At 38.5% G+C, this 72,089-nt stretch overlaps 2 protein-coding genes across 2 annotated transcripts; both read left to right on the top strand.

The window, feature by feature from the left end:
* The first annotated feature begins 29,315 nt into the window (after positions 1-29,315).
* On the top strand, positions 29,316-31,180 carry LOC131060024 (uncharacterized). Its single transcript, XM_057993120.1, has 3 exons — positions 29,316-30,176; positions 30,399-30,407; positions 30,533-31,180. Exons 1-3 carry the CDS (start codon positions 29,316-29,318, stop codon positions 31,178-31,180), a joined length of 1,518 nt encoding a protein of 505 aa, XP_057849103.1.
* A 30,005-nt stretch (positions 31,181-61,185) lies between these two features.
* LOC131060006 (eukaryotic translation initiation factor 4B1) lies at positions 61,186-65,118 on the top strand. The gene is made up of 3 exons (XM_057993085.2): positions 61,186-62,664; positions 63,857-64,285; positions 64,411-65,118. Exons 1-3 carry the CDS (start codon positions 61,508-61,510, stop codon positions 64,430-64,432), a joined length of 1,608 nt encoding a protein of 535 aa, XP_057849068.1. The 5' UTR covers positions 61,186-61,507; the 3' UTR covers positions 64,433-65,118.
* Positions 65,119-72,089: the final 6,971 nt, after the last annotated feature.

Genomic DNA, 72,089 nt, shown 5'->3' with positions numbered 1-72,089 from the left:
CTCCCAGTTCTAAGATTTCAAATGTAAGTTTCATACACGATGGCTTGGGCCTTACGAAGTCGCGCATGTCTATGATAATGGTGCAGTTCAGCTCTGCACTGTAGATGAGGAACGCTGCAAGCTCCTCGTCAATGGTCACCGATTGAAATTATACAAAAAGCCTCTCTCCAAAGAAGCTTTCTTCTTGGATGTCAGCAAGGAACTCACCATGGTTCCCTTTGGCTTTCTTCCGCATTGATGGAATATTATTTAAAATAAATAAATAAATAAAACACATATAAAAAAAATTAAAAAAGAAGAAGAAAAAAAAGAAAAAAAATTCACAAACTCCAACAATGAAAACCAGTTTCTAGCATTGTTGGCCGATTGTCCCCCATGGTTGTCTAGTGCTCCGCCGGCGGCCCTTGGTTGCACACCGAAGTCTTATGGATCCACCACTTTGCTTATGCGACAGGGAGTCTGTTTTCCCCTTGTCGCCTTCTTTTTTTGGGTGATGCTCCTGTCGCTTCGGGTTTTGTTCCACTTACCTGGCACACTCTTCCCTAGTGCCTTCACCTTTTTACCGCTCTCCTATCGCCGTTTCTCTATACTTTTTAGGTACCGCCAGCGTTCTTTTCTGATTGGTCACTGGGTGCCTTCATTTATTGCTCTCTCTGCCTCGATATCGGCTTCGTCCTTGCCTTTCCTTCACACCAGTTTCCTTGCTGGCTCTTGACGTGGCAATCTCCACCGAATCTCTTCCATTACTTCTTATGATGTCACTCAGTGCGCCAATGATCTTCCAGGAAGTAATTCTTTCCATTTTTAGTTATGCTCTTTATTTCTTGTTTTTTGTCACTTAATTTGGCAAAACGAGACGTTTTCACCGCTAAGTTGGGGGGGAGTGTCACGGTCATTTCATTCCATAATTTGTTCGACTGACATTTTTTATTTTGTCATCAATATCCGGTCATTTCCTTTGTCAGTCCATCATTTCCATTTCCGTTATTTGCCAAACATAACAGTCTGTCTTTATTCAATCCTGCTTCGACTTTGTGATCCGTGAAAACCCTTTATTACCATTAACACTGCTACTACAAATGGGAGGTGATCATACACGGTCTGAACCCTTGTCCATGACCACACTAGTTGTTGCCAGTGAAGCCTACAAGATTTTCTGACATGCAGGATGGCATAGGTATTTTAAGCAACTGTGTGGATATGATGCGACAGTGGCTATGGAATTTGCACAGGGGTTTTAGAAGGATATGGTGACTATCTGTGGTTTGACATTTCTAGTAACAATACAAACGGCTGCTATGGTGACAGACTTGCCCCAGATAGGGGAATTGTTCTTTCCAACTGCTAGTTCAAAGGTTACTGACCTCAAGACCATCGTGTGTGATTTCTCCAGTGCAATGAATCAATGCAAATGGTCCAGGCACAGGGTACTCGGTGCAAATCTCTTCCATCACCATGGTCTGAGGTAGCTAATTTTTTGATTCAGTATGTCACTTGTGAGGGGAGGTTTAATTATATACATGCTCATCATTTTTGGCTTATGTCGCATTTAAGATTTTCTCAGCCTATAAATCTTCCATATTATCTGCATTGTTCTTTAAAAAGAGCATGTAGTCAGTTCCGTGAAGTTCATGTTAAATCCCTTTCTCATCATGGTTTAATTAAGCTCCTTGTTATGCATGGCCTCGACTCGGCAAAACCCCAACTGGATTGGCATACTTTTGTGAAACCTCCATTGGCCACTGAGGAACCCTAATTCGACAAAATGGACTCTCTGGAGGAAGAATCCTCTAAAATGTAAAAGATGAAAATAAGCCCTGCTAGTAAAATCCCTAGGCGGTTGCAAACGAGCCCTGCTGAATCTCCTAATCTGCGACAAAAACCCAAAACACCTCCTATTAGAAGAAACCCTAAGAGGTCCTCTAGACGACTAGATAATCTTGCTCATGCTGCCCATGCTATTATGGAGGATGAAGTACAAGTGATATCCAGTAACACCAACAAAAAATGAAAAGAAACAATGGGTAAGGAAATTCGAAGGCAAAATAGAAACAAGAAAAAGCAACAAAAATTGCAGCAGGAGATAGAGGACATTTCTCACAAAGAATCTGAAAACCTTGAAGAGTGTCAAACAGAATTTCCCGATAATGAGGATCTTAGCCAACAGACACCTAATCCAGAGAGGGAGGTTGACACTGAAAATATATGGCACGATGAAACCTTGCAAGGTAACATCGACAAGATCTATAAAAAGGAAGAAGACCATACTCCTAGTAAAGAAGAAGAAGCAGGTACTAAGGAGCCTCCCTGTGGTGAAGTTACCTCTTCCACTCTTCTTACACATCTTCCAAAAGGAGTCAAGCCTAGTGAAACAACGGAAAGCTCCTGTCGCCAAAACCCAATGCAGAATCTTCATACTCTGGTAGAGGAGGTATTACCACAAAGTAATATCTTTCATGGATTGATCCCTGAAGAACTTGTTAATCCTTCCAGTTCTAGTGCTCTTGTAGCTATTCCAATGTCAATGGCAGCTCTAGACAAATCTCTTGTTGTTTCCTTTAATGGTTTACTTCAGGCTATTGTTGGATTACAATAGGAGAATCAACAGCTTAAAGCACAACTACAAGGCCGGTTGTAGGAGAGTGATGGAAACAAGGAAAGAACCGGTATTTCAAAAGTAGAGGCACAACTATTCTGATCCTCTTCCTGGTTTGTATCTTTTTGACTGCATGAGGACATGCAAAATCCTTAAGTTGGGGGGAAATGATAGGTGTCAAATATGCTCTATTTTCTGTCATTTTCTCCCTTGGTCTCCTTAAATTTTCCTGGTCATAAGTCCCTTGTTGCCAGTTAAGTAATAGTGAAGTAAGATATATCTAGCATAACTTTAAAGATGGTAGAATATTTCCCAATTTCATCAATCGCTTGAGAAAATGATACATCTAGCTCTATTTTGCTATAGGAACTACAGGTGAACAAGTGGAGATGCAGTCGGCCACATAGCTGGACAAAGTAGTTTAGATGTTTAGAGGTCGTTCTTTTGTTACTTCATTTTGGGCAAGCTGTTTTGAGCCAAGCGGCCAAAATTATATGCTATTATTACCATATTTTGTGGTTAAACACTTGTGGCCTGCGGCCCAAACCGAAAGATATACTTATCCAAGTTTAGTGTGTAAAAGTTATTGGTCATAATAACTCAGTTAGATGTTTTGAAGCTATATAAGCAGATATGCAATCATAAGATGGTGTAATATATTATTAAAAATCTCTCCTAAAACTTATTTTTCTGTCATATGAATTTATCAAATTGGTGAAGTGGACTTCCTGTAGCAGTTTGTGTTGATTAGTCTCTTGCCATGTGAACCAAAGGAAGGGCCCCCTCTCGGGAAACTTGGTGAGATCGTGTTGTCAATTTCCTTTAAATCTGTTGTGTGACCTTTTTATGAATGCATGGATATAGATTGGTGTGAATATAATTATCTTTGAAGGATTGAATAGTTTCTTTTGTTCTCAGGATAAAAGTACTACTTCGAAAGACAGTTTCAATTGTTGCATTGGACTTCAGATATCATCTTTCTTCACTCCCCCTCGACATACCATTCACAATTCATTGTCACTCCTTGCTCCCTACTGCAGTTTTACACTCTGTCACAAGTCCATCAGTTCTGTTGCAAACCAATAAACTTCCTGTCACAACTCCTCACAATACCATTAACTTCCTGTCGCAAACCACTTCCTATCACCATTCACTCTGCAACTTCCATAACTAAAGTCCTGATTCCTGTCATGTTATTCAGCAGTATCTTTCAAGGAATCTAAGTGAGAATAAGTGAAATTACTTTATAAATGGTTTAAGTGTGAGTAAGAGTAATGATGTTTTCTAATTGTATACTAGGTTAAGAATGTGCTTTCAATTTCAAGTTTTAGTATGATTTATGGTTTCATTAAATAAAATTTCATAGTTACTGGTATAAGTATTTGATTTATAAGACTGTATTGAAGTTCTTGATTTAGATTCCCTTTTCTTTTCCTGTAATTTGCATTTCACCCCACTTAACTTGTTATCTTCATCCCTTCGGTAAATTGCCCCAATATCTTTCATCAATCTACGACCCCGGATTGACATTCGATAGGTGTAAACTGAACCTCCAGAATATGATCAAATCTTAAGTTACATTGAAACGCAGTTTTACCCAACAATGTTTGCCTTTGTTTTGCCTTCATACCTTTCTCATGTGTGTGTGCATTGGTTTGCACACCCTTTGTATTTGCTTGTACTTTCATGTCTGCATGGTCATATATTCATGGTTCTTCTTCATGCACTACATTATGGCTTTCAGATTCTGTGTACCTATCATACCTCTCCCTTGTCAACATAATGGGGGGGTTTCTACTATTAGTGCTAATGCTTCCTTGGTTTCATGTTCCAGTGAGCTATGTATTAAATATCTGTTCCTATGTACTAGGCGGATGCAGCGGTTGGTTACCCATGCATTTCGGTGAGATGGAACACTTACCATATGGACACTCTTGCATTCCTATTTTTGGAGGCGACCTTCCATTTTTTTTTTCATTTGATCATTTCTTTGGACTATTGGTACTCGTGCCATTTGTATCTTTAGATTCCAGATGTTTTGCTTGTGTTTGCCATCTGATTCGAATTTGAGTAGTGTCATTGAGGGCACTCATGCAGATTCATGTCTTCTTGATCCTGATCATCTTTTATTTCAGAGGAGGTTCTTATTTCAGCATCTTAGCAGTCATTCTATGACAGATTTTACAACTTCTTCATGCTTCAGTGATTCTTCATGCTCGACTTTTGTTCCTATCTTTTGGAACATTCTTGTTTGGAGGCTTCCTAGTCCTTCACTTGAGCTTTCATCTCTTCTTGGAGAGGAGTTTTGTTCCCATGGGGTTTTCTCCTTTTTTCTCCACTTTACAAAGATTTCATTGTACTTGGGTACTGTTGAAATCTTAAATTCTGGCAAACTTAGGGTCCCATGAGTAGAATGATTCTGTGAACACTTCTAAAATACATCCACAAATCCTGATTGAATAAATTTGCACTCCATCAAGAACCTCAAATATTATGGTCTATATGCCTTTTGCACCTTTGATTCAATTCCTATGAAATCCGCTGAGTAGCTCATAAACTTATGTATTCAAGAAAAAAATCACATCTTGCAAAGAAAATGAAAGTTGACTTATCGACATAAGTTACCCCGATAAGGTCGCCTGAAGAGAAAAGGGGTGCATGTTGATCGGTACAACTTATACCGATGAATCTGATGGTGGTTTCCCATGGTGCAAACGACAGGAAAGGGCTTGACGAGTTGCACCGATGAGGATGGTCCAACTGGGCTCTAGGAAGGAAATTCGAGTGGATCATGTTACCTCGAGGAACGCAAAACAGTGAGCAAGAGAAAAGGGAAGCCTACGGGATTCAAGCATAAGGTGTTATCCCACATTGGTTGTGGGGAGAGAATATTTTGCATTTAAGTGCAAAGCCACACACAACGATAGTGTCGAAAGATAAATAGCTTTTGGCATGAAGGAAGCTTGGCAATCCAATGGACCCCAGGTGTGTGTGCACACATCCCGAGGAAACCAAATTTTTACAGATTGGCAAGGATGAGAGCTAAAGGTCGAGCAAGCTGGGCAGATTGGACGGTGATTATGGATAATCCAACGGCAGTCGCTATGGCGCAAGGAGAAACAACTCGCCAGATACCGTCCCAACTTGGCGACAAGGGGGGGCCCAGGTCCAGTGGCAGGTCCAGGTGGCAAACAGGTGGATCTGTGAGTCAAGCATAAGGTGACACGTAGCGGGGCATCGAAGAAACATGAGAGATTTCCATCGATAACTTGTTATCAATTAAACATAAGAGATCGAAGGAAGGTTTTCTTCTTTCACTGAAAGGGGGAATTTCATCGATACTGGTACAAGGGCTGGATAGTGAAACTGTTTCGATGGAATTCTAACATCGATAAAACAATGGAGAGACTTGGCGAGGAAAGGATTTCATTGAAAGAAAGATTTTGATGAAATATTACATCAATGCGGACACCTGAAGTAAAGCTTTGGCAAATATGAAGATGTCGATGAGACCGAGAGATGCACTGGCGATGATGTCAGTTTCACCGAAGTAAAGAATGACTATCGATGGAATATGATGTTTTGGAGAAATGTAAATTTATCGGCAGAACTTGTGCCGATGTCAAATGGAGCAGAACGCATGTTGAAAAGTCATCGGGTCATCGGAGATCACCGTTTTGCACTATCCTGATACCCAATGAGTCAGGCGATATGGGCAATGTTATCAGAAAAACCTATTCCAATCGGGGTGACAGAGAAGATAAATGATGATCCATCAGGAAAGGTTACATTGATAGCATACCAAGAAGGCATAATCATCAACATAGGGATCACTATCGGAAGCACTGGAAAGTTGTTATGCCGATAGTTGATAAAGTTGTCAGTATAACCTTCACCGATAGAAAGGAATACATAGTCAAAACAGTAAAGTCATCAGATCATTGACAGGCGCGAAAAGGAGTCATCCCGATGCCCGATGGGATTGACATTCAAGAAGGCGATGTCATTGGTGTAATGCACATTATCGGGAAGAGGTAAAAACAATCATTCCGATACTCGATGGACATAAGAGGAAGACATATGCCAATAAATGGGAAAAGCAAAAAGGAACCTATGTTGTCGAGCCATCAGGGAAACATAAATTGAGTCATTTTGATGCCTGAAGAGATGACCAGACAAGGGAAGCAAGGTTCAGACCACGAAGAAAGACTTATCAGGGTAACGTGCATCATCGGAGAAACATTTTCGGAGTTGTGTCGATGCTCGATGGCCAGAATGCCACAGAGGGATAAAAGGTGGTTGTATCAAAATAACTTGTTCTGATGGACATAAAGGCAAAAGTAAAACCCAACCGAGGGAGGATTTATCGGGATAACTTGGTCCATCGGAAGAGAGATGAATATGTTGTGCCGATACCTGATGGAATGAATGGGGAGACCTACGCCGATGAAGTAAAAAAGACTTCGAATTGAAATATTCAAAGGGACAAAACCTGAAGGCGCTGCACTAATGATAAACATGTTGGGATTAATTAAATGCTTCCAGTGGTTAATAAAATATAATTGAACCTCCCAAAGGATGTACCTCTTCGGGAAGGCATCTTTTGGTCTCATATATATATAAGAACTTTTGTAAGAAGAGGGGATTAGAAGAAGATTTTCAGAATAATAACTTTTGAGACATTTTGAACTTACAGAAACTCGCATCAATATAATCAGTTGCATTTCTTTCTATAGTGTTACATATTAATGCTTTCCTGTAGGTAGTTCTTTTGTGGTATTATCTCTGAGAGATAAGGTTACTTTAAAATATTCATAGTGAAGTTTATTTCCTTATTGCTATTAGTTTGAATAAAGAAGTGTTTGTGAAATATAATTGTTCCTTGCATTTCTTCCCTGAATGGTCTCCTAGGATAGGGGTTAAACTCATTTAGGAAAACTACTGCAAAAGTTGATTAAAACAGATCTATTGGAGGAAGGGTAACTGACAGATTCATCTGGAGGGTGGATTTAAACATTGTCCCATAAGAGTTACACATTAAGTCCTGGTGGAAATTCAGACTCTGTAGCCCAACAAGAGGTAAGGCATTGATCATTTAAGAGCGACAACCTTTTCAAATCAATTATAGTTTTACTTTCAAGCATAGAATAGTTTCCATTAGGATATCAGGTAGGAATAGGAGTAACATAGACATTTAGATTTATAGAATAGATAACAAAGACCAAATAGCTTCCATTAAATGACAATCTTGAACTCGTCTGTTATATCTCTATCGTAGAACCCAATGCCATTTTGAGGTAGGAGTCAAGCTTGAGTAAAATCACACAATCTGCTATAAACAACACGAAGTGAACAACTAGTGAATAGGTACACTCGCCTAGGTCTTGTAGAGCCTAAAATGAGAGAGTTAATAACTCTATAGTTGACCAAGTCAGTTGGGGAATTTAATGATAGAATTTGGCATATTCTTAGAATCCTCTAATGTGCTGATTTGAGATCCAATAGATTGGCGACTCTGCGAAAGAACTCATATACAAAATACAATTTCCTTTCAAAAGGAAAGGTGGCGACTCTAAAATAAGAAATTTTATGTACAGGAGGAGGTAAATAACACAAGGCCATCCAATAGTAAAATTAAACTTTTATCAGAAAATAAATAAGAAGAATCCAAAGAAAAAATTAATAGATAATCCAATGGAACACAGGAATTACTTCATGAATGAAAAGTATAATCAGTATTACTCTGAAAATCATTCACATTCAGCTCTAAATAAATAGAACCACACAGTTCCTACTGTAGACACTCAAAATTGTCATGTCTAATTAAATAAATATTTTATTTATTTAATTATCTAAGCCTAATTCTTCTATTAATTAAATAAATATTTATTTATTTAATTAATTCATTTATCCTCTTCTATCCTTATTTCTCATTTAAATAAATACATTTATTTATTTAAATTATCCCTTTCCTAAATTAAATAAATATTTTATTTATTTAATTGATCCCACTTCTTCTATTAATTAAATAAATCTTTATTTATTTAATTAATTCATTATCTTTTTCTACACATGACACATGTCATTCATCTCTTAATTCCTACACTACCTACCTCTTTCATTATTTTGGTATTTCTTTTACCTACCCTCTAATCCTAGCCGACCTCTCTTTTTACACCTCTCAATCTTAACCCTCCATTTCTTATTGTGTCTTCTATTTAAGGAGATGCTTCCTTCATTGTCAAACCCTAATGACTAATGACTGATTTTGGAGTACTTGGCTACACTACGATCCTACTTGCAACCACATTCCGTTCTTTGTTGAGCTCTTGTGCATATAAAAATATGAGAGCAAATATATCAAGCAAGATCAATGGAGATAGGAAGAATGGAGATCAAAACCCTATTGGACATGTGATGGTATAATCTTTGTGATTTTGAGTTATTTGCATTGTCTTAGGTAATCTTCATATGTTATGGTGGATCTTTGTTCATTGTTAGGCTAGGGTTTAGTGGTTGGATTCATTTAGCCTTTCAATATTGTTATTATTGTTATCCATTTTCACCATAAACATTTTGGCACGCAACTCTGTATCAGTTCATCTTATCTTCTTTGAAACAACGCGACAAGCCGCATTGTCTCAAAGAGGGGCAAAATGTAGACACTCAAAATTGTCATGTCTAATTAAATAAATATTTTATTTATTTAATTATCTAAGCCTAATTCTTCTATTAATTAAATAAATATTTATTTATTTAATTAATTCATTTATCCTCTTCTATCCTCATTTCTCATTTAAATAAATACATTTATTTATTTAAATTATCCCTTTCCTAAATTAAATAAATATTTTATTTATTTAATTGATCCCACTTCTTCTATTAATTAAATAAATCTTTATTTATTTAATTAATTCATTATCTTTTTCTACACATGACACATGTCATTCATCTCTTAATTCCTACACTACCTACCTCTTTCATTATTTTGGTATTTCTTTTACCTACCCTCTAATCCTAGCCGACCTCTCTTTTTACACCTCTCAATCTTAACCCTCCATTTCTTATTGTGTCTTCTATTTAAGAAGATGCTTCCTTCATTGTCAAACCCTAATGACTAATGACTGATTTTGGAGTACTTGGCTACACTACGATCCTACTTGCAACCACATTCCGTTCTTTGTTGAGCTCTTATGCATATAAAAATCTGAGAGCAAATATATCAAGCAAGATCAATGGAGATAGGAAGAATAGAGATCAAAACCCTATTGGACATGTGATGGTATAATCTTTGTGATTTTGAGTTATTTGCATTGTCTTAGGTAATCTTCATATGTTATGGTGGATCTTTGTTCATTGTTAGGCTAGGGTTTAGTGGTTGGATTCATTTAGCCTTTCAATATTGTTATTATTGTTATCCATTTTCACCATAAACATTTTGGCACGCCCGGTGGGACTCTTGTCCCTTTGCATTTAACAATTTTGTTGCAGATTTCGCATTTTTGAAGTTGCAGATCGGACAATTTTCGACGACATTTTAGGTTTTTCCGCGTCTGCGAGCGTTCGGATCGTGTTTTTGTGTTTCAGAAGCGTCTGCAATATCGTGAATCGCGTTTGTGTTTTTGTCAGATTTTATTTTTGCAAGTTTCTAGAACCGCGTCTGTGAATTAAAACCGCGTCTGTGATTGATCTTATCGTGTCTGTGTTCGGGAAAGGCGTCTGCGTTACCTGAGCGCGTCTGTGTTTGGTATAGAAGCGTTTGTGCTTTCTATTTTGCAAATTTGTCAATTTTCTTTGATTCGGGTTTTCGGATTTTGTACTTAGGGTTTCAGATCTGGATTATTTTTGGCTAACCCTTGCAGATCTAGCTAACCAAGTTTGTGCAGCTTGCTTTGGAGGCAAAAACGTTTTTGTTGAAGGCCCCTTTTCACAAAGTCTTTTGGGTTTTCTAAAAATTTACCTAACTTGTGTGCTTGCAGGAAGGGGTTATCATTTGAAACAACCCAAACTACTAACAATTTTGTTGCAGGGCCTTAGCTAGGGTTTTGTAGTTTTGTTGTGTGCCTTGGTTTCATAGATTAGCAAACACTTCAATTGGTGCACTAAAATTGAATCATTGTCTTTTGTGTCTTGAGCAATAGGCTCTTTTTGTTTAATCTTTAGAGGGCCTGTCTTCCCGTGTGGTCATTAGGACTACTAGTGAAAAGAGAACGACCCAAGTGGTAGCGAGGAAAACCCACCTCTTCCGAACCACTATAATCAAATGTATTCATGGTGAAAACTATGAATAACGTGTGCTGATTAGTTCATACCGACACTATGTCTCCCCATAAACCCGTTTGATCAAATTTATTTGATCATTTGTAGGGCGTAACCCCTACCAGCTGGGAGCCTTCTGTATTTACAGAGCTGAAAGTGCTGCATGTATGGCCACACGAGCGGATGTCCTTACTAGCACCTTTTTGTTTTAGAAGCCCAAATCCTTCTAGTTGTTGAGGCAGGAGGTCGGACCTCTGATAGCGGCCCACACACATATGGTTCTTAGTAGAGATACAAAGTTTGCCATGGGGATTTTTCATGGGGACTGATACTTGGCTGACCCAAGAAGTGAGTGCCGAGGGTGGAGCCAGTGAGGTCAAGCATCTAAGTATCCGCTCTGAATAGCGTAGCCTCGGGGGTAAAACCCTATGTGGGATCAACAACTATTGTCTTGGCCAGCCCTAAGATTTGTGCTTGTCTTATGCTAAACACTCAAACATTCAAGACAAAACAACAAAACATTGTGTCTTTTGTGTCTTCAAGTGTATGCAAAACTTTTTACATCAAACAACACACTTTTGGAGTCTAAACAGTTTGCAAACATTGAGTCATCAACATTGTGTCCTCTTGTCACGAAAAACAGTCAAACAGTCGGATTTGGTCACAACAAAACAACTTCACACATTGGAAAAATTGCACTAAGGTTACAGAAATGCGTCTGTGTCTGTTTTAACCGTGTCTGCGTCATATAAGTGCGTCTGTGAAGGGCAGAATAGCGTCTGTGTCAAACAGAGAGGCGTCTGTGTCTGGTAATCGCGTCTGTGAAGTATACAGAGGCGTCTGTGTCAGGAATTGAAAACTTTAACAGTCCAGCAAACAAAAGAAAATCAGTTTCGGCATACTTGAGCTTCCTAGGTTGTCTCTTTAGGTTTCATCTAGCATTCAGCCTGTTCTAAGGTCTCATACAGTCCATCATTGCTTCACATCTCATTTTACATTCATACTTGTCTAAACTTGAGTCAAAAAGGTCACTTGCTTGTCCTCACTATACTCTTTCAACACACTACATAATACTACACTTTGCTAAGTGGTCCCTCATCAAGGTTTCTTACCTTTGGGTCTCATTTGGTCTTACTTAGAGTCAAGGTCAGCTTACCTCATCAAGAGAAACGATCCTCTCTTTGGAAGTCACACCTACTCTACTACTTACATACTTGGTCTTACACTTTGGACATTGCAAGTACACCTCAAGATTCATTTACACTCCATACAACTCTTGGTCTTCCATACTCTTGTCATTTTTCATCTAGTCTCTCACATATTGGTCAAACACCTAGTTCATGGTTGAAACCCGCCTTCAAAAATCTAGGAGAATAGCTAAAGAAGCTCAAGAATCCGTAAACATGAGTTCTTATGAGTATGACAATGATCTATTCTACAATCCTGAGCACACTACATTACCAGACATGAATGTTTATAGACATAATCCAAATGTGGAAAGCACAAACACTATAAACAACAATGCTACACACAATGACAATGTGGATAACTCTTCAATACTATCAGCAGACATAGAAGAATCCATAATGAATCCTCATTTCAATAGATTGGTTGAAGAGATAATGAGGAGAGATCATCAATACTTTTTACACATGATGGCACGAAGTGGAGCTAAAATACTGCATGATTTTGACTTATCTCAACTTATAGAAAGTCGACCCTCACAACAAATTCAACCCAACATGGATCAAAGGAGACCAAATAGTGGAGGAAATAGTGGACCGAATGTGATGCCTGAGTCACCATCAGTTTTGCTTCAAAAGCCAGCAATCCCACATACACAAGCTCATACTTACACTCAAAGACCATCATGGAGGCCTTATGCTCAAACACATGCTCAAGGTATGGATCAATCAAAACAAGTGGATACTCAAGGACATCCTCAAAATTTTGACACAAGGAGACCTCATGTCAAAATTGGGGGCAACACAATGGAAAATGAAAGGCCTATTGAATATGGTATATATGCACAAAATAGATATGGGGTCCCTCAACAAGAAGTTATGCCAAGTGCTCCATACATGTCGCAACAATATAGACCTCCATATGGACATGTCTACGATCAGTATCATCCATACATGCAACAAGCTCCTCCTCAAATGGGCATTTCAAACATGGGGTATGCTACAAGAAATCAATCTCCTCCCAAGAATAATTTGGAGCAACAAATTAGGGATTTACAAAAGAAAATGGAGGACATGAGTACATCAAAACCTACATACACTATGAGAGATATATGTCCTTATCCCTTTGATAAGAGTATTCCAATGCCTCCGTTTCCTGCACACTTTGTGACATCAAAATTTGACAAATATAGAGGGAGAGGAGACCCTAAGGCACATATAAGACAATTCTTCACAGCTTGCATTGAGGTAGCGGCAGAAGAAACATACTTGATGAGGTTGTTCCCACAGAGCTTAGGCGATCAAGCTATGGAATGGTTTTCTCAATTACCTCCTGGTATTAAGTCATGGGGCGACTTGGCAGAGGCATTCATTCAGCATTTCTCTTACAACATTGAAACAAATGTCTCAGTTACTACCTTGTGCAATACGAAACAAAAGGAAGGAGAATCTTTCGCAACATTTTTACAAAGATGGAGAAACCTAGCTAGCAGATGCTCTTGCAAAATCCCACAAAAACAAATGGTAGAAATGTTCACACAAAATGTTAACAAGGCTATTGGATATGATCTCAGGAAAGCTTGTTTGTCTACATTCAAAGATGTTATTGAAAAGGGCCTAGCAACAGAAAAAGTCTTAATTGAACAAGGAGTTATCAAACTATTCAAAGAAAACAAAGAGGACTTTAAAGGAAAGGATAAACCAAAATTTTGGAACAAGAACAAGAACACAGTTAATGATGGTGTTGTTGATGCCAACACAGTGAGACCCAAGTTTGTTTTTTTTGGATCAAGTTCTACCAACAATCAAGTGAACAATCAAACAACTTCTAAACCTCGAAGGAAGTACACTCCATTGGGAGAACCACTTGAATCAATATTCAAAAAGCTTGTGGTAAACAAAGTGATCACAGTTCCAGATTTTCCTCCATATGAACCAAAGGTCAAACCAAATTGGTGGAATGATGATGAGTACTGTGAGTTTCATAAGAGCAAGGGTCATAAGACAAGTAATTGCCATCGATTGAAGAACATTGTGCAAGATCTCATTGATAGAGGAGATATTGAGATTGAGGGACATTCATCTAACCAAGAACATGAGGTGTTTAAGGAACCATTCCCAAAACATGACAAAGGAAAAGGCAAAGTCACAGATGATCAAGCCAATTACACTAGAGCACCTTACAATTATGATTCTACTATCAATCACATCTTGATGGACAATCATATCTCTACTATTACTATCAAGAACAAAAATCCTGAGAATCCTTCTCAGAGACCCAAGATTGTCCTAAAGGGTGTTGGCTCTTCGTCTGAATCTACCTCTGAATGTCATGTTACAACTCGTCGAGGTAAAATCACGTTGCTAGGTGCCTCCACTAAGAATACCAATCCTTCATCAATCAAACCTGAGTACGACCTTGTAGAACAATTAGGGAAGACACCTGCGCTCATCTCCATTCTTGAGCTCTTACGTATATCCCCTGCACATAAAGCCATCCTTGACAAAATCTTGAGAGACACTACTGTCCCTACTGATCTGAACATGGACCAGTTTCAAGCCATGGTGGGATACCTATCCGTTCCGCACTCCCTCACATTCACAGAAGCCGATGATGCCTCCATAAGTCAGCCACATAATGCACCTTTACACATTGAAGCCTTCATACATAAACATCGAATAAAGCGAGTCCTGATAGATGGAGGAGCAGGTCTAAATATTTGTACATTGAGCACCATCAGACAATTGGGATATTCTGACAAAGCTGTGAATTCTACAAACCAAATCACCATCAAGGCTTATGATGACGAAGAGCGTTCATCCAAGGGCACAATTACCTTACCACTAAGAATCGAGCCAGTCACAAAGGATGTGGTTTGTCAAGTCCTAGATCTAGATCTCACATATAACATATTGCTAGGACGTCCTTGGATTCATGAAATGAGGGCAGTCCCATCAACATATCATCAATGCATTAAGTTTCCTCATAATGGAGTCGAGGTAACAGTCAATGGTGATCCAAATCCATTCATATATTGCAATAACTTGAGATCACATACTGAGACTATCATTCCCAGTAACCATGAGGCTACTCCCTCTTCGGCATACATTGACCCTGAGTCATTAAAACCCTCGACATCCAAACAAGGTGAACTTAGAGGTAAGTTTCAAGACAAAGGCATGGGAGAATACACTTTGAATCAAACAATGTTTTTACGACAAGTCATGAGCTCTCCAAAAGAATATGGGAGGCCACATCCTAACAAGCAAATCTCCATCATGATACTCAGATGGGATCCTACCATCTTTCAAAGATGGGGCGAACTAGAAGAAGAAAATTTATATAAAATACTCTATAGAGACATTGAAGAGGACACGCAAGATCAAATTATTATACCCTGTGAGAACTATGGCAAAGGCTTCAAAATTCTGCAAAGATTTGGGTATGATGGAAAAAGCCCTCTCGGGTTACGCAAAGAAGGTGTCATGGAGCCCTTACAACCTGAGCTAACTGCAAGAAGGGAACGCTCCAAGGGACTTGGTTTTCTGAATTCCAAGATTCACAATAAAAGAACAAAAGAGGCATGGCAAATCAAAGTGGCCGAAGTTCAACAAGAGGATTATTATTCTACAGATTCTAATAAGTGGGAATGGGGTTCAGACAAATCCTCCAGTGACTATGAGCTCACCGAGACATTCAGAGAGCCAGATGAACCTACAGAGGAGGAGGAATTTTACAAAAAGTTCAGAGTTGGTCAAGAACCAACCCATAAGGATCCTGCACAGTCTTCGTTTCAAGGTCCTAGGTTGAAATCGCATAGGATGAGGACACCTGTCCCAGAAGGCGCTACTAGTGATGACAATTTGGATTCACTCACGATCGAAACTGATGAGGAGAGTGCCATCGATGACCTCGACGATTGCCTTGACATACCTGAATATAACCACATCTTCACTCTTTGTCCAGCAAACTCTGAAAACACTAATGACCTTCCCCTTATTCACCCCCAACTCATTGACTGGGATCATGAAGGACCAGCACAATTTGATACATTTCAAAATGACGAAGCTATTGTCGACTATCTTGGCATTCGAGATGATCTTCCCCCTGGAGACCACAAAGCAGGATACACCATAGAACTCAACAACATGGCATACTTTGGTGAGGGTGTCGGGCCTTCTAGTCGCAAAAATGTGAAAATAAGAACAAAACAAGGGTCTTATGGCGAAAACCACACTATGGCCCTATCTGACTCCAAAAAAGTAAAAAGAAAGGACGTATCTGAGGGTGAAAACCTCTCTGAGGCACCCGAAGATGGAAAGCTCGACATTCTCCCAGCGTCATATGAGGAAAAGTCATCCATGCTGATAGAGGAAACTATAAAGACAAACATTGGTATGGAAGAAGTTCCACACAACATATTCTTAGCTCAATCTTTGACAGAGTCCGAAAAGGCAAAATTCATAAGCTTCTTTAAGGAACGACAAATCAACTTTGCATGGTCATACGCTGATATGCCTGGATTGGATCTGGATTTGGTAATGCATCATTTGACAGTCAAACCGGGGGCAAAGCCAGTAAAGCAGAAATTAAGGAAAATGCACCCACAAGTGGCATTACTAGTCAAAGCAGAGCTGGAGAAATTATTGGATGTCGGATTCATACGCCCAATTGATTATCCCGAATGGATTTCCAATTTAGTACCTGTCAGCAAACCAGATCGCAGTATCCGAATATGTACAGACTTCAGAGACATCAACAAAGCTTGTCCAAAAGATGACTTCCCATTACCAAATATCGACTTGATCGTTGATCTCACAGCAGGTCATGAAATGCTATCATTAATGGATGGATTCTCTGGCTATAATCAGATAAGAATTGCACCCGAGGATCAACATAAAACATCATTCACTTGTCCGTGGGGAACTTTCTGTTGGAATGTCATGCCCTTTGGGCTGAAAATGCAGGTGCTACATATCAAAGAGCAATGACCACTATCTTTCATGATCTCATGCACATAACCGTGGAAGATTATGTTGATGATCTCTTGGGAAAATCAATAGACAGAGATACACATTTGGACATACTTTCAGTCGTCTTTGATCAGTTGGAAAAATACAAGGTAAGATTAAACCCCAAGAAATGTGTCTTTGGAGTAACCTCAGGGAAGCTCCTAGGATTCATTGTGTCTAAAAGAGGAATCGAGGCCGATCCAGCAAAAGTCAAGGCTATCTTGAACATGCCGCCACCGAGGAACATCAGTCAACTTCGATCTTTACAAGGGAGACTCCAATCCATACGAAGATTCATAGCGCAACTTGCAGATAAGTGTAATCCTTTCCAGCACCTGCTACACAAAAACATCAAGTTCAAATGGGATGAGAACTGTCAACAGGCTTTTCAGGCGCTCAAAGATTATCTTTTGAACCCACCAGTTTTGATGCCACCAGTTCCAGATCAACCATTATTACTATACATTTCAGCTACTCCAACAGCACTGGGGGCACTCTTAGCACAACAAATACCTGACGGCAAGGAAAAAGCAGTATACTATATCAGTCGCACATTGGTGGGATATGAGCTAAATTACACACCAATCGAGCGTGCCTGTCTCGCTGTGGTCTTTGCTTCACTAAAATTACGTCATTATATGCTCACTCACAAGACTAAGTTGATTGCAAGAATTGATCCACTAAAATATCTTCTCAACAAAGCTACACTTACTGGGCGGCTGGCCAAGTGGGTAATGATTCTGAGTGAATTTGACATCGAGTACGTAGACAGAAAAGCAATAAAAGGACAAGCAATTGCAGATCAATTGGCAGATGCTCCCATGATAGATGATGTTCCTCTACAGTCAGAATTTCCAGATGAAGCAATTTTAACAATATCACATGTGAAGCCATGGCAACTATACTTTGATGGCTCATACACACAACATGGAGCAGGAGCGGGTATACTCTTTATAACTCCTCAAGGCGATTCTATACCAAAATCATACCGCTTATCATTTCCTTGCACCAACAATATAGTGGAATATGAGGCATTAACAACTGGATTAAGAATTGCAGTTCAGTGGAAGATCCAGGAACTTCATGTTTTTGGGGATTCTCAACTTGTCATCCGTCAAGCAACTGATGATTACCAAACAAAAGATGAAAAGCTAATGCCTTACAAACAACTGGTAGATGATTTGAAACAACACTTCACAAAGATAGATTTTGAGCAGATACCAAGAGAACAGAATCGTGCTGCAGATGCCATGGCTACGATTGCTTCGCTCATTGATCTACCACAAAATGAGACCTGCTATGAGTTTCTGGTAGATAATCTGCTGATTCCTTTATATGAGATCACTCCTACAGAAATGATATGTGTTGTTGGTCCTGAATCCCAGTTATATGGTTCCATATTCACATACCTTCGCGACAATATCTTACCTCCTGATCTATCGAACAACCAACGCCGCACTTTCATTCGCCAATCCTCTCGATACGTCATTCTAGCTGATATCCTATACCGACGAGGTCTAGATGGCCCCTTCTTAGATGTTTAGAGAGTGACGAAGCTCAGATTGCATTACGAGAAGTGCATGAAGGGATATGTGGTCCGCATACCAGTGGTCCTACCTTGGCCAAGAAACTCATCAGGACTGGATATTACTGGCCTACTATGGAAAAAGACTCATATCAGTTTGTCAAGAAGTGTAAGCAGTGTCAAATTCATGGAGACCTCATACATGCACCAGCACAAGAACTACAACCACTTGCATCTCCTTGGCCCTTTTGTCAGTGGGGACTCGATCTCATAGGCAAGATTCACCCTCCTTCTTCCAACGGTCATAAATTCATTATCACAGCCACAGAGTATTTCACAAAGTGGATTGAAGCCGTGCCTCTCACACAAGTCACTGGAAAACAAATTGCTACCTTCATCCTTAACTACATCATTTGCTGATATGGGATTCCTACTTCCATTATTACTGATAACGGGCGTCCCTTCAAAAATCAGGATGTTCGTGAACTCTGTGACCGCTTCCATATCCCTCATCGTTTCTCCACACCATATTACCCCCAAGGTAATGGCCAAGCTGAGGCGTCTAACAAAACAATTCTCAAAATCCTTAAAAAGACAGTCGACGACGCTGGCCGTAACTGGCATATCCAAATCAATCCTGCACTTTGGGCCTACCGTACAAGTGTTCGCACACCTACAGGAGCTACACCTTACTCACTTGTCTACGGCGCTGAAGCCATCTTGCCTATTGAGGTCAAGTTACCTTCTCTACGGGTCTCCTTGAGAAACATAATCAACGATGAAGATTACAGGGTCTCTCGCTTACAAGAACTAGAACTGCTGGAGGAACGAAGACACACTGCTTTTAATCATCTAAAGGCTTACCAACAAAGAATGAGTCGCAGCTACAATCACAAAGTTAAGCCTCGCACATTTGAAGTAGGTGACTTAGTCCTCAGAGAGAACCCCAAGAATCAGCAAGACAGAGATAAGAAGGGCAAGTTCGAACCAAACTGGCTTGGTCCTTACATCATCACAGCGGTATATGGATCTGGGGCATATCAGCTCTCTACTACAGAAGGTGAACCTTTGGAGGATCCTATCAACAGCATGCACCTTCGCAGGTTCTACACATAGCTCATCGAAAAAAGTAAAGAGAAATAATTTCGTCCAACGGTGAAAACCACTTCGGTGGCGCCCTGGGCAAGTACCATGGTGAAAACTGGGTCACCAGCGCCATGCGTAGAGACTTTGCTCCTCCCTCCTTCAGGATTCTCTTTCATCCTTTCACTTTGCACACACTCACGACCAATTCATCCACAATAAACTTACCCAGTCCCATCATGGCTTGTTATTGATCTACCCCAAGATTGGTTAGCCATTCATAATAAACCTCCCTTTTCGCCTCCCTTTCCATCCATAATAAATCAGATCCTATCTGTGACTACGGCCAAATCCTACGTCTAGTAATGGGTGTGGAACTGAGAACATCACATGTTTCAAGGAGTACAGTTTCTTCCATCTTGCTTCAAGTCTATCCGCGCACAGATCCGCAATAAAGCAACATTTGCATCACAGATCCGCAATAAAGCAACATTTGCATCACAGATCCGCAATAAAGCAACATTTGCATCGAAGATCCGCAATAAAATTTCATCTTCTCCGTAATAAAGTATCAGTTTCATGGATTCAGTCAGTTTCAGATGAGAGACAACAGCAACAATGAGCTTCAACAAAATCAAATCTTTCAACAGACTCAAACAACATGTGGTTCAGTGCTATCTATCCTTTTTGTGAAAGTGAACATTGTGACCACAATCGAATAAGACTTATACAAGTGACAAGAGACACTAAACTTGAGGACTACAGTGGATGTTGGTGTCGAGTCTTGGTTTTCTTTTGATTTTATCTTCTTGGTGACATGTCTTTTAGCTTTTCCAGGATGTCTTTGACTAGAGATTCTATCTCCAGGATGTCTTTGACTAGAAAGGCGAGGATGGGGTATCGTCACCTATTTGCATTTGCTGTCTGTAGATTGTCTCTTAGTAATGCTATGACTTCTCCAAGGATATGAGGACACTATGAGTCTAGTATGAACTGGGGCATTCCTTGTTTGTGACTGTCTTATCTCCATGCAAACAGGTACAATAACTTTCTGGGCCGAACAAATGCCTCGATTGTGATAATAAAGCTCAATGATGATAACGCACAAGAAGCTCTTTCATGTTCATATCTTCTGTCTTCCATCCCCCTTTCTTGATTGACTTCCATCGTCCTTCTCGAATCCGCGTAGCCCGCTATCACATGACTGAGTATAATGACACACCAAAAACATTTGCATTTCATATAGTTACACCTACATCACCACATATAAGCATTTCATACATACATATAGATATCACAATTGCATCACATCCCGCATACAACACATGTTAGCACATCTCACATTTTCATTAGGTAAATAATCATTTGCATTTTCATATTCATTTGCATTACATACATTCACATTTGCATCATGCATCACATATACAACATAAAAGAACAAAAATATATTGCATTGCATCATATTTGCATCCATATCATAAGCATCACATAAGAACATCTCATCACATAAGGTACACATGCATATAGCTGCCGCAAAAAAAAATGACGAATCATCTCATATATAATCAAAAGTGTCATGATACAATGATGTCAAAAAATCATATGGCTACAAAATCACCCGAGGGTATCTACAATACAAAAATGGTACAAATACTGATACAAGGGAGCCCTCTATGGCTATGATGAACTCCCTCCCTCGGAGCCGCCTGGCCTCGACGGACGCTGAGTTGTAGATGGACCTGCTCCGGGATCACCCTGCCTATCTGGTGGTGGTGAAGGACCCATGACCCCACCACTAGATGCCTGCCTCCTACGACTCCCTCCCATAGCCGTCGCTGCACGCGATGGTCTATGGAATCTCCTCGCCCGCTGATCCGCTGGCACTGCACCATAGTAGAGGTCCCTCCAATAACCTATCTCCTCTCCGGCTCGTAGCACATATGCGTAGCCTGCCCCTACGTCCTTTGCCGCCTGCCTCCCTGCCCTCAGAGCTGTCTCGGCCTCAGTATATCGCTGGATGGCCTGGTCCCTCTCTCTCTCTGTATCTCGGAGCCTGATCCTGAGGCGATCCCTCTCCCGCTCCAACTCCTGGATCTCGTATGCCTGGCCCTGGCAGATCTCTCTCAGCTCTAGCAGCTCATCCTCCTCAGGATCTCCACCCTCAGCCTCTGCCTGTGGCTCCTCCTCTGCAGGTGCTTGCACCTGTGCCTCCCCCTGTACCTGTCTAGGTGCCTGAACTGGTGCCTGTCTCTGTACATGCCGAGGAACCTGTACCTGTGCCTGTACTGGCACCTGTCTCTGCACCTGTCCCTGCCTCTGTCCCTGTGCTACTAGTACCTGCAGGGGCAATCCACCTCAACCCCTCACCAACTGGGCTGCTCCCTCCTGTCCTCCCTCCCTCCGAGGTGCCACCCGCCTCTCCCCCACTACTCCCCTCTGCCTCCGTCGGCCCCTACCTCCATCCCCTCCACCATCATCATCATCATCCCCTCCAACCTCTCCCTCCAACAGCTCTCCAGGATCTGTCAACCTCAGAAACGGATGCTCTGCCCAATACGCAGCATACTCTGCATCCATCCCTGCATCCTCCACCTCTGGCCACATATCCCAAGGTAGTGGCATCATCTCTGTCATCTGTGTCACGGCCTGATCATACGATAACAGCAATCCGAACTGTGCCTAATCTCTGACTGTACGGGCATACATGCCCGAGCCTCGTGGCATCCTCTGAATCCGACAGAACTGCCTGCCAACCCTGTCAACCAACTGCCTCTCCAAAATATAGGGCATCCGCCCAATCAGATACCTGCTCCTGAATGTATAGGGCAGCTCCACGACATCGTCCTCCCACTCCTCGCACCCCAGGTACGGCCTCCAGATGACTGTGTCAATATCATCTATAACACGCCTCCAGTGCTCCAGTCGACCAATTCGAGGCTGTGACGTAATCATATCATACAAATGTACAAAGCTCCGCCCATGTCCTCTACCCCTGAAATGAATAGGCCATGTGATAGGAAGGTGCTCATATGCCCACACCTGTAACAGAGTCACTCCGCAGCTCAGTCCCACTAATCCGTGATAAATGAACTGATGCAGCTCATAGTATAAATGTGCCAAGACACATGGCCCCCATGCATATCTGGTGTGCTCAGTCACCAGTATCTCCAGTGCTCCTCCCCAGCCCACTGCCAACCCCCGTGTCGCCCTGTCCGGACACAAGAAACCACTAATGGCTCCTCCAATAACAGCTGGTAACGCTAAACCTGTCGCGGTCATGGTATCCCGTGCCACGTGACCTGCTCTCATCTCCAACCCGGGATCCTGGAATACCCATCTCAGAGCCTCCCTGTCTCCATCTCGATCATATGGAATCAGCTCTCCATCGATCGATATGTGCAGTATCCTATAGACATCCTCGAGCATCACTGTCATCTCCCCCATAGGTAAGTGAAACGTGCAAGTCTCGGAGTGCCATCTCTCCGCCAGTGCAGTCAGCAAACCCATGTTTGCCCGAAACTCGGGCACATATAGCACATGTCTGAGACCCATCTCCTCAATAGCAATCCTGTCCTGAATCGACAACTCTGGTCGCAATCTCTGTGTCGACAGGAATCTCTCCCGTGACTCCAGCATAGGCAGATACTCCTGCAGTCAACCAATCAATCATATCAGTTATCGTGGCATTCACTGTTTATCACATAATGCTACTTGCTATCTAAATGCATTTGGCTATCTATCCTAGTGACACTCACTGTTCATCACAAAGTGTTGCTATCTATCCTAGTAGTGCTCCCTGTTCATCACAAAGTACTACGTGTGTGACATTCCCTGTTCATCACAAAGTGTTACTCACATTCGCACTCCCTGTTCATCACAAAGTGCTGCCTATCTTGGTGCTCCCTATTCATCACAAAGTGTCTTGATCTATCCTAGTCTTCCTAGAGGACCTGCTTGAGTGTATCCTCTCAGCAGCTTATCCAATCGACAGCGTATGTTCATCACAGAACTGTCGATTTGACCTAAAAGACCAAAACCATGCATTTTTGACACACAAACGCGCTTTAAACTCATAAACGCGCTTATAGACTGCACAAACGCGCTTCTGCAACACAGACGCGCTTTCTGAACACATACGTGCCTAAATCCTTCATAAACGCGGCCAGGGAACATAGACGCCCCTAAAGGGCACAAACGCGTCTGGAATTTGCAAACGCGCCCGCATTCATCACAAACGCGGTCCCAGGCATAGACGCGCCTGTTGGACACAGACGTGCCTGGCACTGACACAGACGTGGTTCTACGTTTTTGCATTTTTTCACTACCCTATTCCTAGCGCATTTATTGCTACCTATTGAGCATTAATGACAAAAGTTGAAATGCGTGAAAGCACAAGGAGGTTTTCGGGTACTTACCGGCTCTCCTGCATCTGCTGGTCGCTGAAATTGGCAAACGCGGTCGAATCTATGAACGAAGGCCATCGCTGCTGACTGCTGCTGCTCTTTTCTCGCTCTGCACTATGATCTCGTAAGGGTGTAGATGACAATGAGGATGTCTTTTGCCCATGGTCTATCTTATAGCCTACCCTAGCCCTCGCCCTCATTTCCCGAGTCAGTATTCTTCATCCCGTGACTCTGTCACTTTATCCGGTCTGTCCATTCTAGCCTTTCTTTCTTATCGAGAGATTGTCTGCAATCTTTTCAGACATTTTCATCCAATCTCTCGAGGGGGCATATCATTCCCATTCTGGGGCAACTCTGTATCAGTTCATCTTATCTTCTTTGAAACAACGCGACAAGCCGCATTGTCTCAAAGAGGGGCAAAATGTAGACACTCAAAATTGTCATGTCTATTTTATTTATTTAATTATCTAAGCCTAATTCTTCTATTAATTAAATAAATCTTTATTTATTTAATTAATTCATTTATCTTCTTCTATCCTTATTTCTCATTTAAATAAATACATTTATTTATTTAAATTATCCCTTTCCTAAATTAAATAAATATTTTATTTATTTAATTGATCCCACTTCTTCTATTAATTAAATAAATCTTTATTTATTTAATTAATTCATTATCTTTTTCTACACATGACACATGTCATTCATCTCTTAATTCCTACACTACCTACCTCTTTCATTATTTTGGTATTTCTTTTACCTACCCTCTAATCCTAGCCGACCTCTCTTTTTACACCTCTCAATCTTAATCCTCCATTTCTTATTGTGTCTTCTATTTAAGGAGATGCTTCCTTCATTGTCAAACCCTAATGACTAATGACTAATTTTGGAGTACTTGGCTACACTACGATCCTACTTGCAACCACATTCCGTTCTTTGTTGAGCTCTTGTGCATATAAAAATCTGAGAGCAAATATATCAAGCAAGATCAATGGAGATAGGAAGAATGGAGATCAAAACCCTATTGGACATGTGATGGTATAATCTTTGTGATTTTGAGTTATTTGCATTGTCTTAGGTAATCTTCATATGTTATGGTGGATCTTTGTTTATTGTTAGGCTAGGGTTTAGTGGTTGGATTCATTTAGCCTTTCAATATTGTTATTATTGTTATCCATTTTCACCATAAACACCTACATACCCAAGAAATGAGGACTTGGCAGTTGCAGATAAATCACGAAAAGGAAAATTCCCTCCTAGTTTTGAAAATCACCGCCCAAATTCAAGGATAGGTACATCAAGTTCCTCAGGTTCAAGCAAGATGGATGCACCAGACCGTATGGTAGATTTGATGAAACAAATGTTAGAAGTAGCTATTGAAATGAAAGATACTGGATGGATACGGGAGTGTGTAGAATTATGTGCTAAGTTGGGCATGAATGTCAACGAAGATGACATTGATCATGACCTAAATAAGTACAAGGCAAGGTGTGAACATGCAACCCAAGGATCAAACAAGGGGGGAAGCAATAAAGATGAAATCAACGTGAAGAACAATACCTATAAGACATCTGAAAACCCCTTATATGATCATATAAGCAACAACTTTACATACACCAATATACCTCCTAAACACCAGCACAATCATTTCAACAATTTTACATACACCAATATACCTCCTGAATATTAGTACAATCATTTTAACAACTTTGCATATCAAAACCATTTCCAACCTCAAAACCAATTTCCCCCTTGTAATAATAATGTGGGTTAGAACCATGGGAATTTCTTCCAGGGAGGATATGGATTGATGAATACAGAGCGCATCAGACAATTTGATTTTTCAGGAATGATGGTGTATCCTCATCCCATTCCAAATGAAATTAGAACTGCAATACCAAAATTCAATGGGAGTAATGCTATCATAGGAGAAGCACATTGCAAAGATTTTGATACAGTCATGGAAGATTTTTTGCTTCCATACGAAGATGTTAAAATGAAGTTATTCATGCAATCTTTAACAGAAGATGCACGAGATTGGTTCAGAACATTATCTAATTTTTCAATAGGTAGCCTTGCAGAGTTTAAAAGACTTTTTCTCAAACAATATGGAGATCAAAACAGTCTCGAGTTTGCATTGCACGAGATCATAAGTATCAAGAAAGAGCAAAATGAAACAGTGGTTGAGTTTAACAAAAGATTTAATAAAAGTATGAGCAAAATACCCAATAGGATAAAGCCAATTCCTGAAGTAAGTAGTCTTTATTACATCAATGCTTTTGAGAGCAAAATGAATTATGATCTCAGGACAAAAAATCCTACAACCCTTCAAGGGGTAATGAAGGCTTCTATCACCATAGAGAATAACAAGAAGGCCGCTGGAAGGATTGGGAAAAGAGACGATACAAGATTGTTCAATCCTAGAGCTCCCAAGCAAGTTAAAGATGAAGACAAATTTGATAAATTACTGAATGCCTTAAAAGATTTGTCCATGAAGGTGAACAAGACAGACAAGCATCAAATTTTCCGCCATGATAGACCCAGATTGCATGACATGCCTTACAATACAGCCTGGAAGGACAGAAAGCCTATGGAAAAAGGCCAAAGGGATAACATCCAAACCCCAGATCCTTTGAAGAGACACACAAATAACATGGTAGATGATGGTATGCGGTGTTTTGCTTGTGACATGCCACATTCTCCTTCCCAGTGCATAGTAGGAAAAAAGTTGTAGGAAGAAGAAGAGAATTGTGAGGGGTACACTAATGATCAGACTATAAACATGCTATCATTTGGAGAATACGACTCATCCGAAGAGGAAGGAGATTACGATATAAACTCCAAATGGACCGGTCAACAGTGTTACATACAACAAGTGCTTTCAAATAAAGAGGATGAAGTCAGTCTTAGGATTCCTACTAAGGAAGAAAGGGAGAAAATCACAGTAGCTGTGGTCGAACAAGCTAAAAGAACTTATGATTTGAGGAATAGAACCATAAATTCTGAGCAGGGGAAGCCATCTGGCATGTTCATGAAAGAAACTAACAAAGTATCTAAAACAGTAAGTAAGCCAAATGATATCCAAGACAAGGATTCAGGAAAGACAAAAGAAAAAGATGTCTAAATAACAAAACCACAGAAGGGAGAAAACGAGGAAATAGAAAAAGTTTTCCCATTTCCCACCAGTACATCATTTGACATTGCTAGCGCCTTGACACAAATGAAGGTTACTGTCCCTTTGCTGGAAATGATGAGATTTCCTTAATATAGGGAGAAATCTCAGAAAATGATCACTGATGTCCCAGAAAAAGCAAAGGATTGCAAGCAGGATGGTTGGAACAAAAACAATGGATTTGATTCAGCCCTGGTCATATATTTGGGGTCAGCAATAACAAAGAGCCCTTCTCAAGTAGACCCTTTTTATCTAACTCTAATGATCAATAATAAAATGATAAAGAACTGCATGATTGATTCAGGTGCAACAATAAATGTTATACCTGTAGGAGTTATGAGAGAACTCAAAATGGGGGTGGATACAATATTTGGCAAGTGTTATGCTATGGACAATAGATTTGTTCCAGTGGTAGGCGTCATGAAAGATGTAGAATTCAAGTTAGCAGCATGCCCTAAAGCGTCTTATAAAATGGATATCACAGTGGTGGATGTTCCTCCTAATTATGGGATGCTATTGTCTAAACAGTGGTCGAATCTGATAGGTGGACACATCCGACTAGACTTATCATATGCTACCATACCAGTGAATGGACAGGAAGGCTTGAGAGAGAGCCTCATTCTTCATACATTGTTGAGGATGTGGAGTCTCCTGAGCAAGTATGTTTCATTCAAACGGATATGGATAACTTTAAAGTACAATTAATGAAGCCAAAAAAATAAGAATTATCTCCAATCGAATCCTGCATCCAAGAAACTGAGGATCAATTGTGGCGCATGTATTTTGATGGGTCATGCTAGTAAAGAAGGAAGTGGAGCCGAGATTTTGTTTATTTCACCAAATGGGGAAACATTCAAGTATTCTTTCAGACTAATGTTCGAATGTACAAATAATATTGCTAAGTATGAAGCCTTGCTCACTGGATTGAATCTGGTAGTTAAGCAGGGAATCAAAATGCTTAGTGTGTTTGGAGATTCAAAGTTGATAGTATCTCAGATTAGAGAGAAATATGCTTCTAAACATCTTAGGTTAAAGTAATACAGAAATGCAGTATGGGATACGATAGAACTATTTGATGCTTTCCAAATCAGTTGGATTAATAGGTCAAGGAACATAATGGCAGATTTCCTAGCGAATATTGCGTTAAAGGAAAACGATGTAACACTAAATGGAGTATCACAGGTAGAAATAAAATTCAGACCCTCTATTCCTGACAATCTGTATAATTGGTAGGTTTTCCAAGATGATGTTGATTTACTAAACTTCTTGCAATGTGTAGATCACTACCAAGCATAGGCCGTTAACTTTAATGACTTCGTGGAAAGGATTGATGGGAAAGAAACTTCATTCTGGACAAGAAATTATACTGTTAAAATCCAACAAATTGCCAAGAGGATTGGTTGCATTAGAGAGGACTTTTAATGCATGAGATGAAATAGAAACAAAAGTGACTCTAACTAAGGGAAGCGATGTTGAGCAAGTTAATCTAGGGAATGAAGAATCCCCAAGGCATGTGTACATTGTGAAGAGGTTAACCCCTAAGATGAAGCAAGAGTTGGTGATATTGCTCAGGAAATATAGACACGTGTTCGCTTGGTCGTATGATGAGCTTAAAGCCTATAGGGAGGACTTATTCTAGCATGAAATACCACTCAAATCGGATGCTAAGCCGTTCAGGCAGAGACAAAGGCCCATTAATCCTACATTGTTACCCAAAATGAGAGAAGAAATAATTAAAATGAACGATGCAAGAATAATTAAACCATGCGGGTATTCTACTTGGGTATCAAATTTGGTGCTTGTAAGAAAAAAGAATGGGAATATCAGATTATGTGTTGATTTTAGAAACCTAAATATATCATCATTGAAAGATAATTATCCTTTACCCAATATGGACACAATGTTGCAGAAAGTAACTGGATGTGAGCTGTTATCCATGATGGATGGATTTTCATATTATAATCAGGTAAAAGTCAAAGAAGCTGAATAGTACAAAACAAGTTTTACAACACCTTGGGGTACCTATGTATATGCTAGAATGTCCTTCGAATTGACTAATGCAACAACCACTTTCCAAAGGGCAATGGATGTAGCATTTGTAGAACTTATCGATGTAATCATGGTGATATATCAATATGATATGACTGCCTATTCAAAAAGGGCAGAGCACCATTGCACTCGCTTGGAGAAAATTTTCAAAAAAGCCTTGGAGTATGGGATATCACTCAACCCAAAGAAATGTCATTTTGGTGTTGAGGAAGGTAATCTCTTAGGGCACATTGTATCCAAAGAAGGGGTAAGGATTGATCCAGAAAGAGTGGCAGCAATCAATGAGGTCCTTATTCCAAAAATGGTCAAGGCCATCCAATCATTCCTAGGACAAATAAACTTCATCAAAATATTTATATTGAACTTTGTAGATATTGTAAAACCCATAGTTCATATGCTGAAGAAAGGAGCTACAATGGATTGGGCTGCTGATGCATTGGATGCATTTGTTGCCATTAAAAGGGCAATCACTGAGGCGCCTGTCCTGATATCACCAGACTTCACTAAACCCTTCTTGATTTTTTCTTTTGCCTCTCTTCACACTGTGGCAGCCGTGTTTCTACAAAAGAATGCAGATGGTCACGAGCACCCTATTGCTTACTATAGAAAATCTATGTCACCCATGGAGGTAAAGTACGAGATAAATGAAAAACAAGCCTACGCATCGGTGAAAGCAGTCAAACATTTTCGACCTTATTCAATTGGTGCGGAGGTAATTGCCTACATCCCTAATGCAGCAGTGAAAGACATTTTCAGACAAACTAAAGTGACAGGGAGAAGGTGTAGATGGATCAACCAAATTCAGGAATTTAGTATTGATATTAAGATAACACAAGTTGTAAAGGGACATGGATTGGCTAAGTTCATAGCTGAAGCAGACATGGAAAAGGCTCAGGTAAATGAAGTAGGATGGGAAGAAACTAACCTCAGTATTGACAATACATCCTGGTATACAAATATAGTTTATTACCTTAAGTAGATGAAGTGTTCCGATAGTATGAATGACACCCAGAAGAGGACTCTGAAGCTACAGTCGACCAAATATGTGATAGTCGATGGAGATCTGTATTAGAAGAATAGAGACAAAATCTTATTACTTTGCTTGGATGAGTCTCAGGCTGAAAAGGTATTGAAGGAAGTGCATAATGGACTATGTGGAGAATACTTCTCTGGCAAACCACTACTCACAAGATATTAAGGGCAGGGTACTATTGGCCACATGTTTTTAATGATTCTTATAAATATGTCAAGAGGTGTGAGGCGTGCCAGAAGTTTTCAGGGAAAATGAAATACCAAGGGGCATTGCCTCTAAGACCTATGCAAGTGGAAGAACCTTTCCAGCAATGGGGCCTGGATTTCATTGGAAAGATAACATATCATTTGAGTGGAGGGAACAGGTGGATATTGGTGGCCACTGACTACCTTACTAAATGGGTAGAGGCAATCCCTACCAAACAAGCTACTAGTAGGGTGGTGATTAAGTTTATGATGGAGAACATTATTACCAGGTTTGGTGTCCTTGCAAGAATAATTACTGATAACTGTATGTGCTTCAGATCCGAAGAATTTAATACTTTATGTGAGGAATACGGCATTAAGGTATCACACTCATCCCCATACCACCCTCAGGCCAATGGACATGCAGAGTCTAGTAATAAAAACTTTCTTAAGATCATTAAGAAAACACTTGGACATAACAAAAGGGCTTGCGATTCAAAGTTGAATTTAGCACTTTGGGCGGATAGGATTATAGTGAAAAGGTCTACAGGAAAGTCTCCATTCGAGCTAGTGTATGGTAAACAAGCCAGAATTCCTCTTGACAACTTGTTGTCGGTCCATAAATTCATGATTCAAAAGGGAATTGATAATGTTGATCCTCTACAGGAGAGGTTTGTATAATTGGACGAGTTAGATGAGGTGAGAATTGAAGCTTGGGAGCAAAATATCAAGGCTCAAAGGAAAATGAAGAGGTTATATGACAAAAGGGCCCGAGACTGAAAATTTGAGGAAGGAGATTGGGTTTTAATGTGGGATGCCAGAAATCAGGACAAGGGAAAGCATGGGAAGTTTGAAGCCTTATGGTTAGGACCATACATAATTATGGGCAAAGCAGGAAAGGATTCCTATTTTTTATAGAGTGCTACAGGAGAAATTCAGGAATTGCCAGTACATGGACAGTTCCTAAAAAAATTATTTTCTTGAATAACAAGATATTTTCCATGTACAGTAGATTAGGACCCATTTTTTGTATATACTGTGGTCTTTTCATTTGTATGTTTTCCTTAAACCAAAGATGCTGGATTCTTGAAGGTACCTGTAGCATACCCCCATCCCCAGACAGAGCCATTGTTGGAACCTTAAATTTTGGCAAATTTAGGGTCCCATGAATAGAATTATTATGTGAACACTTCTAAAATGCATCCATAAATCCTAATTGAATAAATTTGTAGTCCATCAAGCACCTCAAATATTATGGTCAATATGCCTTCTGCACCTTTGATTCAGTTCCTATGAAATCCAATGAGTAACTCATAAACTTATGTATTCAAGAAAGAAGTCATATCCTGCAAAGAAAATGAAAGTTGACTTATCGGCATAAGTTACCTTGATAAGATCGCCTGAAGAGAAAAGGGGTGCATGTTGATCGGTACAACTTATACCGATGAATCCGATGGCGGTTTCCCAGGGTGCAAACGACATGAAAGGGCTGGACGAGTTGCACCGATGAGGATGGTCCAACTGGGCTCTAGGAAGGAAATTCGAGTGGATCATGTTACCTCGAGGAACGCAAAACAGTGAGCAAGAGAAAAGGGAAGCCTACGGGATTCAAGCATAAGGTGTTATCCCACATTGGTTGTGGGGAGAGAATATTTTGCATTTAAGTGCAAAGCCACACACAACGATAGTGTCGAAAGATAAATAGCTTTTGGCATGAAGGAAGCTTGGCAATCCAATGGACCCCAGGTGTGTGTGCACACATCCCGACGAAACCAAATTTTTACAGACTGGCAAGGATGAGAGCTAAAGGTCGAGCAAGCTGGGCAGATTGGACGGTGATTATGGATAATCCAACGGCAGTCGCTATGGTGCAAGGAGAAACAACTCGCCAGATACTGTCCCAACTTGGCGACAAGGGGGGGGCCAGGTCCAGTGGCAGGTCTAGGTGGCAAACAGGTGGATCTGTGAGTCAAGCATAAGGTGACACGTAGCGGGGCATCGAAGAAACATGAGAGATTTCCATCGATAACTTGTTATCAATTAAACATAAGAGATCGAAGGAAGGTTTTCTTCTTTCACCGAAAGGGGGAATTTCATCGATACTGGTACAAGGGCTGGATAGTGAAACTATTTCGATGGAATTCTAACATCGATAAAACAATGGAGAGACTTGGCGAGGAAAGGATTTCATTGAAAGAAAGATTTTGATGAAATATTACATCAACGCGGACACCTGAAGTAAAGCTTTGGCAAATATGAAGATATCGATGAGACCGAGAGATGCACTGGCGATGATGTCAGTTTCACCGAAGTAAAGAATGACTATCGATGGAATATGATGTTTTGGAGAAATGTAAATTTATCGGCAGAACTTGTGCCGATGTCAAATGGAGCGGAACGCATGTTGAAAAGTCATCGGGTCATCGGAGATCACCGTTTTGCACTATCCTGATACCCAATGAGTCAGGCGATATGGGCAATGTTATCAGAAAAACCTATTCCAATCGGGGTGACAGAGAAGATAAATGATGATCCATCGGGAAAGGTTACATTGATAGCATACCAGGAAGGCATAATCATCAACATAGGGATCACTATCGGAAGCACTGGAAAGTTGTTATGCCGATAGTTGATAAAGTTGTCAGTATAACCTTTGCCGATAGAAAGGAATACATAGTCAAAATAGTAAAGTCATCAGATCATTGACAGGCGCGAAAAGGAGTCATCCCGATGCTCGATGGGATTGACATTCAAGAAGGCGATGTCATTGGTGTAATGCACATTATCAGGAAGAGGTAAAAACAATCATTCCGATACTCGATGGACATAAGAGGAAGACATATGCCAATAAATGGGAAAAGAAAAAAGGAACCTATGTTGTCGAGCCATCAGGGAAACATAAATTGAGTCATTTTGATGCCCGAAGAGATGACCAGACAAGGGAAGCAAGGTTCAGACCACGAAGAAAGACTTATCAGGGTAACGTGCATCATCGGAGAAACATTTTCGGAGTTGTGTCGATGCTCGATGGCCAGAATGCCACAGAGGGATAAAAGGTGGTTGTATCAGAATAACTTGTTCTGATGGACATAAAGGCAAAAGTAAAACCCAACCGAGGGAGGATTCATCGGGATAACTTGGTCCATCGGAAGAGAGATGAATATGTTGTGCCAATACCTGATGGAATGAATGGGGAGACCTACGCCGATAAAGTAAAAAAGACTTCGAATTGAAATATTCAAAGGGACAAAACCTGAAGGCGCTACACTAATGATAAACATGTTGGGATTAATTAAATGCTTCCAGTGGTTAATAAAATATAATTGAACGTCCCAAAGGATGTACCTCTTCGGGAAGGCATCTTTTGGTCTCATATATATATAAGAACTTTTGTAAGAAGAGGGGATTAGAAGAAGATTTTCAGAATAATAACTTTTGAGACATTTTGAACTTACAGAAACTCGCATCAATATAATCAGTTGCATTTCTTTCTATAGTGTTACATATTAATGCTTTCCTGTAGGTAGTTCTTTTGTGGTATTATCTCTGAGAGATAAGGTTACTTTAAAATATTCATAGTGAAGTTTATTTCCTTATTGCTATTAGTTTGAATAAAGAAGTGTTTGTGAAATATAATTGTTCCTTGCATTTCTTCCCTGAATGGTCTCCTAGGATAGGGGTTAAACTCATTTAGGAAAACTACTGCAAAATTTGATTAAAATAGATCTATTGGAGGAAGGATAACTGATAGATTCATCTGGAGGGTGGATTTAAACATTGTCCCATAAGAGTTACACATTAAGTCCTGGTGGAAATTCAGACTCTGTAGCCCAACAAGAGGTAAGGCATTGATCATTTAAGAGTGACAACCTTTTCAAATCAATTATAGTTTTACTTTCAAGCATAGAATAGTTTCCATTAGGATATCAGGTAGGAATAGGAGTAACATAGACATTTAGATTTATAGAATAGATAACAAAGAGCAAATAACTTCCATTAAACGACAATCTTGAACTCGTCTGTTATATCTCTATCGCAGAACCCAATGCCATTTTGAGGTAGGAGTCAAGCTTGAGTAAAATCACACAATCTGCTATAAACAACACTAAGTGAACAACTAGTGAATAGGTACACTCGCCTAGGTCTTGTAGAGCCTAAAATGAGAGAGTTAATAACTCTATAGTTGACCAAGTCAGTTGGGGAATTTAATGATAGAATTTGGCATATTCTTAGAATCCTCTAATGTGCTGATTTGAGATCCAACAGGTACCTCATTAGGCCTTGTTGTCGGGACCCATTTTTAGCTTTCTATCATCTAGTCCTTTTTTTTTTTTTTAAGCTTCTCCCTAACTTCATCGTAAAGGGGGGGTGTTAGAGTAAAAGGTATTAGTTTACTTAATTAATTAAATCATATTGATTTAATAATTAAGTCACCTTTTCTCTATTTCACTTAAGCTAAATTTAGGAAGCTAAACTTAGGAATATTAATAATTAATTTATTAATTCCTAAATTTAAGAATATTAATAATTAATTGCTTTTAGGGTTTTCCCTTTTTAGGTTTGATCTCCTTTTATAAGGATTGATCCCTTTTGTAATTCATTATCTGATTATCATTATTGCATTCTTTTGCTCGAGGTTTTCAAAGCAATCTTTGTGTTTTGTGAATCTTTCATTGTTGTGACAGGTTATTTGCATATAGGTGTTCACTGGGTCATGTGAGGTTCTATTTCACAACTTTAACATGCAGGCATCCGATATCATTTTTTGACAAACAAGATATCATTGAATAGAAGGTTTCGTCTACTTTCCAGATTTGTGGGTTTCATCACCTAGTTTTGTTGTTGGTATATTCTACAACCATTTGAAGTCAGATGTGCTGTTTTCAATCCTGAGCTCATAAATTTTCACTAGTTTCTCTGTTTTTTGCGATTCCAACGGCTTTGGGATGGTGTTTTGGACCTCTTCACAACCATCCATGCACTTTTTCCAGATTTTACTCCAGGTACATTTTATTCAGTTTTTTGTGTTTTCACAGTTTGGTGAATTACTTGGACATATGAGCTCGTGGAAACTTCTTGTTTGCGTGGGATGACATGTTTTTTGTTGTTCTTCATGTATTTCTACTCTTATGTCTTTTTTTTTTACATTTTGAGCTTTCATTGTAAGCACTTATGATTTTGCAAATGCACTAAGATAAAGTGCCTCTATATTGCACATGTATTATGGGATCTTACACATCAGTTTTGTGCCTTATTGTACTCGCACTATGATATAAAGTGCCATGGGGGTTTGATGTTTGCCTTTGTTTTGTCTTCATACCTTTCTCATGTGTGTGTGTGTCTTGGTTTGCACACCCTTTGTATTTGCTTGTAGTTTCAAGTCTGCATGGTCAGATGTTCTTGGTTCTTCTTCATGCACTACATTATGGATTTTAGATTTTGTGTACCTGTCATACCTCTCCCTTGTCAGCATTATGGGGGGGTTTCTACTGTTGGTGCTAATTCTTCCTTGGTTTCACGTTGGAGTGAGCTATGTATTCAGCATTTGTTTCTATGTACTAGGCGAATGCAACTATTGGTTACCCATGCATTTTGATGAGATGTAACACTTACCATATGGACACTCTTGCATTCCTATTTCTAGAGGTGACCTTCCATTTTTTTATTTGATCAGTTCTTCATACTGTTGGTACTCGTGCTATTTGTATCTTCGGATTCTAAATGTTTTGTGTGTGTTTGCCATCTGATTCAGATTTGAGTAGTGTCATTGAGGGCACTCATGCAGATTCATGTCTTCTTGATCCTGATCATCTTTTGTTTCAGAGGAGGTTCTTATTTCAGCATCTTATTAGTCATTCTACGATAAAGTTTGCAACTTCTTCATGCTTCAGTGATTCTTCATGCTCGTCTTTTGTTCTTATCTTTTGGAACATTCTTGTTTGGAGGCTTCTTAGACCTTCACTTGAGCTTTCATCTCTTCTTGGAGAGGAGTTTTCTTCCCATTGGGTTTTCTCTTTTTTCTCCACTTTACAAAGATTTCATTGTACTTGGGTACCTCATCAAGCCTTGTTGTCGGGACCCATTTTTAGCATTCTAGCATCTAGTCCTTGGTTTTTTTCCAGCTTCTCCATAACTTCATCTTGAGGGGGGTTGTTAGAGTATAAGGTATTAGTTTACTTAATTAATTAAATGATATTGATTTAATAATTAAGTCACATTTTCTCTATTTCACTTAAGCTAAATTTAGGAAGCTAAACTTAGGAATATTAATAATTAATTTATTAGTAATTATTAATTGCTTTTAGGGTTTTCCCTTTTTAGGTTTGATCTCCTTTTATAAGGACTGAACCCTTTTGTAATTCATTATTTGATTATCATTATTGCATTCTTTTGCTCTAAGTTTTCAAAGCAATCTTTGTGTTTTGTGAATCTTCCATTGTTGTGATAGGTTATTTGCATACAGGAGTTCACTAGGCTCTGTGAGGTTGTATTTCACAGTTTTAACACTAACCACTTGGTATATTTTTTGGGTTTTCTCCTAATGACACCAAACTTTTTTCTAATGTGAATTTTATAGAATGAAAACTTCAACATAAATATGAGACTATGACTTATAAATGATGCAATTGGCTATGCACTCATGTGTGCTCATTCTCTTATATAGGAAATTGTCGCCTTTTCTTTTTCTTCACTAGAAACAATCAACAAATTGAATTTTCTTCTACAAAATTATAATACTAGCAACAAACTACAATAATAACATCAAATGTATATGACATTCATTTTAGTGATCAATGTTTAAAACCTTAGACATCTCATCCTGCACCAAATCTAGACAATTATATAATGTTTTTCTTGTTGGCATGCTCTCTTGCATTCAAAAAGTATATATGTCAAAGGCAAGAACTACATTATACAACATTTCAATACTATTCTTTTCTACGTGCATATATTAAAAATAAATTAATGTGTGTTGTGCTCTCACGTAGATATGCACAACAATTAAAAACCATCCAAAAAAATAATCTTAAAAAATTCATGCAACATCAAACAATCTTTAAATTCATTTCTAATTGCATTCAAATATGTACCGTCATGCCACTATCTTCTGCTACAAACTCATCACTAGCTATTGAGGATATCTTCAAACTATTTCTAGATTTTATTTTTCTCTTTATCGACTTTTAAGAATAGTATGAATTTTTAATTTTGCTAATAAATGACAAAGTTATTGTAGTTTTACCTTTACTGCAATTTGTAACTTAAAAAATGCCTAAACAAATCTCCATTCTTTATAATTAGAAGAAAGATAATCGCTTTGATACCATATTGAAAATGGTAGAGCATGAAACTATTGCAAGTTAAACCATTTTTCTACAAAGAAATATTAAAAACATAAGAAGATTAATTGATTGAATTCATCTCGATATTTTTTCACATTGTATTACAATGACTTATATCAAGCCTTTATTTTTCCTTATAAACTACCCAAACTTCTTACAAAAAGTAACTCAACTTAGTAACCATTTAACTATGGACTAATTTTAATTTACTAACATAAAAATAATATTTATTTATCTATTTATTATCTAAACTGACCTATCTACTAAATTGTTGATGTAATAAATCTAACACTAGATATTTGACCATAGTAGAGAAAAGGCTCTAAGGACCCTGAAAATAAAGCCAATATTGAAGGATTGATTTATTGTAATTTCGATTTTAATTTTTATGAGTATTGCATTTACTGTAGATAAATTAAGTTCATTTTTACTTGAGTTCTCATAAATCTTGTGGTGTGTTTGATCTTATTCATTTTGATGTGCTTGGTCATGTAGATGTTCCTTCCATTAGAAAATCCACATATGGTGTTTCATGCATTATAGTTGTAGTAGGACATAAGTATATTTTCTAATGAGTAAATTTAATTTTTCTAGTCGATTTAATGAATTTAAAGTGATGGTGGAGTTGCAAATTAGAAATAAAACAAAGGGTTTGACAACTGACAATGGCATTGAATTTTACTCTAAAATTTTTGATACATTATAGTAAGCCTATGAAATTATGAGATAAAAGACAAATTTGTACTCTCCATAGTAGAATGGAATTGCATAAATAATGAATAGGACATTGATGGAGAAGGCTAGTTGTATGCTTAATGGTGTTGGTTCACAACAATGGTTTTGTGTTAAAGTTGTTACCATTTTTGCTACTTGATTAACTAGTCTCCTACATCAACCATTAATGATAAAATGCCTACGGAGGCATAGTCGATTCACAAGCCTCCACTAAGACATATTAGAGTTTTTGGTTCCACTAAGACATATTAGAGTTTTTGGTTGCAAATCATATGCACATGTGCCAAAGGAGAAGAAAACAAAGTTGGAGAACAAAGTGTTGAAATATATCTTCATTAGGTATAGTTATGGTGTGAAATAATACAAACTTTGGGATCTGGTTCCACCAAAGGTACTATGTCATATGTGTGTTATTTTTAAAGAAGATAATTATTCTTTTGTTACATTGCAACTAGAACACAGTGAAAAATAGATGTGATTCAACTTTCTCCTATGTTTGAGAAATTTAAATCAAATCCCCTAAAAAGACAAGAAGTTGAGGAGAGCTCATCTATCTTTGAATCTTTATAAGAGGAGGAAGAAGCTCTAACTGAACTTGTTTAAAGGTTTACACAACATAGATAACCACTTGAAATGTATTCACTTGATGACTAGTTTTTTTCTTTGAATACTAATTTGGATGAACCTAGATTTATAGAATAGGCACTAGATATATGTAGAATCATGAAATATTTATTTGGGTGAAGAAACGAAATCTTTAACAAAGAATGATACATGGGATCTAGTACCATTGCTTGAAGGATGAAAAATTGTTGGTATTAAATGGGTGTTCAAGAAAAATATTGGTTTAGATGAAGGTATTGAGAAGTACAAAGCACAATTGGTTCAAAAGGTTATTCTCAGGTTGAGGGTGTTGATTATGGTGAGATATTTTCTCTTGTTGTAAAAATGACATCCATTAGATTCTTGCTTTTGATTGTAATTGCTTATGATCTAGCAGTTGATAAAGTGGATGTGAAAATGTCTTTTCTTCTTGGTGATTGGAAGGAGGATATTTATATGACACATCTAGAGCACTATATGGTGAAATTTAAAAGTAATTTTATTTGTAAATTAAAGAAATCATTGTATGGCCTCAAATAGTCCTAAGATTTGGTAACAAAAAATTGACACATATTTATTGAGATTGGGATTTGAGCATTTTAAATTAGATCAATATATTTATTATAAAATTGATGGTAATCATTTCATATATATTACATTATCTGTTGATGGTATGTTGTTTATTGGTAAAGGGAAATGGATAATTTCATAACTGAAGTCTCAACTTACAACTAAATTTGAAATGAAAGATCTTGGTGTACACATTCTTGGGATGGAATTTAGAAGAGTTAGAATGAACAAAAAGCTAGGGCTTGGATAGAGTAAGTATATGAACTCAATTTTATAGAGGTTTAACACACAGGATTATGGACCATTTTGTGTTTCTTTTATAGTTGGAATGAAGTTATTTGTTGCATATTGTCTGACATCCCTGTTGGATATGGAAGACATGAGTAAAGTGGCTTGATAGAATGTAGTTGGAAGTTTAATGTATGTTATTTTCTACACTAGACCAAACATTGCCTAAGTAATGAGAGTTCTTTCTAGATATCTATCTAATCTTGGCCGCTTTTATTGGGATGTAGTTAGAAGAGTCTTTAGATATATGTAGATTATCTTAGATTATTCCTTGCGATATCATGGTAATTTGATAGAAAATGTGTTTTCTCTTGATATTCGTGGTTATGTGGATTTAGAATGGGCAAATGATGTTGAAATCAATCAATCCATTAGTTTTTACATGTTTACTTTCTTTGGTGGTGCAATTAGTTAGATGAGTAAGTGATAGGTTCTGGTTTTTTTTTCACTATTGAAGTTGATTGTATGGTAGCTACTCATGCCTATAAAGAATCCATTTAGATTAAGACTATGTTTAGATATCAAAATAAAGTAAGGTACAATTATAATTTATTTTGATAGTCAGAGTGCAATTTGCCTAGCTAAGAACCTAACATTTCATGCTAGGACCAAGCACATTGATCTGCAATATCATTTTGTTAGAGATATGGTCAAGGATGTTAGGGTGAAGCTAGTTAAGGTAGAGACTTTGATGAATGTTACAGATTCTTCAACTAAGTCGTTGGGCATTAACAAATTGAAATGGTGTTCACAGGCTATGGGCCTCTTTGCCCCTATAATAAAATCATGATTATTGATACTTCCTCTGCTCTTGCAAGGTGTTTGAAACATGAGACAATATTAGGAATTTAATTGTGTATCAACCTTGCAATTACTAATAGGAAGTTTATATTTGAGGGTGAGGGGTTGAAAGGGGGAATTGTATTTGACTATTGTAGCATGTTGTGTTAGATTAGATGAACATTGTGTGTGAGAGTCTGATAGTTATCAAGTCACCTAGAGATCTAGATTTCTAGTTGGTGATACTCTTGTGAAAAGCTTTTTGCAAGTATGTTGTAATCTTGTTGATTTCAAAATAATATATTGGGTGACTTTTGGAGTGCAATTTTTTTTCTCCCAAAAGGGGTTTCCCCACATAAATCACTATGTTGTGGTATGGATAGTCTTTATGTTTATTTTTGTTTAATTTATCCAATTATTGCAAAGATCCATAACCATCTTCTCAAGATTAGTGTAGGAAGTTGTTAGGATACCTTAGCTTCCTACAGTTCCTATGCTAAAGTTAGTTGCTTGCAATTGAGGCACGCTCAAGATATAAATGTCTCCAATCACAAAAATATTCATACAAGTATTCAACTATAGCCTAGGATGATCATATAATATATCATCAAATGAAATAAGTGATCACATGAAGATGACAAATGAGAGGATGAAGAATTCATTCAAATTACTCACAACTAAGTGTTGAGGATAAAAATTCTTCAAAGAGGGAAAGGTGTGTGAGGATATTAACCCACGAGATGTAGTGGGAAATATGATAGTGATGTAGGAAGATGCCAAGTCAGATGATAATCCTACGAGAGTTGGAATTAGGGATGATCATTATTGGTTATTCTTAAGTATCATCTAGAAGAGGTGTATAAAGATGTCCCTATGCATAGGAAGGATAAATTTTGTCCCAATACATTGGAGTAAATATTGGCACAAGGTTGAGTCTAAATGACAATTAGAAGAATGCACATGAATACGTGAAGTGTTGAGCATTAGATGGGATTGCACAATAAGCATGGTTATTTTAATCAAATGTAGTGATGGTAGAAGGATGTAATATTTTGGAGCAAGTAGTTAATTGCCTTGGATAATGAACTGATCGAATTTCCAATAACTATTATAAGCAAAATTTACAAGGGATCACCATGTTAGATGAGGTTGGCAAAGATCAATTTAAATGACTAGAGGTTGTTAGTCATGTTAGAGAGAGAGAAAAAATGGGTAGAGATAATGTGGGCCATAGATTAGGTGATTTTGGATTTTGGTGGTGAACGATTTGGGTGCTAAGTGTGCACCTATATGTACAATTGAGCTTGATTATGTATAAATTCCACAAGTAGAGTTAATGTGAGCCATGGGTTAGGTGACTTTAGAGTTTGATGGTGAAAAATTTGGGTGCCTAGTGCATGCCTATTTGTACAACAAATTAAGTATTAAAGAGTTAGCCAACTTGGGAGAGTCAAGCTAGATATCTATAAAATAGTTTCAAGCTTGTAGGATAGATAGAATTTGAGAGTTAAATAGTCCCATTGTAATCAACATAAATGCCCTCAAATCTTTAACATTTCTCTTTACTTAATAAAATATACAAGTTTGTAAACTTTTCTGGAGAAAAATTATATCTAGCATTTTTGTATCAAATACAAAATCATTACATGGACTATGAAAAATATCATGTTATTAATAAAATACATGTTTGTCATTTTAGTTTTGGTGCATTTAGCATCCACTATGCATTTAGCATCCATTATGCATTTAGCATCCATTATGCATTTAGCATCCATTATGCATTTTTCATACTACTTTGTCAAAAAATACAAGAAATGCCAAGTTCATGGAGACCTGATACATGCACCAACATAGGAATTGCAACCAATCACAACACCATGGCCTTTTTGTCAATGGGGACTTGACCTTGTGGGTAAAATTCATCCATCTTCATCCAATGACCACAAATTCATTATTACCGCTACTGAATATTTCACAAAGTGGATCGAAGATGTTCCACTTACCCAAGTCACCGGCAAGTAGATCGCCTCATTCATCCTTAATTACATCATCTGTCGGTATGGTGTACCCATGTCCATCATCACAGATAACGATCTTCCTTTCAAAAATCAGGATGTCTGTGAGCTCTGTGAGAAGTTTCATATCCAACATCGCTTTTCCGCTCCCTATTACCCACAAGGCAATGGTCAAGTTGAAGCATCAAACAAGAACATATTGAGAATCCTCAAGAAGACAGTCAATGATGTCGGTCGTGATTGGCATGTTCAATTGAATCCAACACTATGGGCATACCGAACTAGCATTCGAACCCCTACAGGCACAACTCCCTACTCATTGGTCTATGGTGCAGAAGCTATCTTACCTATTGAGGTTGAGATACCATCACTACGGGTTTCCTTGCATCATCTCATAGATGACGAAGCGTACAGGGTATCATGCCTTCAAGACTTAGAGCTACTTGATGAGAAACGACAAGCTGCATACAATCACCTCAAAGCTTATCAGCAACGCATGAGCAGAAGCTATAATCATCGAGTTAGACCTCGCACATTTGAGGTAGGTGATCTTGTTCTAAGAGAGAATCCTCGTAACCAACCCAACCAAGAACATCAGGGAAAGTTTGAATCAAGTTGGTTGGTTCCATATGTTATCACTACTGTATTTGGGTCCGTGGCATATCAGTTGGCTATGTCGGAAGGAGAACAGCTAGCAGATCCGATCAATAGCATGCACCTCAAAAGGTTTTATACATAAGTTGTATAGAGTATCAGACTCCCATACATACCGGAAAAACACCAAAAACATTCAGAAAAATGTCCTGAAGAAAATACAAAAAAAATTCAAAATAGTAAAGAAAAATCATGCATCCAAACGATGAACAACCACTCCGATGGCACCTTGGGTAAGTGCGATGGTGAAAACCTGGAAAATAGACACTACTCGTAAAGGCTATGGCTCCATTATCTTTTAGACTTGTTGCGATCACATTCATTACCTCCACTCATCCATCAGTCAAAACCATGGCTTGATATTGATTTGTAATCAAGGATAGTACTTCGTGTGTCTTGCATCCCGCTTTTTCATAGTCATGTCTAAAGTGGGGGCAATGCCCTTAATCTGTTTGATGGAAGTGGATTCTGCATTACTTGTGATTCATTGAGTTCTTTATTCAAAACTATCTCACAAAATACCAAAAACATTTGAAAAACAATCACAAAACACCAAAAAACATTGAAAAACAATCACAAAATACCAAAAACATTGGAAAACTATCTCACAAAATCCAAAAACATTTTGGAAAACATCAAAATTCAATCAAAAACATGGCAGGGCTTTTGTACATACGAATCCAAGCAAATACCAAACAAACATTGTGAAATACTCAAAACAATGATCACTTATCACATCGACCAAACAATCAACATCAAAATGCAAAACTGTCTTCACAAGGATGCATCCTTCCTTACCAAAACAAAGACAAGATGACATTTTCTTTGACAAAAAAATTATGTTTGAGCAATCAAGTACTTGGTCAGTTTGTTAGTTATTTATTCATTTATATCAGGTTCCTACGCTACTCTGGGATATCTACAAGTGATTAGAGTGGCCGGGATGGTTCCTAAGCATTGTTTGTATGTCTTTTGCTAATTATTCCAATAAAGTTATGGGGCATGTACTAATGGTGTCTACGTGGGAAGTTCACTAAGCTACATGATCTTATGCAAAATGCAATCATGGATCACTATGGCTTGTTGACTACAGCGTATAACTCGACCATATGAGCATGAACCATTATGGAGGGTCCATTTTCTTTATGCTTTATTTATGTTGTTTGTTTGCAGGTACAATGCTCCATCCTTAGTTCCTACTGCCTCATCCAAGTTCGATATTACCATGCTCAATGATGAAAATAAAAGCACTATGGATCGTCATTCCATCTCATCTATTTATATTGCATTTTGTTGCATATCACCCATCCATTTAATCATTCATTATTCATATGCATGGTTTGAATGCAAGTGTGAACAAAGTTAATATGAGAAGTTATGTGAAAATGAGTTGGTCTTGGATACAATCACGATAGAGTTCTCTGATACATCATCAGTGCATCATGCAAAGTCTACACAACCTTGCATTCATCTATCATGAGCACATCATCGTTTCATTACATTTAGTTGCATTTAAATACATATAGTTCATTATCATTTATTTGCATTAAGATCATTATATCATTTCATCATTGCACAAATCATGGCATTTAGATTTATTTGTATGATAAATTCCTCATCATTGCATTTACTACCATTATTAGCCATTACTAGGCATTCATTTAGTGTCATTTACCGATCATCATTTACCATCATTTAAAACTTGTTTACCATGCATTTGTTTAGATTCCCATAGTTGCATGCATTTATATATCTATCCATTAGTTAAGTGCATTCATCTATACATCTAGTATATTCTTATACTCATTCATTTCATTTCATTTAGGATTCATTAAAATGCATTCATTCTCCTTTTAATTGCCTAAAGGTGCAGTTATTCATTACCCATGAGTTACATTACCATTTGCACTTAGCTGTATGTTATCAACATTTGGATCATAACACACAAAACCATTTTGTTTTAAAACATTGGTTTATACATTGCACATATACATTCCTTTAGAAATCATCATATAAACATTTATACTTTGCATTTAGCATTCATTTTTAACCATTTAGATACATTTATATCAATCATTCATTTAAACACATTACAACAAATATCAGTGCATATCATCATCTCATCATTACATCGACATAAGAACCAAAATATCATCATTATGCATACATCATCAGCATCATGACATTACATCCACAAATCATGCATATCAACTTGCATCCACATGTTAGCATCCCATTCATAAACCATAAATCTAGACATCATATAAATAAATCATCTCATCAACACATCCATATAGCAAGTACAAGTATCCATCTAAGCATAAATCATAAGATCATCATCCTGCATAACATCCATACATATCATCACAAAATATGGGATCTCCTCATATATCATATCATATCGACAAAAACATACATGTATCAGAGTACAATGAAGTCCAAAATATCGGCTACCAAGAGCTATCCAAGATACAGTTCAAAATGACAATATAAAAGCATACAAGAATGCCCTCTCAGATGCCACTTTGACCGGATGCTGCACCACTATCACCACCCGCACCACTATCACCACCTACTCCCCCACTATCCCCCACACCACCTGATCTATCTCTCCGTGGAGGACCCATCACACCACCACTGCTCTGAATCCTCTGAGATCGCTTTGATCTCGCCCGCCGCATCTGGGAATAGCTAAGTGCTCATTGACTAGCTGGCACCACCTGCTCATATAACCCCCTCCAATAATCTATCTCAGCCTGTGCTCGCCGCATCTCTCTCATCGCCTCCCTAGTAGGACCTTGTGCTCCTACTCCCACCCATACTCTCTCCTGCAACTCCGCAAATCTCTCCATGACTTGATCTCTCTCCCGTAGCACTACAATCAGCTCTGACTCTCGTGCAAACAACTGCATGTCTCTCGCTTCCACCTCTACCTCCATATCCTCGAGCCGAGTCTGCAAAAATAATATCATATGATCCCGCAGATCTCCACCACTTGTCACTCCCTCCCCTGTATCCATAGGTGTCTCTCCAATGGCTCCCTCTCCAGTGGCTCCCTCCCTTGTCTCCATAGGTACTTGTCCCTCCCTTGCATCCCTACCACCTAATCTCAGGCCTCCCTACATCAACGGTCCCTGTGTTAGCCGCAATGGCTGCCCACCTCCCCCTCTCCGTTGTAATCATCCACCACCCCCACCTCCACCTTTGAATCCACCTCCTCCTCCAAAACCCCCATCCCCCCCTCCTCCTCCTCCATCCCCACCACCACCATCTCCTCTCCCTTGTCCACCTACGCGATCTCCTCTCCTCCTCTGTCCCTGTCTCCTCTCCTCCTCAAAGGATGGAATTGGCTCCGCTGGATCAGATATCTGAGGAATTAGATGTGTCGCAATATACTGAGTGTACTCATCTAACACCCCTGGATCTACCATCCTCAACCTCATCTGCCATGGTCTTGCCTGTAGCATGCAGAACTCTGCCAAAGCCTGATCATAAGGTAACACTGGTCCCCATAGGAACCTCTCTCGGACTACCCGTGCATACTCTCTCGATCCACTAGGCAATCCCTGCCTTCGCCCAAACTGTCTCAACACTCTACCTGAAAGTTGTCTCTCCACATTGTAGGTTGTCCTACCAATGAGGTATCATGTCATAAACACATACGACAATGCCTCTACATCATCCTCCCATGGCTTGCACTCAATGTATGGCCTCCAGATCACTGTATCCAAATCGTCCAATGCTCGCCGCCACCACTCTAACTTCCCCAGGTGGGGCTGACTCATCATACCTCCATACATGTATACATATGGCTGGTCCACTGCTCGAAATCTCAGACTAATTGGTCGGGTAACAGGTAAGTGCTCCCACGCCCAAATATGCAGCAGAGTGATCCCCACTCCCAATGAGCCCACCTCTCTGTATACTACCTCATGTAGCTCCAGATATAAGTGCGATAGCACGCACAGTCCTCATGCAAACCGGGTCCCCTCTATCATCATATGCTCGATCACTTGACCCCAACCAACGACAAGTCCATGCGATCGTCGATCTGGACATAGCAATCCCCCAGCAATCCCTGATAGCACTGATGGTAATGGCTCATACAAGGCAGCTATATCCTCCCAGGCTATCGACCCATCATCAATGAAGACATCCTCATCAAAGAATCTCTGCACTACTGTTGTCCCCCAAGCTCGGTCATACGTCACCAGCTCTCCACAAATAGGAATGTGCAGGATGCGCCATACATCCTCCAGTGTAACTATCATCTCCCCCTGCGCCAAGTGAAATGTGCATGTCTCATTATGCCATCGCTCTGCCAATGCTGTGATCAGCCCGCGTTTCATCCGAATCACAGGCATATACATAACATCGTACAAGCTAGTCGCTGCAATGCAATCCACCTCGGCCTCTGTCAAATGATCACGCAACACGTGTGTGGTGGGATACCTTTTGCGCATCTATAAGATGCAAAGCTCCTCCTACACATGCATCAACCATCATAATCAGTTGTTTTGTTTCAAACTTTCTTAAGTTTAAACCTATACTATCAACAGATACTTTGATCCAGTATCTTCGGGTCTCGAGAGGTAAGCAATCATGACACACCTAGACTACAACAGACATTTATCCTAATGACCTAAGTCTCATCAGGGCTGCTATGGTTCAAAACAACTCTCAACTCACATCTCCATCCATCCATCATTGGCATTAGGAGATTCTTTTTCAAAAAATACTGGGGCATCAACCTTCCTACCAAAAGTGCTATTCTGCACACAACAATGCTAATATGCTCACACAAGCGCTAAATCAACTACTCAATAACGCTAAACCAACAATAGCGCTACATAGGTTGTACAATAGCGCCACCTCACATCAAAAGCGCGCAATCAACTACTCAATAGCGCTAAAAACCCAATAGCGCTAAATCAACTATGTAATAGCGCTACACTTGACAAATGCGCTAAAACGACTATACAAAAGTGCCATAGCGACACAAATGCGCTAAATTAGTTGACAATAGCGCCAAAACACAATTTTAGCACTATTGTGTTGACTCAACTTGGACCAAGCAAAAAACCTATAAAAATGCATGAAATTCAAAAATTCAAATTCACATACTACTGGTCCATAGTTGTCTGGCCGCTAGAATCGACAGACTCTCTCTAATCAGTGATCTGCTATAGGAACCGACATCCTGACTGCTACTTGCTCTTCCAAAAGGTCACTATCAGAGCTCAAATTTCACTATGGACACGAATGTAAATGAGCCTGTTTTCACCCCTTCCTCCCCATATATACCCTTCGTCGTAACCCTAATTGTCCCTCGCTCACCATCATGGTCCTCGTGAACTTCCAGAGCCTCCCATTTCTTCTCCGATTTCTTCTATTTTTTCACTAGTATTACTAAAATCTTCTCTTCTATCACCCCACCAATTTTCATTCTTTTTCGAGAGATCGTCCGATTTTTTGAAATTTTTCGGCCCATCTCTCGAGGGGGTGTACCACCCATTAAATTAACATTTTATGGGGCATATTTCTTCACACCTATTTTTCTTTCTTTGAAACGACACAATAAACCGCACCGACTCAAAGAGGGGCAAATGTAGTCACATAAATTTGTCCATTTTAATTAAATGAATATTTGCTATTTATTTGATTAATAAACCCACTAGCCATCAGTTAATTAAATTAATATTTAATTAATTCATCTTCAAACATTCTCCTATTGATTAAATAAATTATTCAATTTATTTTAATTAATTAATTAAATCAAATTCACAATCAATTAAATGAATAAATTCCATTTATTTCATTTAAACCCCTTTCCTCTTTTAAATAAATTAAATAAAATATTTATTTAAATCATTAAATCCCCCCACTTGCATTCTCCTAAAAATGCAACTTGCACCTATTTGTTGAAATAAATGAATTTTATTTTAATAAAAATCCTATTTTCTCTCACCCACCATACCCACTTGCAATCCTAATCCCCTTCTAGATTCTTCTAAACCCCTTTCTAATTAGTCTAATCCATCCCCTAAATATTGTCACATTCCTAAGCAACTTGGAGTCACTTCTCAAAGATTTCAAAGTCTTTGAAAAGCATTAATTGCTTTGTTTGCTCAACAAATTAACCTCTAAAGTCTTCCAAACCACTAATGGCTCTTACATGACCATTAATGGCTCTTACATAACCATTTATGGTTAAATCCACTTGCACCCATGGTTAGGGACTTTGACCCCTAACTCAACCCTCATGTGACCCATGTGTCTCCTCAAACATTTATTGCTTTGACCATGGTTATCCTCACTAACTCTTGCACAAGAGTTTATCCATTGGATAAAAGCATTATTCTTTGGATAATGAATTTATTCACTCAACCCAACCTTAACCTTAACTCCCAAGTTAACTCTCAGGTCATGTCAAGCATTTAATGCTTATTCCCTCTCCTCTCAACTCATCTCATGTTGACACTTGTCATCCTGAGATTGGGTTGAAAGTCCTCACATGGATTGAATACCATTCAATCTTGACCCTTGTTGAGATTACTCAATCTCAACCATCCATTGCTCCATTTTACCTATAAATAGAGCTCACATTTCTCATTTTCAAATCCTCGAGCATTCTCAAGCATTTAGCATTCATAGTCATAATCCTGAAAACTTGCATGCATTATAGTGAATTTTAGAGAAGAGCATTTAGCATAAATCTCATACATTGTTATTTTGGTCTAAAATAAATCATTCCTCACTTCATAGCATCTAATATTAGTTTTTGTTCACATTTGCATATCATTTTGAGAACAATCATTTGTCAATCTTGAACCTTCATAAGGCATCCATAGTGCAAAAAGCTACTGAGAGCTACACCAATTTGGAACTTGGAGAGGAGAGGAACAAGGGAGGAGGAGCTATGAGCATGGTAGAAGACATTTGGAGATGTCTTCTTGCATTTATATTCATAGTTAAATGTTTTACTTTGTTTTTAGTGTCTCTCTTGGTATGCCTGGTTAGACTAGTTTTTGGTTGATTAACACTAACTCTTCTTTGTTTCTTGTATTTTCTTGTGTTATACGACCATGGGTTCTTGTCTAAACATTAATCCCATTTGCAGAGCATCAAGTCTTGAAGAACCTATCAAATTATCTGCAATATCATCGATTTCTTTTTGCGTCTTCTTGATTTCCTCATCTATATCCTCTGTCAAACAGTGAGGTTTACATGCTTCTCTATATAGCTCCTTATACTCCAAAATTATAGAATTAAGTACCGGTAAAAGTGTGTCCAGGTGATCGGTACAATTCTTTATAGTGTTCTCAATGAATGTATTTTTCTCTTTGTCAACTCTCTCCTCAATGGTATCCTCATTCGCCTTTTCCAGAGTTGGAACATTTTCAGCAATAAATTTGGACAATGTGTCCAATTTACCTACAGAATCATTAATGTGATCTATCTTACAGGTGGTGCAATAATTTTCAAGATAGGTAATGTGTTATCAATAGCCTTAAATGCTAAGGCATTGCAATTTGTTATCCTCTTGATAGAATCAAAAAGAACATATGTGATGTTAGTCGGTCTGAATTCTCATGCTGATGTGTTAGATTCTCCAACTACCTTTATTATTTGTTCCTTATTGCCAAAAATTTGTTGCTCTTTACTTACATTTTATTCTGGTGGATCTGTCTGTGTATGTACCTCTGCCTTTGATGGTTTCTCAGTCTGTACAAGTACCTCTTCAACTGTTGTTTTACCTGATTCATGTTGCTCTGTGTTAGTTGTCTTATCCTCTGTAGGTTTCTCAGTTTGTGTCGGTATCTCAATCTTCTGAGAGTCTACAATGTGTGCCGGTTTCTCAAAGATCTTTATATTTTCACTATCAGCTGCATGTTCCTTATCTACAACAATGTTTATATCTTGTGTATCTACATTCAGTGTGAAAAGTATTTTAGACTCCGACTTAGTATCATCATGAGTTATACCTTCAGTATCCATATCTGGTGGATTAGCTGTATGTATCGGAGGGGTATCTTGAGGTGGCGGTGGAAGATTATCTGTAATATTTATAGTAGGAACACCACCAACTTTACCTTTTCCCTTATCTTTCTGATATATCTTGAATGTCTTGTCCATTTTTAGTTTGTTTCTTTCCTCTTGCTTTTCCTTCTCAACAAAAAATATATCCCATTTATCTGTAGTCTCATCAGCAATCTCCTTAACTCTCCCAACCATTAGGCTTACTTGCCGATGTCCACTGATAAATACTGACCAGTTAGCTTCAGATATAAGCTCATCTATCTCTTCCTTAGAGTTTACCGGATGTACAGCCAAAAGTGCTTCAACTTTCAATTTCTTGTCAAGTTCCATTACTAATAGCCTTTTTGCTTCCAATTTCACGTATACATCATTGGGTAAATCATCAATTACTTCTATCAAAACTTTCTTGTAAATATCCAAATGTAGAATAATGCTTTCTTCAATAGTTTCTTTGTCAGAATCTTTAAAAGAATGATACCATTTATTTACATTTAGCAAATTACCTTCTTGTGTTATTTCATTCAGTAGATCATCCAATGTAGGGGTAATCAGTGTCTGTTTCTTCTTTGGCGTAAGCTTCTTCTGCGGTTCCCTAATTGCCTGTTGTTTCTTTCTCTATGTTTTGGTTTTGTTAGGAGAAGGAGAAGGTACCAGTGGGGTTTTCCTTTTCCTTTCCACTCTCTTAAACTTGACAACCTTGCCATTGTCAGTGTCAGAAGATGTCACAACCGGTGAAACATGTGCTTCCAGTTGCAGTCCTTTAAGCTCAATGGCTGATATACCACTGATATTCATGACATTTTCCTTAATTTCACTGGCCTTCTTAGAGGCATCTCTGATAAACTTGTCTCTTTTCTTCCTTTCTTTCTGCATAGATACATTACTTGCAATAGTTTCAGCATTACCAAATATTTCTTCAGATGGCTCCCTAGGTGCATCAAGTAGGGCTTTTGCATATGTTTCCAAAATAGGTAGGTCTACCTCATAACCCATCTCAGTAACCCAAATAGTTTTAGGGCTTACTGCTTCCATCCAAGTCTCATCTCTTTTAATAACAAAGCAAATTTGCTTGTCGTACTTATCAACTATTCTCTATGGTAACCTCTCTCTTGCCTTCATTATGGTTTGAAATGTTTTGAAGTAATCTGTTATGATCTTGTCACAGGCAGTGCCCATACCAGTGAAAGCTTCCTACATCTGTTTGCCTACCGGGATGTCATAACCAAAATCTTTGTGACATATGTCGGGTATCTCTTTGGTAAGGTATAGCATTAAGCATACTAGTAGGTTCCCAAAATGGAAAGTACCTTTCTTATCTCCCTTAATCTTCTTCAAATTGTCAATCAGTTCATCTTTAAGCCATTCAAAAACATCAATCTTGGCATTATTGTTCACCATCTCATATGCACTGTGAATACAAAGGCTAGAAACCGAATTCAATCTATTTGCATGTGTTGCTTTATATCCAAGTATCATACTTACATATCTCACATTTATATCCCCAACATCATTGACTCTAAGTGATCTGCTATCAGATGTGGCTCCAGTTTAGCTTGTCACACTCTTGTTAGGTATTTTCTTGGTTTTATTCGGTCTACTACCGGTTGAGGGTAAACCAATAACTGCCTTAATTGCTTCCTTGGTTATCTTGCAAATAGACTCTAGCCACATGAACTCTCCATGGACTCTGCTCAATACAAGTCGTACAACTTCCTTTGGAAATTCAGGAATGTTTAGTATTTCTACAAAACCTAATTCTTCCACAATCTTATGTTCAGGTTTAATCACACCTTGTTCATCGGTATTAACCTCATTGAACATTTTCTTCAAATCCTCAGTCCCTAGGTCTTCTATGTTGCAATGGATGTAGATTCTAGGGTCTTCAGCAAATGCGACACCCTTCAGAATTTAAAAAAAAGCTCTGACAGAATCATCATGCTTTGCAATCTCAATAATAATCTTAAACACGGGTCTAGGGCGTTTGATGTTTTCAACAATGGTAAGGTTTGCAATAAACTCAGGAACATAAGATGAAGTTGCCATTTTGATAAATACCTCTTAACTTGAAATTCTCTGAATGTTTGAAAATCACTTTGCTGCTTTGCCTTAGAATGCCCTTGCTCAATTTCGCGCTCTCTGAATGCTTGAATGCTTGGTGAGTCAAAATGAGGGTTTTTCGGTGTTATATAACCAGAAAGTTCTTCAAAAATCGCATTAAATGCTCGCCAGTTAAGTGAAAACTTAACGTATCTACTGGTAAAGAAGAAATGTGGCTTCTTCCCATCAACTGAGGGTAAAATGCACAATTTTCAATTTGCTGCAATACCCCCTAAGGATTATTCCTTGGTTAGATGAAGAATCTCCTACCAGTGGAGGGTTACTCTGTTCTACCGGTGCAGAGATAGATTCATCAACTTTCTAATCTCCCTTCTTAATCCATTGTTTTGAAAATTCTTGCTTTATTTCATTTACCTTTTCTCTTCCCTTCACACTAGATCCTTTATTGTTCGCTGGTATAGTCTTGCTTCTACAAAATTTTGCAATATGCCCAATCTTGTTACATGCATAACAAGTTACATTATTCCTCTGAATAGCTTTTCCATATCTTTGACCAGTTTGTGTTCTGCATTGATTAGATAAATGCCCAAATCTACCACAAACATAGCATTTCACATTCATTCTACAATTTTCTGAATTGTGACCAACTTTATTGCATTTGGAACATTGACCGATGGGTAAGTTTGTATTCTGATTATTTCGAAATCTGCATTGATTTACTTTATGACCAAATTTATTGCAATTGAAACATTTCCCATTGAATTTATAAGCATTAGGTTGTCTTATCGGTTTACTGTGATCTTGATTGTTTGCAGTCCCATAGCTTTCTCCATGTTCAAATCCAAGTCCAATTGTATCTCCATTAGGTTTTTGTCTTTTCAGCATGTCATCAAGTCTTTCTGAACTTTTCTTGAATTTGTCTTTGTGTTCGTTTGCAGTGATCAACTCATTTTCAAGAATTCCAACTTGTCTCACAAGCTTATCTTTATCATGTTGCATATGAATCGGATTTGTCTTTAGCATATCAATTTCATGACAGAGTCTTAGATTTTCATTACCTCCATCATTAAGTCTCCTAGTCAAGTCTTCTTCATTCTTCTTTCTGTCTTCAAGATCCTTACATAGCCTCATGGTTAAGTCTTGCATTTCATTTCTCATGTTAGTGTTCTCTTGCCTCAACTTGTCTGTAATATCACTAAGAGTTTCCTTTTCATCATCATGTTTCTACATTTGCTCATGAAGTTCTTTTCTCTTATTTTGTGCTATAACGAGGTTCTCCTAAAGTCCTTTAATGAATTCCTTAGCAGTCCTCAGATCATCTTCAAGTTTGATATTCTTCAATTTTTCTATATCAAAATCTTCAAGAGTTCCTTCCAACTGTTTTCTTAAGTTCTCCATCTGTATCAGTTTCAAAATCTTCCTCAAGCTGTTAGGCTTTTGTAAATAGAGGACCAGGCTCTGATACCAATTGTTAGATTCAATGACAGTCCCAAAGACACTGAGGTGGGGGGGGAGGGTGAATCAATGTCTAACCAGTTAATTGAATATTTAAACTTATTTATAACTTTGCAACCCAAAACAGTGTACCGATAAATAAGAATTAATGCAGTAAACACAAATAACAGAGACAACATAGAAACACACCATAACACAAGATATTTTAATGAGGAAACCCGATGTGGGAAAAACCTCAGTGGGATTTGTGACCCACAATATTTACTCACTGGCCAATGAATAAATACTACTTATAATAATGGCCTGCACATGCAGGAAGACCAACTGCCTGGAGCGCACTGCTCAAAAGAGTCTCATTGACTACAATATGGATAATTAAATCCAATACAATGTACTGCTCAAAATAGCATCTCAAATGCCTGGTTCAGTACTGGTTTAAGCTCAGTTAGATACCTTAACCAAAACCTTCGCTGTCCACTATATCACCTTATACAATAATTTCCTATTCATTACATTCTTTTATTATTACCTCCTTCAAAATGACCTATGAGATCTCATACATATATGAGTCTCTACAATATACCAAGTCGACTTACAAATAGTTAATTACATTTATAAAATAATCCACATAAACAAAACTTTATCCCATGTTAGCCCGAGTGCCAGTATACTTCATTTCCTGTGTAATCTGGATGCCGGTGTTGGTGCCTACCGGTGTATGATATTTGTGATGCCAGTGTATGTGTAGAACCCTGTTGCCGGTTGGTTGCCAGTTGGTTGCCATCAATGACAACATCAACTATTCTCATTAGAGTGTGGAATGCCAACATTCATTACAGAACTTCCCTAAACACCGCACAATCTTATTCACAATATTTGCTCATGAATTCTCTCTTTACACACATACTGACTTTATACCTCATCACACTTTTTATAAATATTTACCTTTAGTCGGCTACAACCTTGGAACAATTTCCTAGGTTCAATGAATCTAGACAAACTTACATCGCATGCTTTACATGTGTCGACCATTGACATAACAAATTAAAACTTGTGTCGTTTTACCGATTTAAGTGACTATATCACTACCAGTAAAGTGTTCTACTAGTTTGTCTGCTCTGTACATTAAATCTCGCTCATCTAGTTGAATCTCCTAATGCGGTTGAGAACATAGCTCCAAATACCTGTCACCAACATCGTTGTAAAACCGCATCATCCAACTCTTCATGAATCACCTGTACCGATTGTCGGAATGCAACTCTGTCTCAATTTACTGATTGAGATCCTAATTACCGGTTCTCTATAAAACTATCATCTGTACTAGTTATACCTTACTGGTTGGCTACCAAGACTTAGATGACCACAAAAACATTGTTGACATCAACGACAACACAAAATTTAGTCATCAAACATGAATCTCAATCTCATCATCACATTCACTAACCAATCATATATCGGTTGCATATCAACAACAATCTTTACCGGTTCAATCAAATGCCAACAGGATCCTTGGCCGCGACTATGTGAGATGGTCAATTAGGGTATATACATACTCTTTAATTCAATACTGTGATAATGCATAGGTGTAACAACTAGAGGCCCAGTAGTCCTACATTGGATTAGTGATTTACCCCTATATTCTACTATTAGGAGTGCTACATAAGAAAAAGTAAGTGGTTGTAAAGGATATAATTTGCTAATTTTGTTCTTGTCAAGGGTTTTTGGAGGTTATTTTAAATAATTTATTTTAATCATTCTTACAATCTTATGAAAATGATATATTATACTCTTTGACTAATTAATTTATAACAATATACTCTTTGACTAATTAATTTATATTATACTCTTATGAAAATGATATATTATACTCTTTGAGTTGGGGATTGCAGTTAGGAGAGAGACCCCTTGCTTCTTCCCCCTCCCTTAGAAGGCTCCAGGATGCTACCAAAAGCTTCTTTGGAGAAAGGGTCAGTGATTATTTCAGCAATCGCACTTGGAGGGCCTTGGAGGACTGCTGCATTGATCATCCCTTCCTCCTCACTACTACTAGAGAGCTCCAAAAGCTTTTGGTTGGTACGTTCCTCCCCCTTTTTCCTAGGGAGGATAGATTCATTTGGAAGTGGGACCCTTCTGGTGACTTCTCTGTCAGAATTGCCTACACCAGCTTGCTAAGAGAACTTGTTTGCACCTCTATTTGGAAAGAGGTCTGGAATCCCCAACTCATCCCCAAGGTCAATTTCTTTTGGTGGACTGCTCTCCTCAACAAAATTTTGACCCAAGACAAATTGGTCAAGAGGGGATTCCAATTCCCTAACAGATGCATCCTCTGCAAAATTGATGAGGAAAGTCCTGCTCATCTCTTCCTCCACTGTGCCTTTACTCGAGAGCTCTGGGGGATGGTCTACAACAAGCTCAATATATATTGGATTATGAATGATAATTTGTTAAATTTGTCCCAGGAGTTTCGAGGCCCCTCTTCCAACCCCCTTATCCAACAACTGTGGAAGCAGATCCCTCCTCATGTGAGCTGAAGTATTTGGAAGGAAAGGAATGACAAGATATTAAGAGACAAAGAGGCCTCTGTGGAAACTGTGTTTGCTCGATTCCTTAAATTGATTCTTGAGAATATCTCTGTTTCTAAAACCCAGATGGCGTCCAAGCCCCCCTCTACCTGGGACTGGGAAATTGTTAGATGTTGGAACATTCCCCCCTCGTTCTCTCTTGTTGATTGCTCTAAGAGACTCCTAAGGCAAAGCATGGTCCAGTCCCCTCTGACTACACATTTCAAACTCAATCTTGATGGGGCTGCTAGGGGGGCCTGGCTGCTGGTGGAGGGGTTAGCATATCCCATTCGGGGGCCCTTTTTGCTGCTTATGCGGGTAACCTAAATCGACATTCCTCTAATCAGGCTGAAGCGATGGTCTTAGCCTGGGGATTTCATCTCGCCCTCACCATGGGAATCAGGATTATGGACATTGAGGGTAACGCCAAGCTCATCATTGATGCTGTCAAAGGGCAGAATAAGCTTAATTGGACTATTGAGGGAACCAGGGACACCTTGAGGCTCATCTCCAAGCTTGACTCATTTAAAATTATGCATGTCTTTAGGGAAGGCAACAAAGTGGTGGATGCCCTGACGACCATTGGACTAAATCTCTTAGGCTTGAGATGTTGGAGGAGTCACAATTCCCTTCCGGACCATGTTAACTTCCTTCTTTAGGAAGAGAAATTCATTTTTTTACTAATGATTGAGCTGCTACCAAGTATTTTCCTTACTCTCCTCTCTTCCCTTGGGGTAGTCTGGAGGTGTTGGTTTCATAATTCAAATTTTGGGAATATCCCTTTGATTTTTTCTGATGTGGTAGTGACTCGTTCGACCAGGTTGGCGGTGATGGACGTGTTGCTGTGTTGGCAATTCCTTTGGGCTTACAGCATCATGATGAGGTACGATTGGATTGGTAACAATTTGGTTGCCGCTGATATTTGCTGGCTCTTCATACCTTGTAACTAGGAAATCATTTCTAAAAGTGATTTCAATTTTTCCCATGCGCCCAACTTCATGTCTCATTTATTGACACCGAGCTCACACACTTCCCATTATCTTTTCTCAGCTTGCTTCTCGAAGGGTCTCTGCAACTTTCTCTGTGAATTTTTTTTCATGACTAAAGAAGCTCTGTTGGCGGAGGATATGGGGGGCGACAGAGTTAGATACGAACTGGATAATCCAAATGATTTCAAAAATGACCCCCTGGTCTGGAATTTTTGCGTTGAAGGAGGGGTTGCTGATTTTTTGGAATGTCTGAAGGGCCATGATGAGAAACTCTCAGCTGCTTTTGCCTCCTCCTGGTCTGGGAGGTGTGTCTCGGTGGGCGGCATTGCCTTTGATGTCTCTGAGGAGATTATTTCCCAGGCTACGAAGTTGACCCTTTACGGCCGACATTGGAAGCGTACCGGCCATGTTGCCAATAGCAAAGGTTTGAAACGATTTTTTCGCAACCGCGAAGAACCTGTCAAGCTCCAGGGTGGGTTTGTTTGGGAGGAGCTCAAACACCCATGGAACATGATCTGCCTTATGATCATGAAGTACTTCACTCTCGAGGGCAGACACAAGGTATTCTACTACTGTCATTTTCCCATTCTTAATCATTTCCGCAATAATGATTTGCTCTGTCTGCCCTTTTATTTACTACACTCTATTGAAATCTTTGTTAAAGACACCATGGATCCCAAGCATGGGGATAAGCCGCCCTACCTCCTTCACCAGGGCTTCATTTACAGGCTGTATAAATTCCATGAGGCCCTTTGGCCCCCTGGAACCTCTCGCTCTCTTAGCCCCCCATGCCTACTACTCAACAACTTGTCGCCCTATCTATGGCCTTCCCTAGATTTTTCCAGTATCCTCATGAAGGCTTTGCTACGACCACCATGTCTCTGCCTACTTATGCCTCTGTTGTTTCCTTATCTACAGTCTCCCCTAGTTTGACTCTGTCAGCCTCTCCCAGTGCTTCCCATTCCCTGTCCAAGGGCAAAGGCAAAATCTGTGTTAAATGCAAATGTATTGTCTTTGATGACAATTCTTCCTCTGAGGATGCCGAGAATGACAATCCTTCCCCTAATTCTGAGGTTAAAATGAAATCCTCCATATTGGCTTCCAAAAGCCGCAAGAAGAAGACCTCGGTGAACGAAAATATTGACTTGGAGGAGGACCCCATTGGGGACAAGGAGGGAGAGGACCCTAATACCACTATGGGGGCCCCTGATGGGGATGCTGTGGATGTGGATATGACTAGGGACCCCATGGTTTTGACCACTGTTGGTGCTGCTGACACGGGTAATTCTGAGATGCAAACCCAAGACCCTATTGAAGTTAAGGATATGACCCCTATGAACATGGGCACTTCGAGTGTCATGGGCGAGGAAATTTCTGATAACAAAGCCTTGGACTCTGGTAACTTGGACCTGGATTTAAAGATGGCAGAACAGGTGATGCAATCTCTCCCCTTAATGGGCCTGGGTAATGGCATTAACAACTCCCCTGCTAGAGATGTGCCCAAGGAGATGGAAAAGACTACAGATGACATGGTTGCTGTGAACCCCCAAGGTGTCCCTACTCTGCAGCAAATGGAAAAGTTGCGCATGGATGTGTTGGACATCACGCAAAGGATTGAGAACCTGGGCCCCGTGCTTGAATTGCAGGCTATCATGGACGACGTCAACAAGCTCAAGAGCAAGATGGAGGCCTGGGATGCCCAAATGGTGGGCCTTAACAAATTTCATTTGCAGGTGTTATACAGCTTGACACTCACTCTCTCTTTGCTGAGGAAATGTATTGCGGACACGGAGGAGGATAAGCAGGAGGCTAGGGACATTTACAAGTTCCTGTCCAATGAATGGAACAATGCCATGGATGCCACTGGGGTGTGCAAGGCACTCCTGTAGTTTGTTTTTGTGTTTTCTGCTGTTGTTTATGATTTCTAAAGACTTGGTCTCTTTTTGCTGTTAGTTGCTGTTAATGCTGTTATAGTGTTGTTTCTGCACTATGGTTTTTAATAGTTATGCTATGTTAAGGATCAGTGCCCTTGTTCTCACTGCTTTATTAATAAAAAATAATCTACGTACATTTCAAATAGTTAAAATTTAATAAAATATTGATTAAAGTTTAATTTAAAGACACCAAACTAAATGATGATGTAGCCAAAATAAATACCTTAATTGACATAGTAAAATACTCTTAAATAATTAAAAAAAAACTACTATATTAATCACAACAAAGAGAATTATTACAATATAATAAAGATTGTGTGCAAAAACTTTTTTTGTAATGTGCTAAGAAGAGGTAGCTCTTGGGCATTTCCTTATAGGACGACGTACAAGTAAAGTAACATTTATTATTATTATTAGAAATATCTTAAAATTGATATTAAAATAAAAAATCGACAATATTAATAACCAATATTTGGCTCAATTTTATTGCGTAAAGCTTCTGAAAATTTATTTTTGTCTTAGATTCACAGCAGGTGACGGAAAGTTTGTATTTGTCCGCAGAGCCTCTGAATTCACAGCAATTGACGGCAAGTAATCGTTCCACGAGATAGACCGTTAAAATATATTAATTTTTATTTTTGGAAATCTAAGCGTAAATGCTATGTATGATTATTGATATGATGATGCCATTGCCTTGTACAAGTATTGGTTGCCGATCGTTTTAGTGTAATCTTTTTGCTTTTGCTTTCAGAGAGGAGAAAACAAGAATAAGAATATCTGTCTATTGGCAAATGCTGGTAGCTGGCAACGCACATTTTACAGTGAAATCAAAACCCTAGAAAACTAAAAGGCTTGAAAAGGCCGTTGATTTCTAGTGTGGCGGCGTGGGCTGAGAAGTGTAATCTCCAATCTGGAGATATATTTTCTGCAAATCGGATTACATATTGTGACACAAGGGTATTTTAGGGTTAGGGTTTCTGAAAATGGCGAATACAAAGCCGTGGGGAGGAGCTGGGGCTGGGGCGTGGGCAGCCGACGTGGAACGTGAGGCGGAGGAGAAGGAGCAGCGCGCTGCAGCGGCCGCCATGGCTCCTGACGCCCAGGATTATCCAAGCCTTTCTGAAGCAATTTCGACAAAACCCAAGAAGAAAACCAAGGGGCATACTTTAACCTTGTCGGAATTGCAGTCCGGGCAGAATGTTGGGCTTGGTGCGAGGTCTCGTGGTGGAGGGGTTACAGAAACTAAGGGTCTGACTACAGAGGAAATGATGAGTTTGCCCACCGGGCCTAGGGAGCGAACTGCGGAAGAAGAGTCGCAGTATGGAAGAGGTGGCATAGGGGGCGGATTTAGAGATTATGGCAGGGGCAGTCGTTTTGAGAACAGAGATCGTGGCGATAGGGGCGACAGGGGCAGCAGGGGTTATGGTGGTTTTGATGATGAGAGAAGGCAGGGTTCTGATAGGGATATGCCCTCTAGGGCCGATGAGGCTGATAATTGGGGTACCACGAAGAAATCTATGCCGCCTCCGGGGGATCAGCCTGAGAGGCGCCGCTACAATGGGGATCGGTATGAGGGTATTGGTGGTGGTGGTTCCAAAGCTGATGAAGTGGAAAACTGGGGCTCTGGAAAAAAGTTTACCCCCAGTGGGCCCCCCTCAGAGAGGAGATCTATGGGATTTGGTTCTAGCTACAGAGACCCCGGATTGGACTCCGACCGCTGGGGAAAGAAAGAGTCTTTTACTGATGATCGGTCCGAGAGGCCCCGGCTTTCTTTGAATCCGAGAACTATAGCTGATCCAGTTTTGAACCATGCTCTCGAAGATGGTGCTCCGAGATCGGCCAGGCCTAACCCCTTCGGAAAGGCCCGTCCACGGGAGGAAGTTCTTGCTGAGAAGAATATTGATGCCAGAAAGCTTGATGGTGAGTTTGATTCCAAAGTAGAGAATAAGATTCCCAGCAGACCTTCAAGTTCACATTCTAGTCGCCCTGGGAGTGCTGACTCTAAATCTGAGGTGGTGACGAAACCTCGACCAAAGATTAATCCGTTTGGAGATGCAAAACCGAGGGAGGAGCTCTTGGCTGAAAGAGGCAAAGACTATCTCAAAATGGATTTTGAACTGGAACACCGTCGTGTTGACAGGTACGTAATGCTAAATTTATACGTGTACTTTCAAAGAATGTTACACGATTCTCGTGTGTATGTATCATAGTATTCATTCAAAGTATTATATCACTGATCAACGAAGAGTTTTCTGAAAGTTTTGGATGTCTTAATGAATTGGATTTATTGACCTTGCATTAAATCTATGCAGACCATATAACCAGGCCCAGCCAGACGCGCCGTCATTCTGTCTAGATATGGTGTATTTTGGTTTGCTGAGCTAGTTCTTATGTACTAAAACATTGTTGGCACTAGTTTTGGGACTGCAAAGCAAAAAAATAAAAATCTTGAAAATTATTTTGTTTGTACTTGGTTGATTTTTGATGATTGCGAATTAAATATAGGTTATGTATCTTTGGCAAACTTTAGATTATGAATGGCTAGTGCTAATGTTGAAATTATTTTGAATGTTTGAAATTTGAATCTGCAAGGTTATGTAGAGTCAAGAATTCGTCTTTGTAGTTATTTTTATTTCTTTGGGCACAATCTAATTCTGTCAGAGTTTTTGTGATTTATAATTCTATATATCTTAGTATCTGCTGTAATTTCCATATCCGTCTTTCTATCTTCTGATAATTTCAAAAATCAGGAGCTGTAGTGAACCTACCTTCCTTCAACTTAAACATCGTTTCCTTCATTGACTACAAGTTTTTAATTCTCTTTTGATAATTATCTCTTTGAGTGCAGCTATTGTGATTTATAACTTTTTAGTCTTATTTGTTCTTTAATGTTCTTTAATGTTTTTATATTTTCTCATCATTTTTCAAAATCAGGAAATGTCCACCTACCTTAGATATGAACCTCCTAACTCTGTTGGCCTTGGATGTTTCAAAACCTTTGTATTCACTGAACAAAATCTATGTTTCAAAGCGTTTGTATTCACTGAACAAAACCTTTGTATTCCTCAATTCCTGGGTAATTTTTGTTAGTGTCTTTTTCTGACGGTTATATATTATACTTAGTTTCTAGTGCATTTATCCCCTCTCCAAATGTAGCTGTCGAAATTAACTCGGCTACTTTTTTGTTATTTAACAATATTATTGAGAAAGTTAGATAGGATATCAGTGTTAATGAATTTCAATTGTATCTCGTTAGCTTATTTGCATTATTGGTTTCTAGCCTGCTTGCCTTATTTCTTTGTTTCGTTCTTCTAACATGGAATAATCCTCAGGCCCGAGACAGAAGAGGAGATAAGATTGAAGGAAGAAATTAATGCTTTGAAAGCTCAGGCAACAGAAACAGGCAGTGAGCAGCATCTTGTAAATGGTGAGACTTCTGAAGGAGATCAGCGTGCATTGTATGAAGAAATATTGTCCAAAGAGAAAAAATTGGAACTTCTAATTAGGGATTTGGATGATAAAGTTCGTTTTGTGAAAAGAAACAATGATAGGCCAATTTCAGCGGCAGGACGGCCTCCTGAATCTTTTGATAGGCCCAGATCTCAGTCAGGGCGCCCAGATGCTGGGAATAGTTTTGAATCACTTGGCAGACCCAGATCTCGTGGTGGTGAAGGTGGGGGACCAGATGTGTGGAGGTCTGCAGAAGAAAGACGAGGGGCATATGGTGGTAGCAGAGACAGGTTTTTTTCCAATCGAGAGAGGTGTGATAATTCCTTCCGTTTTTTTATTGTAAGCTGGTTTATATACTGTTAAAGAATAAGAGCTTCAACTTGAATTAAAGTATTTATTTTAATCAGGCTCATCTTGTACGTGCAAATTCTTGCAGGTCTGATTTAAGGAGATGGTGAAATCTGGAGATATTTCCCAATTCATTTTTCTCTTCATCAGGAACTTGAATTTCTCACTAATGAAAGACTTATTCAGGGCTTCCCTGTCAATTTATTTGTATAATAGTTTAATATCTTATTTGTTGTGTTTCAAAACTATAAGACATGGACTGGTGAGTGAGATAACCTTCTCATTTTTCTTTATGCTTCCTTGAGTTTATCATTCACAGAGTGAATCTACCTCTGAAACTCAATAGGGGTGGTTTTGCTTCGACATTTTGAAATCTGATCTTCATGGATTGCAGTGAAGACCATTACAACAAATGATGGGTGTTTAGTTGAGGGTTGAAGTTCATAATTATGCAAGTAGAAATCATTCTATTTGCATTCTTATGTCTGAAGGCGTTATTTTTTTCGAATGTTGTATTCAGGAGACTTCACAAATCCATGGCTCAAATTGGTGCCAATGCTCATTGTGCGCAATGTGCACAAGAATGCTTTTGTTCTTCAGACATCTGTGTGCCATGGATAGGCTAGGTTTTTTAGGTTATTGCTCTAAAGTTTTGTAGTCACATGATTTTTAATGCCTTTTATGCGGTTCATTTTAGCAACTTAGCTGTAGTGCAGACATTTTCTGCGAAGACTTGAGCATCTGAGTTGTACTCTTTAAGTACATGCGTATAAATATTATAGAAATTTTAACTTGAGGACACGTCCCCTTTGATTGTATCCACAATGAAGCAACTAAATGATTATTTACATGTTATTCAGGTTTGAAGGCTCAATTTAGATTATCATTCAATTCATTCAATTTAAATATTTAATTCTAGGACGACTGAAATAGATTGTATTTGGAGAATCAGGATATCCAGATTTATTTTTATTTAATGTGAAGTTCAGTTTCTTGAAGATAAATTCTTTCGAATATTATTTAATGATGAAATCTGTTTGGGCACATAGCATATTGTTGCTCCAGTTTATTGATATTGTGCTGCATATGTTGACTGACAGGTTTTCAGCAATTTTCAGTTTCCTGGTTTTCCCAATGGTAATCCGATTTGAATTGTAAATTTGTGCATTCGGAGTTTAAACGAGATGTGCTAGTATATGCTAGAATATACTTAGATACATTCATCTGTTTAAGCGCTGTCTATCATTGATCTTCTTGCATTCTTGGAAGTTTTCATGTTTTATCTTAAATTTCACTTATTGAAGGCATTTAATTGTTTGGAGTTATTTTGTATGATCCATCTGATTTTTCAAATCCTGCTTTTTCTTCGCCTGAATGGTAGTTAATCCTGCTTTTCCTCTTTGTATCTGTATTAAGTATATAATATTCAACCAAATGTGCTTCACTTTGTTGTGCTGAGACACTAGTATTTCACACAATTTAGCACTCAATCGGACAAGATCAAATCAATAGGTGGTAGTTTGGACTCGGGTTGATATACCTGCTGATCTCTAAACTAGGAATTTCTTTAGAAATAATTGGTATTAAGTTGTTGCTTTTGCTGTACAGAAAGATTATAAATTTGTTAGCGTTCTAAAGGTAATTGAAGATTGGATTTTCGATTGAGGTAAATCTTCTAATTAATTGACCACTGTACAATACTCTGTTCATTGAAGATTGAATTTTCTTATGGAACTTAGATTGAAGAGATTTGTTAGATTTTATGGATCAAACTTATTTATATTCTAGCTCATATGGTTATGTGGATTGATCGAGGAGAGCATCTTGGATCCCTTCTGTATGAATAGATAATCCACATGATTTGGTGGAAAATATAAGGATGAAATCCTAGAGTCTTAGGCTGGGGTCCCATGGAGGGGCTTCCTAAAAAATAGAGCGGGAGTTGCTGAGATTTTTCAGGAAAATTTTAAAGCTGGTGGTCACATGAATTTTGTAGTGTAATCTAGCTTAAAAATTTACGCTCCAAAATTTAAGGAAGCTGGTGGTCTCATGAATATCTTTTATACTATATGCATAATAAAAACAAATAAAAATAATTCATTTCCTTCCAAAACTATTTTTTAATAGAAATTAAATTTAGATTTTTGACAAGTGACAGATAACATCTTGGTGGGGTAATTTCTAGCCCCACCCCTTTTAGGGGCTCCAATTTTTTTTGGAAAAAATTCCAAATAATCTTGTAGCACAAAAAATTTCTTCATGGGACCACCTCTTCCTTAAAAATAGAGTTTAATCCCCCCCACATGAGTTTAATAATATATGTAATGCAAATTTCTTCTAAATACATTATCAATTTAATAAGGATGCAGTTTAGTGTATAGGGTGTAATTTTAATATACTCTTTGTTTTTGTATAACCTTAACGATTGAAATTGGAAATTTGAAACACTTGGGAGTCCTTGAGGCTTGTAATAAAGTCAAGTAAATTGTCATGTAAATCTTGTTGGTGTTTTCAATTGATTGCACGAGGATTTCCTATTAAGTAGCCACTTTCAATCTATAGAGCCTTAGATTAGCGATTTCAACTAGAAGGTTGAAAAATTTCTTGCTCTTTAGGTTTTGCAAGATGTAGGTGGGTATACTTTGCAATGTAAACAAATTTTATGCAAATATCAACAAATATTGCTTTTATGTAGATAGCTCTCAATGAATTCTATTGTGAATGCTTGAATTGGCTCTAGCCATGGCTATTTATTATTAGAAGGCACAATTGAGAGTGGTTTCTACTTTGATCCTACTCCAACAAGAAATAAAAAAGATTTTGTTGAATAATATGATTTTGAAACACATTGGAGATGGAGATTAATTGGTGCCTACTTCCTAGGGTGATGAAGCTGTCTAACACATCCTACACATTTACAAGGTTGCAAAGACAAATTAATGTATTCTTAACACATTAACTCATATAGGATAGAGAACATGAAATGGGAGACAATTTGAAAGTGTATATTCATTAATATATCAGAATGATGTATAAAATTTCATAAACACAATATACTCTACAAATATCAACAAATATTGTTATTATGTAGATAGCTCTCAATGAATTCTATCGTGAATGCCAGAATTGGCTCTAGTCATGGTTATTTATTATTATAAGGCACAATTGAGAGTGGTTTCTACTTTGATCCTCTACTCCAACAAGAAATTTAAAAGATTTTGTTGAATAATATGATTTTGAAACATATTGGAGATGGAGATTAATTGGTGCCTACTTCCTAGGGTGATGAAGCCGTATAATAGAGAATTCTATATTAGTGAAATGCATTAATACTTTCACCATCTCATTTTAAGTACTTGTACATTGCACAAATACCCAATTGTAACAATTTCAAATTTTATTTTAAGCATCACCATTTCATTCATCTAACCTATAGTAACATGCTCACATAATTTAGTTCCTTCCTTGAAAGAAACCTGTAACACATCCTACACATTTACAAGGTTGCAAAGACAAATTAATGTATTCTTAACACATAACTCATATAGGATAGAGAACATGAAATGGGAGACAATTTGAAAGTCTATATTCATTAATATATCAAAATGATGTATAAAATTTCATAAACACAATATACTCTGCAAATATCAACAAATATTGCTATTATGTAGATAGCTCTCAATGAATTCTATCGTGAATGCCTGAATTGGCTCTAGTCATGGTTATTAATTATTATAAGGCGCAATTGAGAGTGGTTTCTACTTTGATCCTACTCCAACAAGAAATTAAAAAGATTTTGTTGAATAATATGATTTTGAAACATATTGGAGATGGAGATTAATTGGTGCCTACTTCCTAGGGTGATGAAGCCGTATAATAGAGAATTCTATATTAGTGAAATGCATTACTTTCACCATCTAATTTTAAGTACTTGTGCATTGCACAAATACCCAATTGTAACAATTTCAAATTTTATTTTAAGCATCACCATTTCATTTATCTAACCTATAGTAACATGCTCACATAATTTAATTCTTTCCTTGAAAGAAACATGTAACACATCCTACACATTTACAAGGTTGCAAAGACAAATTAATGTATTCTTAACACATTAACTCATATAGGATAGAGAACATGAAATGGGAGACAATTTGAAAGTCTATATTCATTAATATATCAAAATGATACTGCAACTCTTTTTTCTATTACTCAAAAGACTAGACTCGATACACTCTACTTTCCAAAAAGAAAACATTTCAGAACCCCCTACAAGTGATCTTGAATTCCCTTTTATAAAAATTGAAGGGAGCAAACAAGCTTCAGATCACTTGTATACATATAAAAATTTGATTCAATTACAATAGAATATGCCAAAGACACCTTTATATTGTATATGAGACAAAGTATATTTGCACTCTTGAGAGGGAAATGCAAATATAACCGCTTGTTCAAAATTTGGTGACTTGACTTGTTAGAGCTGACACACTAAGATGTTGATGACAAAATTTGTTGTTGCTACTAAGGTGGATTTGGATGAGGTAGAAATCAGAAAAAAATAATTGAAATAAAAACAAAGTGTCTGTTAAAGACAATAAAGAAATGTTGATTGATGAATCTGCACTTTAGTGAACAATTAGCTCCTCTGAACTTGCGTAAGACACGTGTGATCAATTGATCTGGTAAGGTCCTTATGTAAATAATTGAATTGTGACTAAAAGTGCAGTCTGTCCCTCCTTCCACATGGCTCTTCCTTCATTCCATGGGTGTCAATATTGTTGATATCATTCCATCACCGTGAGCTCGTCTGGCCATTGAAATTCTGCAATTGTTTTGGAATAAAGAAAAAACAGGTTTTGAAGGGACCCTAAACCCTTTACATAGAAGACTCTAAAAGGCTTAGAATCAAAGCATTAGACAATCCAAAACAAAACAGGCTGCAAAAGATAGGACAATACATAGAGCAACCAAGAAACCAACAAATACCCAAATGGGCAGACAAAAAACCAGAACACAAAACACAGAAACACAAAAACATCAAAACACAGAAAAGACAACACAATTACATGAGGCTCTTAAGGGTCTCAGCGACCTCAGCCTCCAACAGGCTCATATTGTTAGCAACCATCCTCATCTCTTTGTAATCCACGCTCCGAGTTGCAACTTTTTTCTTCATGTTGCTCCGGGTCCGCTTACAAGGGCCTTGATCAACCAGAGTCTTCTCATTATCATCACCAATATTGATCATAACTTTCTCCTATTGTACATTGTCAAGATTATTCACCATAGCTTTCATGGCATCCGCCGTCTGTTTGATAATCTTGTGACTAGTGGTCATAATTGTGATGAGAGTGGCTTGAATTTTCTTGTAGTTCTCTTCTACATGGGTGAGCCTATCCTCAAATCTTTTTTGCATCTGATCAATGCCCTCAACTACCATGTTGATGCAGTCCACCTCAGATTTCTTTTCATCTTCCGTCCATTGCCCATTACCTTTCTGATTATCATGAGCAGAGACCATAGGAATAGCTTCCATCTTGCTACCCAAGGCCCTTTGGTTGAGTCTGACCTCTTTAAGCTCATGAAAGAGCCACTTAAACATGCTGAAAGTATCAATGGCGTGGTCCTTGGCCATACCAAGAACATCTTCATAGTCATCCCTCTTGTCACTCAGCTCCGCACTCTTTGCATGGAGGTCCTTGATGGTATTCTGCAGAGGTGGCGAAGGGGGCTTCTCAAAGTTCTAGTTGTTAAGCTTCATGCAAGCCCTAATACCACTCGCTGAGCCCTCAAAATTAGCCTTATTACCACTAGATACAGGGGAATCTTTTCCAGCCGAGGTGGATGAAGAAGAAACGACCAACTACTTCCGCACATTCTTACCCTTACCCAAAGAAGATTTGGCTTTCAGGGAAATCTCAGATTTGGCTTTTTTATGAGGGGGAGGAGAATCCGCCTCAAAGCCCGAATTGGACTCCTCACCCCTCGATGACTCCCCATCACTAGTTTCATCCTCATAAGAAGTAGGGATATAATTAGAGAGGGCAAGGAGGGCACAAAAATGGGAGTCAATAAGCACCAGAAGCCCTTCATGGAGGATGGGGGATTTAATAGGGTTCTTTTTATGGTCCCTAAAATTAGCCCTCAAGGTAGACATTTGATAAAATGGAAGGGACACCTTGACACCATGACGAAAGTGGTTTAGAAGCACAAAGTGGTGTCCATAAACCCTAGTGAAATGACCATCAAGATGAAATATTCCATAATTACCTTGAGGAGTTTCGCTCATAATTCCTTGATGAAAGAGATGTCATAGTAGCTTGCCATTTTATTCACCATCTTGGCCCTCTCCTCTTCATTTTTAGGAAAGTTCTGAACCGCCATCTCCGAGTAGTTTCTGTCCATGTAATATTTCATCCCATTAGTCGAAAGGCCAGTGACCTGTGCAATCAAACTCTTATCAATAAGCACCTTGCACCCATGCAAAGTGATTGTGCCATCTTTCCAATACTTCTCGAAATAGGTCGTCACATCCTTATTTCTCCCCTTTAACCTCTCAATATAGGGGGAAACACCCCTTTTCTCCAGGAGCCTCCATAATTTCTTATCCTTCTTGAGCTGCACACAACTTGGAGGTTCAATTCTCTTCCTAGCCCCACCCATTCTTCTCTTCACTCTATGACTGAAGAAGCTAACGACTTTCAGATTGAGAAAGAAAGCCCAAATGAAGCCAATATCAACCCACAAAGAATGCAAATTAAATCTGCAATAATGATATTGACCTTTATAAACACATGCCATATGCTGGAAGGGGCCGATCTTTCTAGATACATATCTAGTAATGATGGCAAGAGGACTCATAAATTTAGCTGCCTCAACTTCTATGATGAAGAGCAAGCATATAGAGTTTAGTGTCCAACTTATTCTCAATAGTCCAGCTCACTCGACTAGTACTTCTCACTCCCTTATTAGCTAAGTAGTCGGCCACATAGTTGGACTCCCTAAAAACATGGGATATGAAACATTGATCAAAAGAGTTAATAATTGCCCTAGCCTTATTAATCCAAACTTCAACATTCCAAGAGGGCTTCAATATACCTTTGAGATAGTTAATATTTTTGGAATCACCCTCCACCCACACAAGGTTGTAGCTATGTCTTCTAGCTAAATTTAGTCCTTGGTAAGCTCCTATGACTTCAACAAGGTGGTTAGTTTGAATTCCCAAGGGGAGTGCCACCGCTGAAATAATATTGCCATTATGATCTCGCAACACTCCCCCACATCCTACCAGCCCTGGGTTAGAAATTATGTAATTGTTGTACTCTTGAGGGTCTTGTTTTTTGTTTTGTTGTCAAAGATGACCCTAGTATCATTAATGAACTTGCCACATCTTGCATTAATTTCAATCATTTTGTCTAAAATTGCATAAAACACTGCCATCTACAATTTCTTTCCATCATCAATCATTGAAAGAATGAAGGGCACACATCTCAAATTACTTTTTCCAATCTTCAACATTCTTCAACCTTTTGTCTTTATCGTGTACATTTGATATTGACCAATGCGTTAGGGATTAGAAGAATTCTATTTACTTTTTTTTTTTAATTTCTCATTTCCTTCAATGAATGGTAATTTTTCAACCAACATAGTAATCATTTTGTTAGTTGGCTTTATTTGAGGAGAGGTTGTTTGTCAGAACTGTGTAGTCAAAACCAAAGTAGCAAATCTGTGAACTTTTGGTTGCCACCTCTCAAACGTTGGTTTTAATAT

The sequence above is a fragment of the Cryptomeria japonica genome, chromosome 8, assembly GCF_030272615.1.
Source record: "Cryptomeria japonica chromosome 8, Sugi_1.0, whole genome shotgun sequence".
NCBI classification, from domain to species: domain Eukaryota; kingdom Viridiplantae; phylum Streptophyta; class Pinopsida; order Cupressales; family Cupressaceae; genus Cryptomeria; species Cryptomeria japonica.
Note: the sequence above shows the minus strand (reverse complement) of the source record. Positions and strands in the feature narration are given on the sequence as shown.

Excerpts from the sequence above, each read along its gene's own strand:
- LOC131060024 (XM_057993120.1), top strand. The coding sequence starts at position 29,316 with ATGGATGTAGCATTTGTAGAACTTATCGATGTAATCATGGTGATATAT.
- LOC131060006 (XM_057993085.2), top strand. The coding sequence starts at position 61,508 with ATGGCGAATACAAAGCCGTGGGGAGGAGCTGGGGCTGGGGCGTGGGCA. Across the intron at positions 62,665-63,856 it reads GAACACCGTCGTGTTGACAG|GCCCGAGACAGAAGAGGAGA; the intron begins GTACGTAATGCT and ends AATAATCCTCAG. Across the intron at positions 64,286-64,410 it reads TTTTTTTCCAATCGAGAGAG|GTCTGATTTAAGGAGATGGT; the intron begins GTGTGATAATTC and ends AAATTCTTGCAG.